Source organism: Papaver somniferum, chromosome 2 (assembly GCF_003573695.1).
Source record: "Papaver somniferum cultivar HN1 chromosome 2, ASM357369v1, whole genome shotgun sequence".
Lineage (NCBI taxonomy): Eukaryota > Viridiplantae > Streptophyta > Magnoliopsida > Ranunculales > Papaveraceae > Papaver > Papaver somniferum.
This window is the reverse complement of record NC_039359.1, coordinates 121,959,804-122,031,892: the sequence shown is the minus strand read 5'-3', so window position 1 is coordinate 122,031,892 and position 72,089 is coordinate 121,959,804. Positions and strand designations below refer to the sequence as shown.

General features: G+C 36.9%; 2 protein-coding genes across 2 annotated transcripts; one reads left to right on the top strand and one right to left on the bottom strand.

Annotated features, from left to right (window-relative positions):
• Positions 1-22,819: 22,819 nt before the first annotated feature.
• LOC113348989 (glucan endo-1,3-beta-glucosidase 14-like) lies at positions 22,820-26,514 on the top strand. Its single transcript, XM_026592907.1, has 3 exons — positions 22,820-23,323; positions 24,243-25,276; positions 26,101-26,514. Exons 1-3 carry the CDS (start codon positions 23,257-23,259, stop codon positions 26,182-26,184), a joined length of 1,185 nt encoding a protein of 394 aa, XP_026448692.1. The 5' UTR covers positions 22,820-23,256; the 3' UTR covers positions 26,185-26,514.
• A 17,867-nt stretch (positions 26,515-44,381) lies between these two features.
• Positions 44,382-46,579, bottom strand: LOC113353879 (probable polygalacturonase At3g15720). Its single transcript, XM_026597347.1, has 9 exons — positions 46,461-46,579; positions 46,182-46,346; positions 45,944-46,084; positions 45,677-45,838; positions 45,347-45,554; positions 45,185-45,266; positions 44,994-45,102; positions 44,802-44,909; positions 44,382-44,684 (listed from the first exon to the last, which is right to left on the bottom strand). The coding sequence occupies exons 1-9, from the start codon at positions 46,461-46,463 to the stop codon at positions 44,457-44,459; spliced, it is 1,206 nt and encodes a 401-aa protein (XP_026453132.1). The 5' UTR covers positions 46,464-46,579; the 3' UTR covers positions 44,382-44,456.
• Positions 46,580-72,089: the final 25,510 nt, after the last annotated feature.

The window sequence follows — 72,089 nt, the reverse complement described above, 5'->3', positions numbered from 1 at the left end:
CGGACCTTCTTCATACCTGCATGACCGACTCTTCCCTAACCTGACCAGATTGCAATATACGATTGTCCGAAGTTGGGTCAGCGTAGAGAATTGAGGGTCGCAGAGAAGTCCACTAAAAACCTAAAATTGATCACGACCATCCAACTTCACCAGCATGGTTGGATGGCTTAGATTAACCCTGAGATGGTCGGACACATACCACCGCACTCAGCACCATCCTAGTAAGTGCCCCACACAATCGGCCTCTCCAGATGAGGTATATAACACGTATTTTCGGTTAGCCAAACTAGCTAACACGCGGCCGACCAAAAACCCTAATTAGGGTTTGTGTCGCAAATCGATCACGAGCGTCCATTTTCTCCTGCTCGAATGAAGGGTCTAGGAATAGACTAATCAGGTCCGGTGAGTATCAACACGATCTCTGTGGACCCATCTATCTCCACACCCGATCGGCCAAGGCATACCATGACTGGTTGCCTCGATTCGCACGCCCAAACTAGGCGTGGTCACACTTCCCAATTGCAAAACAATCTCGACCACTCAACTTCTCCGGACAAATTGAGTGCCTTAGATCATGTTTCTATGGGACAATAAGGTACATACGTGTACACCAGCCCGCCGTCTGCACGCCTGACTGATCGGCCAAGACCGACCAGGCTTGGTCGTCTCGAAACACGCGCGCGAAGTAGGTATGACGCGCTGCCTTTGCGGCATGAGATTTCTGTCGCAAATCATCTCATCCATTCCTCTTTTCCCGACAAATTCAGTGGTCTAGATTGCACCTTAATGAGACAGTGAGGTGTAGGCGCCTACGGCAGCATGATGTCTACACACATGCCCGATCGGTCCTGCCAAATATGTCTCCCACGCTTGGATTCGACAAGCTAAAGGTTGGTGTTTGAGCATCTCCTAAACCCTAATCCAACGGTCGCAGATGTGGGTCGCAATCCATCTTGTCCGTCCAACTTCACCAGCTTGGACGGACAACCTAAAACAGGAATTAGGCGACCAGTGAGGCATCACCACAATCACCGTCCACCACTCTTCCGCACAAAGTGATCGGCCAAGTCAGGACTTACCTGTACAACCTCCAAACGATCACTCGAAGATGGATAGACATGCATCTATTTTAATACGCTTAATCGTGACTTACTCCGTTAAGCCTTAAAACAGCGATGCTTCACACATGCTGATTATATTCGATGTATTACCTGCATAGAATACACACGATATTTCACAAATATCGACTTCCTAAATAACTTAGTTATTTAATCTAGCATCACATGCTACCTTTTGTGGGTCCCACGATCCACACACTCGAGACATTAATCATGTCACAAACTGGGGGATACATACTGGGGTATTGTCCTGGCGGTTTACAGCGTGCAGCGCACAACGCGCCATCACAAGAATGTGTCAGGAAGACATGGAAGTGGGAAAGACTAATCGTGTGACACTAACACACGCAACTCCACTACTCCATCACTCCACTTTCTCCACTTCCCATGAGAGAGGTGGGTAAGTCTCAATGACTTGTATAAATAGGTTCCCCTCCATATTTCAAAACAACACAAGACAACAGAAACAAGTGTTGATACAATCGTATTCCAACACCAGAACTGATAGCTTACATTCTGCAAGCTAGTTCAGTTTTCTGATACAAGTCATAAACAGCCAACACCTCCACATTTTAAACACGTTCTTCGCTTCCCTCTCTAAGATCAACCCAATCTCCTTCATTTTGTGACCGAAGCAAGTCTAGAACGGCCATTTCTTGGTTTAGGACAGAGTTGTACAGATTGATTTCTCGAATCAAAAGCACTCCCGTGCAGTGCATTTGTTTAGGGTATAGATTCATTTCTCATCCGCACACCCCAAATTACCAAAACCGGCAGAAATAGTTTTCACCCATAAACACCTTCATCCAGGCTGGCGAAGATGGACGCTCGTGATCGATTTACGACACATGTAATATGCCGCAAACCCTAATTAGGGTTTTATGTTGGTCGCGTGCATGCTACTTTGGCCGTACGAGTTTGCATGTTATTCTCTTCGTTTGGATTGGCCGACCAAGTGGGACCCACATTAGGACGGTGGTGAACATGGTGATACCTGACTTATGGTCATAGGCCTGTTCTAAGCCATCCAAACATGCTGGTGAAGTTGGATGGCCGTGATCAATTTGAGACCCTTAGTGGAATTTCCTGCGACCCTTTAAGCCTCACGCCGTCCCAACTTCAGGCAACCGCACTTCATTCCGTGGCTAGGTCAGGGGAGGATCGATTATGCAGGTAGGAAGGGGGCCCGCCAGTGTACACCACGGTACTTGTCCGACCGGACTTGAAACAATCTACGTCGTCCAACTGTGCCGGAGAAGTTGGACGGCCGTGACTGTTTTTAAGTCTTCCTTGGTCGGCCCTTGTCGTGCGATCCTTCTGCTCCACTCCAGCCTGGACATCCAACTCTGGGCTGGCGTTTGGTGGCTATTTGAAGGGCGTGGTATGTATTCGACCGACCAGGGAGAAAACGGGCCCGCTGGTGGTCATTGTGGTGATAGCCTGCTCCTACTGAGGATCTTCTAGGCTATCGAATCATGCGGCCAACCTTCGTGGTCATGATTATTTCTGAGAATGGAACGGGCAGTCCAGATTATACTCAATCGGGCTAGTATAACACACCGAGAGGAATTCTCAATCGGGCTAGTATAACACACCAAGAGACTTTACTCAATCGGGCTAGTATAACACACCGAGAGATAGCTTGTAAGGGCAATTCGTGCATGCCTCACTATTGACACTCGGAGATTCATGTTACTATGTTAGGACAAACACTCAGTCCTCATGCCGGACCAATAGTGAGGGTTCCCGGGAACAACACATGAAATACAAGGCTAATAAGGCATTAATAAATAATGTTATAAATCCACAGAAAATCGGGATTGTTGCTACATGCTCCGTTCTGGGTGTATCTAATTCACAGTGATTGTTGCCACATGCCCCATTCTAGGTGAATTAATAAAGTGAAGAAGTATTCATCACTCAAATGGCTTTATCCTTTACAGGATATCATCCTATTAAAATTCGGCTTTTACAATTTTAGCCTTAAACAAAAATCCACTATCAACACCTGTCATAGCTTAAATTGTGAGTCATAGTATAACCGATCCCAAGGAGCAAACCGAAACATTGAAAAGCATTTAATTATGATTTTTCATAATATATGTTTTATTGAAAAACATTTAATTATGTTTTAATTACCAGTAATTAAAGCATATCCTCTGAAAAATATTATTAATTAATGTGCTACACTAATAATAGAAGTTTTCTAAGAGAGATTTCAGAAATATGGTTTGGTATTTAATTGAAAATAGGAAAACCAAAATTAGGTACTTAAATGCATATCTTGAGAATATTTTCGGTTTTGGAATTTCCTTGTTGTCCAAACAACCTTGGTCTATAAATACTTGAGTTTGCATTTCTTGCAAACTATCCTAAGAGCCAGGAAAACTTCATTCTTGTTGTTTCTGGTGGAGCTGTCTATCCGGAGAGGAAAGTATCCTAATTAGGAGAAATCAAAATCTCTTACGACCGCTCGTTTAAAGACTTCTGTCGGATCAAGAAGCTCTACGAGTACCATTGGTGGGAAACTAGATAATTACATTGATATTTTGGTTTTTGATTATTGATTTGATTGACTAACGATTGTTGAAACTTTGATTGCACCTAGTTTGATTACTCTTGAGAGCCCTCTCTTCTGACATAAGGGTCACTGAAACTAGATCAAAGTATCGACGGGATCTTTAAAACCATTTGCGGATCTAAAGACATTTTGTGATAATACATTGTTAACAGACTCCGTTCTGTGCGTGATTGAACGCAAGAGGATTCAAGTTTGTGTTGTGCAGGTTATTAAGAAGATAATGGAAGATTTGAAGACGAAGAAGGTTTTCTTATTAGTTTTCGTATCTTGTGAATATAGTGCACAAACCTTGATCGGCCGGGATCCAACTAGAATCGTGTTTATCTTTGATAGACTTGATTTTCTAGTTGTATGAGATCGGCATCACTTTATAGTTACTCTTTGAGTTCTATATTGATTGATTGAAAATTTAGAAATTGGTTATTTCGGTAATCAAGTTTCAGATTGATCTAACCAGACAAAGGAGTTTAATTTAAACGGAAGAGCTTTTGTCAACAACTCATACATATATTTTACCAAAGATTGATTAAAGTGGTTACCAAACAGATTCATTCCTTGTTGTTTGGAGTACGATCCAAAGGAGTAGCTATTCACATGCGTGACTCTCGAAGTCGAAGGCGCATGGGTAGTGAGGAAATTAAGTAGATAAGGGTAGTATACTTGGTCTCAAATATACAAAGTTGGTATTGGATTTTGTATAGCGTCTTAATTATGAGAGTATTCAAAACTGGACTAGGTCCCAGGGTTTTTTTGCGGTGTCCTCGTTAACAAAAGCTTGCTATGTCATTTACTTTATTATTCCGCAATTATAATTTGAAGTAAATACACTTGTACATTAATCCGAATTACTTGACATTGATCGTAATAATCAATCGGTTTTTACCGTAACTATTGTCAAGTAAATTTCTTGTTGTCGTATTGTCTCAACCTCGTGAGTGTGAACTCTGTAACATCTTAACTTCTTCATTGCCTCTATTGAATGGTATAGTCATATCCTTGAAATCAAACTTGATAGGGATGATGCTCTTCATCCATTCCACTCCTAATACCACGTCAACCACCCCCACCCCCAGGTATAACAACCACACCCAATAATTCATTCAGAAATTTGTATGGACTAACTCCAATATTATTCCGAGAGCACCAGCTTATAAAGAGAGCTCAACCAATAAAGATATCAAAGAGTTATATCTTTTTTTATCAATAAAATCTGCAATCAAACAGATAGAAATCTGTGAGCCTGACTGATATGAGAAATAGCTTGGACTGTACCAAAGACCAATTCCCAAGTGCCAATCAATTCCTATCCAACAATAAAGGTCGGATTTACCAATTGATTGAACTGTACACAAGTTGTGATATTTCAATTATATAAACAAATATAATGCGTAAAAGAAATAACACAGACACCAGAAATTTTGTTAACGAGGAAACCGCAAATGAAGAAAAACCCCGGGACCTAGTCCAGAAATGAACATCGCATTGTATTAAGACGCTACATACACTAGCCTACTACAAGTTAATTTCAGACTGGATCCCTAACCAAGTCTCACACCGATTAAGGTACAGTCGCGTTCCTTACGCCTCTAGAACCACGCCGTATTCCGCGCACTTGATTCCCTTAACTGATCTCACCCACAACTATGAGTTGTTACGACCCAAAGTCGAAGTCTTATATATAAATATGCCTCCCACAGATAAGTCTATTATGATAGATAAATCTGTCTCCCACAAAAGTACCTACGAAGTTTTTGTTTTCTCTTTTGATAAATCAAGGTGAACATGAACCAATTGATAACTTAACTATAATAGAAAACTAATAATAAACTGTAATTATCTAGTTTCCCACCAACGGTACTCGTGGAGATTCCCAATCCCAAAGAAGTCTTTAAAACGAGCAGTCGTAAGAGATTTCGCCTATTTATGGTACTTTCCTCTCCGAATAGATGGATCCACCAGTAAAAACACAACTAGGTAGTTTTGCTGGCTTTGAGGATTAGTTTGATCGAAATGCAAACTTCAATATTTGTAGACCAAGGAAGTTTGGACACCAAGGAATTTCCAAAACCGAAAATATTCTCAAGATATGCAATATATTTCCAAATTAGATTTTCATAATTCCTGGGAATGCTCTATCCAAATATTGACCAAAATCTCAGTAGAAAATCTCCATTTAGTAAATGCACATTACCAATTTTCATTTTCTAAAGATATGCATTTTAATTGCTGGAAATTAAAAGCATATAACACTAAAAACCTTAATTAAAAGATTCTCAATTTATTTCGATCCGGTATTCTCCTTTAGTTATTAAGGAATATCTTTGAACAATAAAAGATAAGAATTACTGCACATGTTCAAAGTATGTCGACATCTTTACTTGGTAAATCCTTTTTCATATTTACCATCTTGGAACCGATTTGCCACACTTCCAAACGAGTTTAGAATTGGTTCATATGACTTCCAAGAACTATGTGATTGATTATCCTATCAAATAACCATTAATGGGTTTCACGGTTCTACCAAAACGTAAAGCTTCGGTTATACCTCCAGGTGGGTACTAGGATCGGTCACACTAGCTTTCCAAAATTTGGTTGACTAGGTACTAGGATCAGTTACCACATAATTACGGTATTTACTCATAATTGGTTGCACAAGTCATAGGATTGGTTACCAATTACTAAGACTTGTTACACCTCTTACAAGGATCGATTCCACATACTTGTGATCGGTTGCACCTCTTACTAGGATCGGTTCCCCAATGTCTAGAGTTGGTCATACCAATTAAAATATATCGATCATACCATCTCAGGTGATCACTTAAGATCAGTTTCACTAATAAAAGTCACACCAATACAAAATTCAGGCCTTGTGAATAGTTTTACCAAGATACATAAACAAGTTATGAGCGGTTATACTAAACACACATATTGGTAATCCAAAGATTTGCAATGAATAATACTACCAATAAGCCTAGTGATTTCCCTTTCGATTCGTAAAACAAGTTTATGAATTCTACTTCCTTTAAATGAATATAAAACATTGTTTCCTAGGACGAAATATTCACCCATACCCATACGCATAATCACAATAGCATTCATACGATTATGTCGATGTCTTATATACGAAGTTCAAAAGATTGACGTTATACTTCGTATTGTAATTCCTTAATACTATGTCTAACTAGAGTATAATCATTCACATCTTCGCAATTATGTTTTCAATATGCACGACTTCAAAGATACGTTAGGAATGAAACAGTTCAAGTCAAATATTACTAACCTCAAGAGTAAGGATGATGTCGTCGTTGTATCCCTTTACTTCTTCACATTCTTCAAGTCTTCACATAATACTTGTAAGTCTCATATCCTAGTAACTTGCTAGCTAACATATACGAAGTTGACTCGAGTAAATAATCAAGCGACTCTTTAAATGAGTTTTGATTCACTAAAATATGATAATCAAACTTGACATACCAACGCTTGGTGGGTTCAACCGAGCTATGCTCTAACAATCTCCCCCTTTGTAAATTTTAGTGACAAAAGTCTTACATCATATTGATAAACATTACAAGAATTCATTACACATACGCTTGATTCCAAGTTTCAACAACACAATAACCTGTATACATTCAATCCACAGATGCCAGTGTTGACATTATAATAACAAAGCTAATACTCCCCCTAAAGGTAAGATAGGTAGATTTTCAATCCACACATCTTTGTTATTCCCTTTTTAGTCCATATAACTACAAGTATCAATATGATATGTTACTCCCCCTTAGTTTATGCTTTACTCTTTCGTTAGATATAACGTTTAAGCACCATTATCCTTTCCTTAGTGATACCAAATCACTTGTTTACTCGATATATTTCTCCCTATTTTTGTCACAAAATGACAAAGATACGAGCAAATAAAGGACAAACCGAAAGGATCTTACAAATCTCAAAAGACTTGCAACCTATAAGAGTTAAGCACGAGAGTTCCACACACTACTTTAGATAACTAATATCAAAACTGAAACTATAAAGTAATTTTGTTTTGATTTGTTACCAAGGAACCAATTTCCCGAAGAAATTTTCCCTAATAGTTTATCAAATCAAAAACTGATTAAGCACCTTAGTTCTTTTGCTAAACCGATTTTACAAATACAGTCGCTTGTTCGATAAGACCAAAATAAAGATCAGAATTAACTCTATTTTTCTCATCAGGTTCTAATTATTCAAATAATAACTTAGACCTTTCACTTTTAAACAACACAAGTACTAGGTTAGTTAACTAACATTTCTTGTTAAGGCATTCGATTAGACGTGAATAACCAAAACCTCCACTTTAAGTCTAACTAAGATCAGAATTAACTTAGTTTCTCTTATCCGGAATCGAATTGGATTAAATAATTCATCCCGAAAACCTTTTTGTTAAGCCATAAAAAATTCATACAAACCAAATAAATCAACTTGCATAATTATTTACCTCAACCGGAAGTAATTGAAACAAACATAGACATTATAGTACCGCAATTCCACCGAAATTTTGTAAGCCTAAACAATTGGTACCAAACCATAAAGAAATATAACAATAGTTTTTCTTAACCGGAAACAATTGAATCACACACACATCCATACACGAATAATGGAATAACATCAATTGTACCGAAATTTTGTTAAGCAAAAGCAATAAATATGTGCAATAAAATCAGGCTTTTCTTAAACAGGAAAACGATTACCTAACAAATTCATTACCTCAAATTTCGCATCCTCTTCTCCCCCAAAAGATATGTCATTAAGCGCAAGTTCACATTAGAACTCTCCCCCGGTGTGTTGTCATCCTCTCGCAAGACAAAAGAACAACAACAAGGACCAACCTTTACCAGAGAAAGGTTGAAAATCGGTTTTAACCATTGCAATGCAAAAGTTGAAACCCCGAAACACATATGCTTTTATGCTAAAGCAAAAACGATTCAACATATGGTGACTTTTTCACACATGAGTTTCAATCGGAACCCCTTATGATCCTTTAATAAAACCTACTAACATGGGCTAGAACTTAATCCTGCTAAACCAAAAAGTCACTCAAACCATAAGGGTTCACACAATATGAGATCGAATATTAAGGTTAAGAAAACCGAAATCAAACATCCCATAAACATACATAGCAATAATATAAAGCATTCAAGCACATGCTATGTAATCGAAAAACTATCACAAGAAAAATTATAAACTAATAATTTTATTCATAAATAATAGATAGTTTTATTCATAACAGACCTTATACAATTATTGAAAGAAATCAAAAATTGATGTCTATTCTCTTTCTCAATTCTTGTGAAGATTTATTTCAAAAATTGGATTCAAATTCTTCTGAGCACTTCCTTTCCCAGTAGAAAATTTGTTCATTTCAAATAGTTGAGAATGAAGATCAGCTAGTACTTCTTTTGAATCCTTTATCATCAACTCATGATGTCTAATGCAACTTCTAACTGTAAGAATATGTTTTCTTAGAGAATCTTGAGGATTATCATGCTGATATACATCAAAAGTTTCAGTCAAAACTGATGCACAGAGTGCTAAATCATCAAGAGACGATCCTTGTTTTGCCGGATTCTCCATTGAAGAAATATAGTCTCCTTTCGGACAAGAAAAAAATATACAATGGGAGAAAATTAAGGGATAATTTGGTTTATGGAAACCGAATATATTTTTCCCAAAAGTAGGAGATATCGATTAAGAATATTTTTACTTAAGGAATAAATATGTACATCTTGCCCAGATTTATGCTTCCTCAAAATCAGAATTTTGGGCAACAAATGAGGATGCATTTTTCAACACAATCAGTGTGTGTTGAGATGAGAATTATTCTCACCATAGGTTATAAAGACATCCTTAGGATAACTTATGAACATAATGGACTGTGTTTCCTTACGTTCTTTCTTCCTCTTGTAATTGCAAGAGTTTGCAATTTCCTTTTGAGATCTAATAAACTTACCAGCCTTCAAAATCTCTATCCCCTTGCGAAGAACCTTGATAAATTTATTTTTTTGGAGATTTCCACGGAAGATTGCAGCATGGTTATTTCCTCCACAAGAAGAACTTAGTATATTATCAGAAAAACTAGTTTCTGACCCTCTTGGTTTTTCAATCATTTTTTCTTGCTCAGATTTTACCCTTTAGGTTTTATCTGAAAGGAATTTCAAAAGGTTTTCAAGTACTAGGCTTAACCTTTTATTTTCCTTAAATCTCAACTCAAGTTTTTCTAGGAGTTGATTAGACTCACAAGATTCAACACTGTTAGAGTTGGCAAGAAGTGCATTGGAGTTAGATATTCCTTCATAGGGTTCTTCCTCCGGAATATCATCGAGAGTAGAGACATAAGCCTTATTGCACTTCTGAATTCATCTGTTAGAAAAATGTTTTGCCATATGTATGAATCTACGACACTTGAAGCATTGGACTTCTTCACTACCCTTTTTATGACAAAACGATAATGTTTCAGGATTAATTACATTTATCATTAGATGAGATGTCCTTAATTCGTTGCGCTAGAAGCACAATTGTTGAGTCGAGCTCCTTTTCAACAGGTACCTTGTCCTCTTGGCAACGTTTCTCAGTTTGATTCTTCAGCAGAATTTCTCTATCAAAGATCTTTAACTTTCCTACAAGAGAGCTTCGAGAAAGTATAGAAAGATCATTTGCTTATATTATTGCAAGTTTCTTAGACTCGTATCTGGATGGTAACGATCTGAGAATTTTTCATACTATTTCCTTTTCAGGTATACCCTTTCCAAGAAAGAAAGATGCATTAACAATCTCATAAAGTTTAGAGTTAAATTCCTCGAAGGTATCATTATCATCCATTTTGAGGTGTTCCCATTCAGATGAGTCTCAAGAATATCCCATGCTTCTTTATAAGTGTTACAGGTCAGTACATGATGTAGAAGATCATGACTAACTGCATGTATGATGGCATTCAAACTATCATAATCATGCCTGGCAAGAACTCTTTCTTCATGAGTATAGAACGCTGAGCGTTTGAACTCTGTCTCCGAATAATCCATCGGTTGTTGATATCCGTCTTCGATTAATAACCAAGTATTAAAATATCAGGATTGAAGAAAAGCTTTCATAGCAGATTTCCATAATGGGTAGTTTGTCCCATTAAATCTTGGCGGTACGTTAACTGAATCACTCATTAGATTCATTTTCTTATAGGTTGGATCGCACCAAACACAGATTGTTAGATCTTTTCGTGTTTGCCTGCTCTGATACCAATTGAAAAGACGAGGGTACCCAAATATACCTCAATCTAAAACTTTTCCACCTATAAGTCCTTTCTCCGAAAGTGATTGTCTATGGACCGAGTCGAGACAATACAACGAATCGGTTCACACTTCGTGTGATCGTCTAAGGATATGAGATCGAGACAATACGACAACAAGATAACTTGTGTGATTGACTATGGATACAAGATCGAGACAATACAACAACGAAGTATGATTACTTGATAATAGGTTCAGACTTAACCAAACACAATATGATTGCTATCAAGTAATTAGGAATTAACGTTTATGTATTTTACTTCTAATTATAATAAAAATAATTATAATTACAGAAATAGAAAAGTAAAGACACAACAAGATTTTGTTAACGAGGAAACCGCAAATGCAAAAAAACCCCGGGACCTTGTCCAGAATTGAATACTCTCAGGATTAATCCGCTCTACGAAATCTAAACCAACTTCGTATAGTTGAGACCAAGTAACTAAAACTACAGTTCACCTAGTTCCGTCTGTATTCCTGCGCCTCTAACTTGCAATAAGTCACACACTTGGAACAATTCCTTTGGTTCGTATTCCAAACATTAAAGGAACAACTAATCTGTTCGGTAGCAAATCTTTTCAAACAAGTGATATGAGTTTGACAAAAGGCTCTTCCGTTTATCCCAATAAACTCCTTTGTCAGGTTCTTAGATCAATCTATCAACAACCACCAAGGTAATTGTTTAGACTATGCAATCAATACTCTTAATCACAAAGAAACGTATTAATTCCGATCTAGTCAACTAATCAATCAAGGTTATCACAAAGATAAAAATTTATAGTTGGATCCCCAACCGATCAAGTGCACACCAAATATTATGAACTCAAACAAGCAATCTTCTTTGTCTTCAAATCTTCTTAGATCTTCAATAAACACCTGCACACAATCAACTTGAATCTCTTGTGATCAATCACACCCAGAACGGAGTCTGTTAACAATGGATTATCACAATACATCTTTAGATCTACAAACAGTCTAAAGATCCCCGTCGAAACTTCGATCTAGTTTGAGTGAATCTTATATCAGAAGAGAAGATTCTCAAGCATAAAAAAACTAGGTGCAATCAAAGTTCAACAACCGTTAGTCAATCAAATCAATCGAAAACTAATAATAAACTGCAATTATCTAGTTTCCCACCAACGGTACTCGTAGAGCTTCCCAATCCCAAAGAAGTCTTTAAAACGAGCGGTCGTAAGAGATTTCGCCTACCAGTAACAACACAACTAGGTAGTTTTGCTGGCTTTGAGGATTAGTTTGCTCGAAATGCAAACTTCAATATTTATAGACCAAGGAAGTTTGGACACCAAGGAATTTCCAAAACCGAAAATATTCTCAAGATATGCAATATATTTCCAAATTCGATTTTCATAATTCCTGGAAATTCTCTGTCCAAATATTGACCGAAATCTCAGTAGAAAATCTCCATTTAGTAAATGCACATTACCAATTTTCATTTTCTAAGGATATGCATTTTAATTGCTGGAAATTAAAAACATATAAAACTAAAAACCTTAATTAAAAGATTCTCAATTTATTTCGATCCGGGATTCTCATTTAATTATTAAGGAATATCTTTGAACAATAAAATATAAGAATTATTGCACATGTTCAAAGTATGTCGACATCTTTACTTGGTAAATCCTTTTTCATATTCACCATCTTGGAACCGATTTGCCACACTTCCAAACGAGTTTAGAATTGGTTCATCTGACTTCCAAGAACTATGTAATTGATTATCCTATCAAATCATCATTAATGGGTTTCACGGTTCTACCAAAACGTAAAGCTTCGGTTCTACCTCCATGTGGGGACTAGGATCGGTCACACTAGCTTTCCAAAAATTGGTTGACTAGGTACTAGGATCGGTTACCACATAATTATGGTATTTACTCATAATTGTATGCACAAGTCATAGGATCGGTTACCAATTACTAAGATTTGTCGCACCTCTTACAAGGATCGATTCCACATACTTGTGATCAGTTGCATCTCTTACTAGGATCGGTTCCCCAATGTCTAGAGTTGGTCATACCAATTACAATATATCGATTATACCATCTCAGATAATTACTTAAGATCGTTTTCACTAATAAAATTCATACCAATACAAAAGTCAGGCCTTGTGAATAGTTTTACCAAGATACACAAACAAGTTATGAGCGGTTATACTAAACATACATATTGGTAATCCAAAGATTTTCAATGAATAACACTACCAATAAGCCTAGCGATTTCCCTTTCGATTCATAAAACAAGTTTATGAATTGTACTTCCTTTAAACGAATGTAAAACATTGTTTCCTATGACGGAATCTTTACCCATACCCATACACATAATCACAATAGCATTCATACGATTATGTCGATGTCTTATATACGAAGTTCAAAAGATAGACGTTATACTTCGTATTGTAATTCCTTAATACCATGTCTAACTAGAGTATAATCATTGACAGCTTCGCAATTATGTTTTCAATATGCACGACTTCAAAGATACTTTAGGAATGAAACAGTTCAAGAAAAATATTACTAACCTCAAGAGGAAGGATGATGTCATCGTTGTAGCTATTTACTTCTTCACATTCTTCAAGTCTTCACGTAATACTTGTAAGTCTCATATCCTAGTAACTTTCTAGCTAACCTATATGAAGTTGACTCTAGTAAATAATCAAGCGACTCTTTAAATGAGTTTTGATTCACTAAAATATGACAACCAAACTTGACATACCAACGCTTGATGGGTTCAACCGAGCTATGCTCTAACAGTAACCCAAATCTAAATATAAGTATATTTCATTTGTGTGTAACAAGCTAAGACCAGATAACGATGGAGATTCATTGCTTAGTTTCTAAGCAGACTTAGCGTGAATCTTAAATCAGGAGTTCATATAACGGTGAATATTGAATACTTTGTTACTAAGCTATCTTAACTTTGATTGTAAGCAACCCTTATTTGAAAGACTATATAAGGGAGAACTCTAACAACTAGAAACCTAATCCCTGCACTTTCTTATGTCCTAGTTTCAAACTAGAGTCGATTATCCTTTAACCTAGGCTTTCCAAAACCATTATTAGGTTAACAACTTGAAGACTTCATTTGGGATTCATGAAGCCAGATCCAACTATTTTCTTTGTAGTTGCATATTCTGATCTTACTTGTTCTATCATATTGAGTTTTATCTTCTCTAAGATTTACTCGAGATTTATCTCCGATAGGTAAGATATAAAAAGTAATCACAACAGTTCTTCGTCTCAGACTCTTGTGATTCCGCAATAACTTCTTTTGTTAATCAGTTAGGTTATTGTGAGATGACTAATATTTCTAGGTTGCTCTTCGTGAGTATAAGACTGGATTATTAGTTGGTTCTTTTTCACCTTGATTTTTATATCAAAAGAAGGAACAATTAAAATAAAGGATAGACATATCTTTGGGAGACAAATTTATTTATAAGTCTCCGACTTTGGATCGTAGCAACTCTTAGTTGTGGGTGAGATCAGCTAAGGAAATCAAGTGCGCAGAATTCGGCGTGGTTCTAGAGGCGCAAGGATCGCAATTGTACCTTAGTGTGAGACTTGGTTAAGGCTCAACTACATTTTATTCCAGGTTAACTTGTAGTATGCTAGAGTCTGTAGCGGCTTAATACAGTGTGCTGTTCAAATCTGGACTAGGTTTGCGGTTTCCTCGTTAACAGAATTTCTGGTGTCTGTGTTATTTCTTTTATGTATTATATTTTTTAATATAATTAAAATATCACAGGTTGTGTACAGTTCAATCAGTTGATAAATCCGGCCTTGTTTGTTGGATATAACTTAATTGACACTTGGGCATTGGTCTTTGGTACTGTCCAAGTTATTTCTCATAATTAGGCTCGCGGATTTCTATCTGTTTGATTTTCTGATTGTATTGAGAAAGAGATAAAAACTCTTTGATATAATTCTTGGTTGAGTTTCACTTTTAAGTTGGTGCTCTCGGAATTAAACTGGAGTTTATTCCATATAGATTGCCGAACGAATTATTGGGCGTGGTTGTTATACCCTCGTTTTTTCAATTGGTATCAGAGCAGGAAAACACGCTAAGACCTCACAAGTCTGTGTTTGTAGCAATCTGACTCAATGGACAGAAGTGTTATCTCTATAAATGTACCGCCAGTCTTAGATGGCTCGAATTACTTATGATGGAAAATTTCTATGTGTGCCTTTCTTCAAGCGCATGTTTTTCAATCATGGGTTCGTGTTGTAAATGGCTATAATCCTCTATTAGTTATAGTAGACGGTGTAACTGTTGCAAAGGATATTGGTGAGTATGATGATGTCGAGCTTCTTGCCGCAAATTTTTTTTTCTGACGGATTAAATGCTATCATCCATGCCATTACCCCAGATCTTCAGCACCATGTGACTACGTGCACTCGGCCTAAAGATGCTTGGGATATCCTAAAAATCGTATTTGAAGGGAATACCTCTGAGAAAGAAGCTAGGCTTCAAAACCTAAATTCTGATTAGGAAAACCTTTGTATGGCAGATGAAGAGTCATTTAATGAGTTTAATCACAAAGTGTCCGAAATTGTTAATGCATCTTTTGCATTGGGTAAGACTATTCCTGAAAAGGACATTGTGATGAAAATTATCAGATCGCTACCAGCTAGATACGATTCTAAGAAACATGCCATCTTTGAGGAAAATAATCTTGAAACACTTTCCAGAATTACACTTGTTGGAAAATGAAAGATCTTTGATCATGAGCAAAGCTGGAAAGGCTTTCAAAGCACAAAAGAACACTAAACTACTTGATAAAAGTAAAAGTGTTGGCAACTCTGTGGATGATCCTATTGAGACTGACTCATCATATGAAGATCTTGAAAACTCAGTTTCTTTGATCACAAGACAATTTAGAGATCTTCTTTTGAAGAGAAGTAAATGATTCACCAAAGATAAACCTAGATCATCAATTAAGCCCCATGATCTTGTCCCTCCTAAAAATAGGGATATTGTCGACACTGATGATGAGGATATGCCACAGTGCTTCAAGTGTAAAGGTTTTGGTCATTTTGCCTATGAATGTCCAAATCGGAGAAAATACACTAAGAACAAACGTCTTGCTGCAACTCTTGATAAAACGTCTGATCACTATGATTGGACTGAAGAAAAATCAAGAGTAACACTCCTTGGAGAAAATATTAATTTTGATAACTTTAGCAATATTCACATCAACTTTGATATTTTTCTTATAGAAATCTCATCGACCACATTGGAGAATGAAATGGATTTTTTTATGACCAATGAAAACTCTATCTCACATGTTTTAGGTACTTCACTTTTTTTAGCAACATGTTCGGCTATGATGCCTGAACCATCCTCCACATTGACATGTTCTTATTATACTATTAAGGGTCATGAACTCTCTAATTGTTTCAAGTATAAACATAAAGTAAGATATGTCAACAAACTGCAACAGAGAGTTAATCGATTAGCAAACAAGCTTAAACTTGTTCTAAAGTCAAATCCATCCGAGGTATTTCATTTTAACTCATATCCTAAGAAGTTGATTTCTAAGGACAAAGTTAGATCACCACAGAAAAGATCTAGGTCTAAACGACCAATAAAAAGGGGTGTTAAAGATTTCGTGCAAGAACCATGTGGTGAACAGATTATTGTTCACCCCAACACAGTATAATTATGTTGAAAGTGCATCTTGTCTCATGTGCCCGAATTTAAAAAAAAAAAAGATAAGAGTTGTGCACAATCGGGATATAGGATCAAAAAACTATTCTAGTTTGGATTTTGAGTTTTGCTTTCTGAATTTTTGTTTATTCTTTTCATATTGTTAAATAGTGGTATTGAAAATATTTCTCAGTATTTGAATAAAAGGCGGGGTCGAAATCGACATTCCAACCCTCTTTAGGGTTGCTTGTGTTGATCGTACGTGAACCCTACTGCTTTGTATATAGGTTCCGTAACCCTACATTCTTTTCCTTCTCTGAAACTCTTTTCATCAAAAGGTTGCTTGTGGAGCTATTGTTTTTGTGTTCCTTTTCACAAATTCCATATTTTAATTGTATGGAGACTCCAAGCAACATCTCTTCTGATGAAAAAGATGTTAATATGATTGTTAGTCATGAAGGACATAGACAAATCCCATTCCTCTACAACTTTGAAGAGAAAAAGGAAGAACATGAAGACACCAAGGGCTAACACTTGAAATCTTCAGAAGTTTTATGTTGTTCTTGAAGAGTCAAAAGAAAGAAGGATGAAGATTCAGCAAATAAAGGATATTGTTCTAAGATCTCTTGAAATTCAGAAGGCCCCGATTCGGCAACCGTCAAGAAGGTTTGTTGGAATTGACTCCTTTCTTCATGAACCTTATGCTCCAATGTCTGTTGACGACAAAGAGTTCGGGGACGATAAAGAATTTTTCAAGAATCTTAATGTCTAGAAAACTTCTTTTTAAGAATTTATTCTTATGTTTAAGAAGGAGAATTAGGGTTTGGAATAGCAATTTTTGTGATTACACATAGCTATTCAACGATTTTCATCTTGCAATGTTTTTAGATTTATTTAAACTTATTTAAATTGTAAAGTTATTTGGAAGATGATTTTTGCAGTATTTAATCATTTTGATTTCATATATTACAATTTCTTATGAGATATATATATGTGTTGACGTTGGTGAACTGTACTTATCTCATATATGCTCAAAAGTTAAGTCTATTATGTCTTTATGCAAATATTGATGAAAGATAGAATGAACTTTTGAAGAATTTCGTAGTCTTGATCTTTCCCTGATCCACTTTTATGTGAAAGTACTTTATGGCTCCATAAGTTTTCTTATGTTAAGTGTTTTTGATTAAATTAATCAATAAGATCTCCTTGGGGTTAATTTGTTCGAGTTTACTGGATACAAATCCATGTGGTTTGTTAATTCCAAAGAATCCTTCTTTTCTTGTAAAAGTAAGGTCGCTCATGTTGTTCTCTTGGGAATGACATCAAATGGGGGAGAGTTCTTAATTGAACTTGTGCTTAATTGTCATATCTTTGTGGGGACGTCTGTGGAATATTGTAGGAGTTATCTTGTATCTTTATAAACTCCTTGATGAATACACTAAGTTTCGACTATGTTAAATCATCGAAACAAAGTTGATATATTCACTTTTAGTCATGAAGTATCTTTTTGAAAATTTCATTATGATCACGTAGTTTTCGTGCCTTTGCCAATTTATATTGACAAAAAGGGGGAGAATTATTTGGTAGTTCAAACTACATACATATTATGTAAGGTAGAGTGGTTTTCATTGTAAAATGAAAGTATTGACTAAGGGGGAGTGATACATATCACCATATTATTATTTCAAATTTGTGATACAATTGGACTTTGATTATCTATAATACTACTATGACATTGTATAACAATGATCTAGAACATTCTGTTTTCTTATTGTTACGGCTACGGATCTTCAACAACAATGATGCTGAGTTGAACACGTACAGAATCGCTGGAGTACTTGGAGTAACGAAGAATTCAAGGAATGTTGAAGAGCCAAGGATCAAGCATGATGGGTGAGAAGCTACAAAGTTTATTTATTTTGTAATCCATATGTATTGATAGTTTTATCACTAAAATTGACAAATGGGGAGATTGTTAAAGCACTGCTTGGTCGAACTCGCAAGCGTTGCTATCTCAAGCTTGTTTGTCAAGTTTAGTTGATCAAAACTATATACTTGATTTATAGTCTACGTATAACTATGTCTCGGATTAGGATAATATGTGTAGTTGAGCTTCAGACTTCACGACGTTCACCAATTAAAGAAGAAGTTCTACTAAGGAGCTTGGAGGAACTTCATCAACAAAAGGTATGTGGAGACTAAAACTTATCTATCACTTGGAAGTCTATTATATTCTATCTTCTAATGAGAATATATTGTATATCCATATAGAATTTTACATTATACACATTTGATATTTCGAGACGAGTTTATCTCGCTTATCTATTTCTCGAAATATGTGTTGGAAGCTTTTTTTCTTTAGCTATGTTCATCGTATTTTTGACGAGTTTAGTTGGAAACAATCTATTTGTTGGAAACTAAATATTAAGTCAAAAGATGATCATGTGAAAATTACCTTGAACATCTTATATGATTTGTGTGAGACAGTCAATTGATGTTAGCTCGGGAAGTTTCGTATTGATCATTCGATCACTTGAAAATTACTTAAAGCTAATGGTATGTGTGAGATTACCATTGTCGTATTCCAAGGATGTTTTAATGATTGAAATGAGAGTTTAGAACAATTACCCATGTCTGGATACAACACGGTATGCATACTTAGTCTGCGAACTGTATTGTGATGATTCAGGTCCGTAACTCTTGCTTGCTCACCTCGTATGCGAACAGATTTACCTGAGAAGGTCCAAAAATCTTGTTTGCGTACCTAGTATGCAAACTGGTTTACCTGAGTTGGGTCCAAAACGGTTGTTCGCGAACCGGGTTTGCGAACGGCTTGACTAGGCCAAGCTCCGGAGCTGCTATTCACGTGCCTAGTTTGCGAACACAGTGGTGAAGTTCTAAAATCGGTTATGTATGGTTCTCATACTCATGAACTAAAATATTTATGATTTAAAGAATGAAAATTAACCTTGCAAGCCATGGCTTAATGTTCATGAATTGATTCTTGTATAAGTACTTTGTACGATTACGAATCAAACCGATTTCAATTCAATTTATTCATATATATTTCTATGAGATATTGAACAATTGAACAACTCTATTTGAAACACAATTAGATTCATTTGATTATTTATCATGATTAATTGATCTTCATTTTTGATCTAGAAGTGTTAGATGAATACGGCTAAGACAAAAGTGTTCATATGGCTAACTTCGGTTAACTGTTATTGAGCCAACTCAATATACACGTTTAGGTACGATAACCCATATCTAAATATAACGTTTAGGTGGATATTAATTTCTTGGTTTATAAGCAGACTTATCTTGAATCTTAAATCAGGGAGTTCATCTAATGGTGAATATTGAATGCTTTGTTACTAAGCCATCTTAGCTTTGATTGTAAGCAACCCTGATTTGAAAGACTATATAAGGGAGAACTCTAGCAACTGGAAAACCTAATCCCGACACTTTCTTGTGTCCTAGTTGCAAACTAGAGTCGAAACTCCTTTAACCTAGGCTTTACAAAACCATTATTAGGTTAACGACTTGAAGACTTCATTTGGGATTCGTGAAGCCAGATCCAACTATTTTATCTGTAATTGCGTATTCTGGTCTTACTTGTTCTATCGTATTGAGTTTTATCTTCTCTAATATTTACTCGAGATTTATCTCTGATAGGTAAGATATAAAAAGTAATCACAACAGTTCTTCGCCTCAGACTCTTGTGATTCCGCAATAATTTATTCTGTTAATCAGTTAGGTTATTGTAAGGTGACTATTATTTATAGGTTGCTCTTCGGGAGTATAAGACCGGATTATTAGTTGGTTCTTGTTCACCTTGATCTTTGTATCAAAATACGGAACAAACTGAATAAAGGATAGACATATCTGTGGAAGGCAGATTTATTTATAAGTCTTCGACTTTGGGTCGTAGCAACTCTTAGTTGTGGGTGAGATCAACTAAGGGAATCAAGTGCACAAAATCCGATGTGGTTCTAGAGGAGTAAGGAACTCCGATTGTACCTTAATTGGTGTGAGACTTGGTTAGGGCTCAACTACATTCCAGTCTGAAGTTAACTAGTAGTAGGCTAGAGTCTGTAGCGGCATAATACAGTGTGGTGTTCAAATCTGGACTAGGTCCCGAGGTTTTTCTGGATTTGCGGTTTCCTCGTTAACAAAATTTCTGGTGTCTGTGTTATTTCTTTTCCGCGTTATATTTGTTTATATAATTGAAATATCACAGGTTATGCGTAGTTCAATTAGTTGATAAATCCGACCTTGTTTGTTGGATAGAATTTGATTGACACTGGGCATTGGTCTTTGGTATCGTCCAAGTTATTTCTCATATCAATCAGGCTCGCAGATTTCCATCTTTTTGATTTCTGATTGTATTGAGAAAGAGATAAAAACTCTTTGATATAATTCTTGATTGAGTCTCCCTTTTAAGTTGGTGCTCTCAGAATTAAATTGGAGTTTAGTCCATACAGATTGTCGAACGAATTATTGGGTGTGGTTGTTACACCCCCGCTTTTTCAGCCTCGTCAAACTTCTTAATGATTTCTTAATGACTCTTCATTAGAGTGTTAAACTTCTTGTGAATATCATCGAAATATTTAGTAACCATAGTTTACATGTCACTCAGATCGAGTGCTCATGATACAAATTGTAAGGATCTACCTTACAAATTAGCACCGAAGCTACTCAAGATCTCTAAGGATATAGATGGGTTGGGGAGAACAAAAGGTTTTGGAGAGAAAAGATGATTTTGATTAAAAATTTTCATGTCCTCCTCACAACCATAGCAAGAGAATAAAAGGATAACACAAAATACAACTCGTGCGACTCGCATGATAACTGCTAATTAACACCTAATTAAACTAAATTAAAACTAATAGCTATTGGGTGCCCTAATAAGAGGGGACAACCCTTGATAAGACTAGTTCTAACAACCATGATGAGCTTGGATCCTGACACATCAATAGAATGTCCAAGTGGCTATCAGAATAGCCAATCAATTTGACATTCAAATTTCTAGAATACTTGATTCCAAATTTCATTGTTTCTTGTATATACCTTAACAACATCTTTGTTGCCCAAGATAAAAATAATTAGGTGCACTCATGAATCTTGAAAGCATACTTGAAGCAAACATAATATTGGGTCTTGTATGTGTAAGATATAATAAGTTTCCAGTTAGACCTTTATAATAGGTTTCATCAACCCTTCTTCCTCCGTCATCTTTCTTGAGTTTCTCTTCCACTACGGGTGGTGTTGATATTGAATTACAACCAAACATACCAAACTTCTTCAACACTTTTTCGAAGTACTTTCTTTGAGAAATGAATACTCCATTTTGACTTTAATATGTACCATAATTCCAAAGAAGGTATGAAGTAATCCCATGTCACTTATTTCATACTTCATCATCATTTCCATCTTGAATTGTTCAATCATATGAGCATCATTACCCGTAAAACTGAGGTCATCATCATCCATGGGTCTTCACCGGATATTTTTGAATTTTATCCTTCACCTACCAGAAAAGGTAAGAAAGAATTACACATCTTCGTAAAAATGTAAAACGTGTGATGCTGTGCTAACACAACACGTAAAAAAACATGCCATGCATGATTTTGTTGTGCTATGTTGCGTCAAGAATTAAAGCGTAGTGTGTGGCGTTGTGTTTTTTCGTCAAAACCCAAACACAACACGACATACGAACATAATACACGAATAACGATACATTTATTTTATATTTTCCTTATACATTCATAACTTAATTTCAATACACGAATAACGATACATTTATTTTATATTTTCCTTATACATTCATAACTTAATTTACTCTTTAAATCTGGCTTAACCGGTTGCAATACATTTCTTGTTTTGTTTCCTAAATGAAATGGATGATTCAATAATTATAACTTATAAATGAACTATATATCCTCGTGAATCATGAAACCACAGTTATACTCCCTGATATTTTATACTTGCTGCATTTCCGTCGGCGTGGATTTTCAATTGCATAAAAATAATTAATTTAAGGTGTTTATCACAAGTTCTCCATTTTATTCTTATTAAATATTATTTAAAAAAATGATAAAACCATCAGTTCTCTACGCGCTTTTGTACGCAAAATTAGCAAATTTTAGACAGAAAAAAGAAAAAAATTTAGTAGGACGAAAAGACGGTTCCTACTTCACTCTGCCAAAAAAGAGAGAAACCAAAAAGGAGAGGAAGTAGTAAAATCTAAACCAGTGGGATACCTCAAGACAGAACCAAAATATCCCAGAAAAACAAAACAAGAACAATTTCAGAATTATTTGGTGACTCATACTCAAAACCCAGTTCAGACTTAAAAGAAAGAGAGAAGAAGAAGAAATAATTGATGTTGCAAAAGAGAAAAAATTTAGAACTTTTAGTAGTGACTGAGGACTGAGTCACAAAGAAATAAAAATTCCAAGTCTCTCTTTACTTAGCACTGGAGGAATCTAGTCCACGGCATTAGCAACATCATCATTTATTTAATTGATATTCAATTCAAGGGTCTTTCATTAATACACTCAAGATCCTCTAAAATTAATCGATGGGGGCATTTAGTTTGTTTGGGTGGTTTATTTTTCTTCAATTTGCAGCCGTTTTAACTGACTCAGGTACTGTCCTCTTTGCTTTACTCTTTATTATTTCTGATTGTTTGAGTTTTCATATCTTAATTTAGCCTTAAGTAAATTGATTTAGACACTCCCTTTTGTTGTATCTGTTATAGATCGATTAGATGGGCTGTGGTGGTGGTGAATTTGAACTTGAATAAGTGAATTTTATTTGGTTTCAGGGTTCATAAAGATTTTATCTTTTTTTAGTTTTCTTTTGTGGTTTTAGATTATAAATTGTATGGGTTCTGTTGAATTTACGAATGGCGCTATTAAATTTACTGATGGTTTAGATTAATTGTTTTCTTTTGTTCTTCTGGTGTTCACTTGTTAGTTTAGGCTTTCATTAAAGATTCTCTATGGGAAGTTGTTGATGTTTTGTCGTACCAAACCTTCTTCAATCTTAGTACTATCTGGTAGGAACAAAGTTTAAGTGGTATAGTGCATTTTCTTGATACTCTCTATGGGAAAAAGCTCTCCATCAATACTGTCTCTACCCGTCTTTTTAATCTTCAGAATGTAAGAACGGGTGATCCATATACTGTCCATCCTTTTGGCTTGTTAATGAGATTTTGGTGTCTTATGAATTCTCAGGTGTAGTGACGTCTTTCCAGTAAGCTAGCCACTAGAAACACATATTTTTTCATTGAAATCTTTGAGTTTCAGTATTCTGTTAACGGACGCTGTACAGTGTACACCTTTGTTTAATAAGTAAGAGTAACAAAATGAAACATAGAAAACCAACGTTACTTGGGTTTGGTTCTTTTGTTCCATGTTACTGATGCAGCAATGATGGTGGCTCGGAAACCATTAGCTTTGATTCTCATTTTGGAGCCAGAAACATTATAGTCATTCTTTATTGAGATTGTGGACGTGTATTTGCATTCAATGTTGCTAATGTAGTTGATTTGTTCTTTTACAGCCTATGGTGATGTTAAAGGATTCACTGGAACCTATGGAATAAACTATGGGAGAATTGCTGACAATATCCCTTCGCCTGACAAGGTTGTAAAGCTTCTCAAAGCAGCAAAAATAAAAAATGTTCGAATCTATGATGCTGATCATAGTGTCCTCAAGGCATTTAAAGGGTCTGGTCTCGACCTAGTAATAGGACTCCCTAATGAATACCTGAAAGACATGAGTTTTGATCCGAACAATGCCATGAGTTGGGTAAGAACAAATGTTCAGCAGTTCTTGCCCGAGACACGTATTCGTGGGATTGCGGTAGGTAATGAGGTTTTGGGAGGTAACAATCACGACAATGAACAGGCTTTAGTGGGTGCAGTCAAAAACATCTATAATGCTATCGACAAGCTTCATTTGGCTGATATTGTTCAGATTACAACTGCACATTCTCAAGCTGTGTTTTCTAATTCATATCCCCCATCTTCATGTATTTTTCGAGCGGATATTGTGCAATACATGAAACCAATGTTGCAGTTCTTTTCACAAATTGGTTCTCCTTTCTGCATCAACGTCTATCCGTTTCTAGCCTACATGAGCGATCCTGAACATATCAATCTTAACTATTCTCTTTTTCTGTTAAATGATGGTATTGATGATAACTATACGAAACTCCACTACGATAACATGTTTGATGCTCAAGTTGATGCTTCTTATGCTGCTTTAAATGATGCTGGATTTAGTAAGATGGAAGTTATTGTTACTGAGACGGGTTGGGCCTCTCATGGGGATGATAATGAAGCAGTAGCTACACACCAAAATGCAAGAACTTATAACTACAATCTACGTAAAAGACTTGCTAAAAGGAAAGGTACTCCATACAGGCCAAAGATTTTGGCGAGAGCATATATTTTTGCATTATTCAACGAAAATTTAAAGTCTGGGCCGACTTCAGAGAGGAACTTTGGACTCTATAAACCTGATGGTAGCATCTCCTATAATATCGGATTCCCCAGTCTGTCATCTGCATCCTCATCTATGTTATCTATGAAGGTATGGTTCATGCTGTTCTAACTTCTTCCTTTATATTAAATTTTTTTCATAACCTTTCTGGCTGTCCTCTTTCAAGTTGCTTAGCTGATTTTAATAGGAAATACTTTTTTTGAATTGCATTTGTTACTTTGAGAAATGGAATATAGAGTATATTTGAACCGTAAACAACACGTCATTTGTTTGGGAGAGGGCAATTCATAAAACGAGGATCTCTTAGTTAGAACCTATACTTTCACAAAATAACTGGGCTATGTGGAACCTATCCTTTTTCACATAATTTTAGGCACGCTAAACTGCTTAGTTTTCTGTTTTGGAGAATACTGCTTGGTTGGCATTATGTGGATACTTTTTCCTCTGTAACCCTCTATTTGTGTATATGGTGTAAATGTTGTAGATTCCTGTTATTTGTGATAGGTGTTACTTGTACTGATCCAAGTGTTCAACACTGCTTGTCGATGGTTAGGGATGTTGGAGTTATCTTCTTGTGTATGTGAGTGTATGTGTTAGTGCCTTCTCAAACATCGTACAAACTTTGATTGCTTAGACCAAGAACATAAGTGTGAAATCTGAACTATGCTATTACTACATTAGCAGGGTGGATAACTCTAAACGTACCCGCAATTCTGTTGACTTAGGTAGTAATTATGATTTTCTTTCACAACTCAAAAGAGCGAGGCTGGAAAAAGTAATGGGCAATGCTTTTTTTGTTCTGGGCGATGGTTGTAAGATTCTTTTTTTAGAGTTCAGTTTGAGGAGTAAAACCCTGAATTTTGTTCCGTCACTCCAATCTTTGTTGATTCTTTTTCCATGCAACCATGTTACAGGTTGCGCGAATTCAGGATTCGTTAGGACTGTTCTCCATGGTTGTGACTACTTGTGCCGCAGTGCTGCTTGTGATGATGGTTTAGTATTGATAAATACATTCTTCGTTATTTAGAGAAAGATAACCATTCTGTATCCAGGAACACACCACCCTTACTGTGCTGCACTGTAGTTGCAATATATCACCCATCCATTGTGTGGGCAGCTTTAGGTAAGATTACACTGTCGGAGTATTAAACTGGACATTGCTGATCATTTTATCTATTCGGCAATTCATACTGGGCTGTACAAATTACAATATATACATTTGAATTTCAATTATTGCTGAAAAATTAGAAATATTCTTGGTAGAGAAATGATTATCCCAGCTAGTATTTGTTGGAATTTGGTAGTAACACTGGAAGGTTTAATGGCAAGAAGCGTCTATGGCAAGTGCTTTTCTCTGGGCAACTTTTAAATCACCATGGAGTAATTACTGATGGGAAGAATTTGTTCTTTGAACCACCTTGGTGTCTAAGGCTACCTGCATTGCAGTTTTGTAATCTACGCCTTTTTTCATTAACTTTTTTTTTTTTCTTGAAAAAAAGAGGTTATATTAGAAGGAAAAAATATGTATAATCCAGGAGCTAATCCATCACACAGCTACATGAGAAGAATTGTCTCCGAACGAGATAAAATTTGATGTCCCTCTAAAGACCTCCCTATAAAAAAAAAATCGATGTCACTATAATACACTGGTAAAGTCATTCGGAGATGATACTAGTGGCCTGAGTTGGGAAACTCGTCAGCATTAAATTCTTTACCGATGAAAGAGAAAAAAAACTGTGAATCAGAAAATCAAAGCACAATATATTGCTTGATAAGCAAAATAGTCTCAAGCATGGTCTTAGCTCTCCCACCAAATGCTACACTCGGAAAAAGAACACTCCCACCCAATCAAAAAATCAAAGCACACTATATTGCTTGTAAGCAAAATAGCCTAAACCATCGTCTTAGCTTTCCCACCAAATGCTACACTCTGGTTACACCATCCAGTTATTGTTGGATCATGGGATGTTTGTCTTAGTAAGAGATTCATGATCTACCTGTCATGAATTCAACTTTTTATAAATTGTCTTTTCATTGAGTTCAAACTATTTGCGATTCTTCTTCAGGGGTCTTATGCTTGAGCTAAGATCCCAAAACATAAAGAGCTATGAGGCCAAAATTGAGATGTTGGAGAAAACTGAACTCTAAAATGCTGGTAAAATTTCTAATATTCCCCTCCTATATATGTCTTCCTCCATCTTTAAGGTTCTTTAAGGATCCACGAGTGCAATCAATGCTCCAGTATATAGTGAATGCCCATCCTCCTGGGGTTGCTCCTTCTGGGCTAACTCGATCTATCGATCTGCGGGCACTATCCGTTGAACTCGTCGGTGTGCAGACTTTTCCAACAATCTCTTATCAGTGCAATAAAAATAAGAATCTAAGGACTCCACAACTCTTAGAGGTCAAACTCAGGTTTGAGTACGACACTAATACTAGAACTTTTAACTGGGTGAATTATCCAGGAGGTAACCGGATCTCACAAAGATGTGGTAACAATACAGTGTTATTTCCATAATCATTTTGTTTGATTGGGATTCAGTGCCTCGCCCACGCTTACCTCGAAGAATTAGTGATTGTAAACTAAATTTAGTTGCCATATGCAGCAGTATCAAGGAAGGTGAATTTCTGTTTAACTTCAACTGATTATTGCATTTTAAGTTTGATTATTAAAACGAATATCTCATGGGTTGGTGCAGAGTCTGCAGACAAATAATGGTACAACATATTAACTAATGGATTCTATCCCTACATTTATTTTACAAACTGAACCATTTGGGTAATAAAAGCTCGAGGCAAAGCTTATGTAGATCGTTTTTGGCAAAGCTTCATCATTGCAGTGCAGTAATTGCAATGGTCATACAGACATTCTCAACCGGGAAAGATTCCAGATCGTTTCAGGTATGTCTCCCCTCACTCAGTGGACTTGTCTCATAGAAGTTTCAAGAGGAAGAGATATGAGTGAGTTGCAGCTATATACATTTTTGAGTTGGTGATAAATAGAGAAAATGGAAGGGAAGAATTTGAAGATGATTTTTGTAATGTTAATATTGCATGTAACTAACGGTGTTATAATTTATGCAGGGCACACTGTGATGGTAATGCTAACATTGGGAGCTGCTGCTTTCGATGAACACTGCACATAACTACTGCAAGCTGTGCTGCCAAGAGTTGTATCAACGAAGGCACTCCTCAAGATCTTCATGAACAAGAATCTGAAAGATTGTTATGATTTCCATTGTGGTGTAGAATGCACGTAAATAAATTGGATTAATTGTAGTTATCAATTAACACTACATTAATGGCAACTGCAAGATGAAACTTAGCTTATATAAAGACAACTCTCTTTATTGATGTTTAGAAAATCTCTCAAAACTAAACACAAGCTCTAATCTTGCTCATACGATCAACCACAACTTTGGTGATCATATATATATAGAACTATGAATTCCTTTTCCTAGTCCTATCACCTTATTACATGTCTTTCCTTTTCTTAGAACTAGATGACTTCTAATTCCCTTAGGATTACATCAATTTCCTAATCTTGTCCTAACCAGCTTGTTAGTGACTTCTATGTTGAAGTTAATCCAACATTCTCCCCGTTAAGCTTCAACCTTACCTGTGACATATTTTGTACTCCAATCAGTTGTCTCATTTCTTCAAACTTGATCCGAGCTAATGCCTTTGTCAATATGTCTGCTTTCTGCTCAGTTCCTGGTATGTGTTCTACGTTAATGGCCTCCTTCTCGATGCATTCTCGTATGAAATGATACCTTTTGTGAATGTGTTTTGTCTTCCCATGAAACACTGGATTTTTAGCGAGTGCAATTGTAGACTTATTATCAATCTTAATAAGAACTTTTTCAGGTTCTCTTCCTTTGATTTCACCCAACAGTTCTTGAAGCCATATTGATTGTTTAGCTGCTTCTGTTGCAGCCATAAACTCAGCTTCACAGGATGAGAGAGCTACTGTGTCTTGCTTCTGTGAACACCATGTAATAGGTGCTTCTCCTAGATAAAATATATGACCAGTTATACTTTTTCCATCATCTTGGTCAATATTATGACTGCTGTCATGATGGTTTTCAAATAGTGATTGTAGTTGAAGTGGTAAAACGGATTCGTATCAGACTTGTGAAGAAAACAATTTTTCTAGATTTAAATTAAACAGGCAAATAAATAAAATAGTTCAAACCTTTAGAGAAAAACACCAAGACTTGGATTCCACCATTGATCCATTATTTGATAAATTCTAATAATTAATATTCATGCAATTTTTCTTTTAGAGTGATTCTAATATTATGCCTTTTGTATATTTTTGAAGTAATAAAGGTAAACACCAAGCATGAAACATCAAGAGTCTTAAACTAAGCATGCTCCATCAAAATGAATCACAATTATTCAATAAAAATCAATTTTCCAATAAAAATTCCATGCAAATAATCATGTAATAATATTGCAAATAAATAATAAAGTTAGAATTATACCATAAATAAGAACCAATGGCTTCCTCCGTCGCCTTGGCTAAGGGGTTTAGCTCCTCATCCCAAAAACACACTCACAAGATAAATTCATGGCTAAAATAGGTGTTTTTATTGATGTATAAGATGAAACAGGAAATTGTAACGCTGTGAAAGTGTTACAGCGTCACTGTTACAAAGGGGTCACTGTTACAAAAGAGTATGGTAATTTAAGACTGCTGTAAACGATAACTATCTACTGCTGTGAAACAACAACAGTGGTATTGAAAATAAGTCTGCTGAAGAACGACGGACTCTGCGAGTCTGTTCTTCGTGTTCTTCAGAAGCTTTAATGGCAGCAGCAGCAGCAGCGCTGTCTCCTCTATAATTGCTTCTCCTAGGCTCTCATCGACTCTAAACTCTCTCCTCCGGTTTTCCAAACTTTTCTTTGATGTAAACCAACACTTATATAGCCCAACAGATCCATAAATCTCGACTAAATATGCGATTATTCTTTTTCTTCTTCTCATGCAGTTGAAACGATAATCGCTTATGTTGAGCTTTTTCACGTGATGTTGGCTATAAAATAGCTACCAAACTCTTCCATAATCTTGAATAGGACCATGTACATGTTAATCCAGCGTCAAAGTCCTCCAGAAATCTCTCAAAAATATTCTAAAAACCCAACAGAGAATACGTCTCTCTGTTGGAAACTTTGAAACCCTCTCTCGGCCATTCCAGCCCAATTGGTTGGTTCCAATCGATTGTACTAGGCCTGTTTAGTCCATCCAAGTCCAGCCCAACTGATTTCGGCGATTGAATCTCGTTAAAACTCCATCAAAATTCGATTATCAATCTGCCAGTGAACTTCCCGCCAATTTTCCAATTCAAAACGTGAAGAAGGTGGGTGCCCTTATCCTGTGCTGTTCTCCCTTTAGCAGCTGTCTGGAAATAGGTCACCCCTTAGTAATTAGGTTACCCCTTATCCAAAATCGAGGGTCCGTATAGTGATTTCTCTGGGGCATTTTCCGCACTTTTTCGGGGTTCCTCCGGGTATTTCTGGGTGTCTCCAACATACTTCTGGGGTGCTTCTGGTAGTTATCAACGGAGGTCCAAATGCTGCATTTTTAGCCAATTTCGCCATAAAGCCTTATTCTTCCAAAAACACCTACAAATACATAAAATAACCGAATAAGTACAATATCGAGTACTAACAATATATACAAATGATCTATATTAGACACATAAATGCGTCTATCAAATACCCCCAAACTTATTATTTTCTAGTCCCGAGCAAATAAAAACTACAAAATAAAATCCTAACTCACTGTCGCAGGCATCGTCGATTGCATTTAGCGTATGCAATAAGCCTTTAAACCCCTAGGTGGCCCTAGTGGCCGAGTTATAGTCTTGGGAGGGCTTACCAGAGATATACCCACAAAACCTGTACTCCTAATTGGTCACAAGTATCCAAAGAGCTATGAGGACATACATATTCTCAACCTATCTCCAAGTAAGTAGAATGCCAGAGAAATTAAAGGTGTCAGCTCTAAAGTTGACTGAAGAAAAGGGGAGACACATCTGCATGACTGCTAGATAAAGAGATATCCGCTATACAGCTAGATAAACATTGTAAGATGCGTCCGCTGCTTTACAACTGGATAAGATTAGGAGAGAGATAAAAATGAGAGGGACATCTGCTATACAGCTGGACTAATTACGTGTGATGAGTTAAACCAGTGCTAGAAAGATCTTGTGCCAGATTGAAAGAAGACTAACAAAGCAACCAAAATGCATCTTTCTTCGACTCTCTCACAGTGCCCAGTAGAAACAACGCCTTCTTCGATCTTCAACTGTTGATGATAAACTATCGAACCTCATAGAACCTTGACAATTAACTCTTCTCTTCGATTTCTTGCTTGACTTATAAATTTCTTCTTCCCTATGGTCTTATTGAACAAAAAGAACGTAATGATGTTTCATATTTATTTATTTATTTTTTTTTTCTTCTTTTTTTTTTTTTCTTTTTTTTTTTCATTTTTCATTTTTTTTTTTTTTTTTAAATAGAAAAAATTACAAGACAAAAATTTACATGGCCATGAGAGAAGGACTTTCAAAACTTGGCTCTTCGCAACTTGTGATGTCTTGGTATCATGGATTCTAACAACTTATATCATTTGCTCTTGTAACTTCTTATAACTAAGTCTTCAACTTTGATTTTTGAATTATTCTTTTCTATTGTTGCTTCTAAACCTTAAAACGTCTTCACTTTCTTCATAGATTTTGATGTCGCTCCGCTTGTTGATGATGATAAGTTTCTACTGAGAGAGAGTCGCAATCCAATAACTAAGACTACATTGTGAGGTTGCTTTGTCTTTCTGGCATTTCCTGACCTACTTGCCTTTCCATCATGTATGGTTAGGTCCATCACGGTTACCCTCTAAAAAGAACAAGTTCTCTCCTGAATTTCAAGGATCTCAATGTCTTTTTCTCTAATGTCTCAATAAGTTGTTATCTTTAGCATTCCAATTTCTATCTTTTCGGTGAGAAACAATATGCAAACTTAGCTAACCGGATACCATGTGACGCTAGAAGTTTCAAAAGTGCAACACAAAAGTTTCTCCCATACCCCCAAACTTAAATCTAACATTGTCCTCAATGTTCTAAAGATGAAATTAAAAGCATGAACAAGGAGAAACTATTACCACTGGGGGGAAAAGAAATAAGGAAGGATATTATCACATGAACGCGGGAGCCTCCCAGTAAATGCTAAATTTATAGTCAATAGCTAGACATCAAATACCTCTAAAAGAATTGTCACCTTCCAAAGTCGTATACCAATAGTCGAAACAATTGTGGGTCCATAATACCAAATAGAACTGCCACGAATAGGAGACAAATGCTTAAGATCAGAAAAATGAGCAGATAGAGCACAACCTGATCTAAAGTTTCTCGCAAGACAACTGGACTTATCTGAGGTGCCCACTTGGGCTTCATATGAGTGTCTCGGCAAACAGATTCATCTTAAAAACGGGTCTCTAACATATGGATTTTCTCCTGGACAATATCAGGCGGATCAGGTTGTGGAGTCTGAATAGACTCAAGCGATACCTCAGATGCACTAGGATTGAGTCCCAAGTTAGGGACTTCTACTGGGGATAATTGACAATCTCTACCCCCAAATTTAGGGTAATCACTATTCTCCGTAAGACCTTTAACTATGGCTTGAATTTCCGGATCCGGAGAGTATTTAAAATACTCTAGAGCTTCTTCTAGTTCACTACCCCCAAACTTAGAGTTTTGGGTGTCTCTAGATAAACTAGTCACAATATTCCTAATTTCTAGACCATCCGGTTCCTGAAAAAGGTCAATTGCTTTCTCTGAGTTATAATTAGGTGGTTCATCCTCTAAATTCTTTTGAGGTATACTAGCTATAGGAATTATATGTTTCATATCCTCTATGGTCATCCCTAGAGTTTCCTTATTGTGTTGAAGCACAGTTACTGGCCTAATCTCACGATCACTATCCAAATTGGAAGTTATAGGCAAAATCTCAGATGGGCCTACGAATGCATAATTGGGGTCCAACTTAGGAGGATCTTTAGGCTCTTCGAAATAAGGGCTTAAGGTAGATTCGGTAGCTAGTAATGGTTCAAACCTAGATTTCCATCTATCGGTATCTAACATAGGAATAGAATCCAACAGAGCATTTACTTGTTCAATGTTGCTATCATCGTCAAAATCCATGATAAAACGGGCTAGACAACTCTCTAATGGATCTTCTGATTCGGTGTTTGGTACAGACTTCGGAACTAAGGTTCCTATCATGTTGACCTCTTCAATGCACGTGTCATCTAGCTCAGAATGTAGCTTATTGACATTAAAAATATTCAACTCAATAGTCATATTACCAAAAGATAGATTCATAATACCATTTAGACAGTTTATGATCGCATTAGACGTGGCTAAAAACGGGCGACCTAAAATCACTGGTATTTGGTTCTCTGGGTCTGGGACAGGTTGGGTATCTAGGATAATAAAATCCACTGGATAAAATAAACTTGTCAACCTCTATGAGAACATCCTCTATCACACCACGAGGAACTTTAACGGACCTATCAGCTAACTGAAGTGTTATCTGGGTAGGTTTCATCTCACCAAGTCCTAGCTTGAGGTACACATGGTATGAAAGTAAGTTCACACTGGCTCCTAAGTCAAGCAACGCTTTCTCAACACGGTACTTACCTATTTTACAAGCAATGGTAGGGGACCCTGGGTCTTTATACTTAGGAGTAGTGGTATTCTGAATAATAGAACTCACATGACTAGCTATGAAGGCTTTCTTCTGGACACTGAGCTTACGCTTTCGCGTACACAAGTCCTTAAGGAACTTGGCATAAGAGGGAATCTGCCTAATTGCATCTAATAATGGAAGGTTGATATTAACCTGCTTAAAAACCTCCAATATATCATTAAAGTTGGACTCCCTCTTAGTCGGAACTAGCAGCTGGGGAAACGGGGCTCTGGGAACAAAGCCGGGCTTAACAGGACCCTCATTGGTCTCTTTGGAGACTCTATCAGTCTCCTCATTTTCTGGCTCAGCAGGGTGAACTACAACATGTTCACTATCAGGCATGGCGACCTTGTTGTCAACTTTCTTTCCACTTCTTAGGGTTGTGACAGCATTCACATGATTGTACGATTTATCTCCTCTAGGGTTAGGATCAGTATGACTAGGGAACCTTCCATCCTCTCTCTCACTTATAAACTTAGCTATTTGTCCTACTTGAAGTTCTAACTTGGAAAGACTCTGGGAAGTATTCTTCAATTCCTGCCTAGTTTCTTGTTGAAAGCTCATGTGGTTCTTTGATAACATGTCATGGTTACTTACTAACATAGTGATAGCTTCCTCTAAGGTAGAGATCTTTTTCTCGGAAGTGTTCTGAAACTGGGTTTGACCTGAAGAGTTCTTAAAACCAAAACCTGGGGGAGGCTGAGAATTGCTAGACTGGCCTTGACTCTGGCCCTTAGACCAAGAGAAATTAAGATGGTTTCTCCAACCAGGGTTGTAGGTTTCTGAGTATGGATCAAACTTCTGACGGTTCTCAAACCTTGCATTGTTATAGACAGCATGGGCTTGTTCTTCACTAACCTGACCTTCCCATAATGAATTATCGGGCTCTATTCCACAACTAGAGACTTGAGAGGCTCTATTAGGTTCAACAAGGGACCTATTTTTAGACTGACCCATTTCCAAAGCTTCTAACCTTCTGGACAAAGCAGCAAACTTAGCATCTGACGACAAAACTCGTATCTACCATATGGTGCTACTTCTATTGACCAAGAGTCTTTTAGGGGGTTCAACACAAGATTCCCACTGTTGGGATTTTTCAGCGATAGCTCCTAAGAAGGTAAAAGCATCATCAGCATTTTTACTAGTGAACTCACCAGCGCACATAGACTCAACCATGGCTTTGGTCGAATAGTCTAAACCATCATAAATAATCTGTACAAGTTTCATATTATCAAATCCATGGTGAGGACACTGAGATAGGAGATCATTGAATCGCTCTAAAAACCTATAAAGAGACTCTCCCTCTTGTTGCACACTAGCACTAATTTTCTGCCTAACAGCTGCAGTTTTATGCTTAGGGTAGAATTTCATATAGAAGGCAGCGATAAGTTCCTGCCATGTATGGATTCAGACGGTAGGTTGTTAAGCCAGGTCTTGGCTTTATCTCTCAAGAAAAGGGAAACATTTAAGTTTCAAGACTTCATCAGTAAGGTCTTTTATTCTAATTGTCCCACAATTTCCTCAAAGTCCCTAATATGAAAATAAGGGTTCTCATCATCTTTTCCTAAGAATATAGGGATCATCTGAAGAATACTAGGTTTTATCTCAAAATTAGCCGTAGTGGCTGGCAATTTAATGCATGAAGCTCGGTTGGTCCTAGTTGGGAACATGTAATCTTTCAAAGTTGCCATCGTTGGCACAACTGGAGTACTAGGGGTACTTTTGTCACTCAGAGATAAATTCTCAAAACTGAAGTTTCCAAAAACAGGGCTCTCCAAAGAAGAGTCTTCGAGCTCCCTGCTTAAATCAGAAGAACTACTAGGTTTTTCGCTAATCAATCGACCTAGAGTATCTCTTTTCCAAGCCCTATTAACAAAATCGGGCATACACTAAAAAGAATTCAAAAAGAAATAAAAAAATCCTAACAGGAAGGTTCTAGCAATCACACAGCAGGCTGACTCGACTTTACCACAGCAAACCTAAAGATTTCTAGCAAACAACAAGCATGATGGCTCCACTTAGATTGTTTCTAGACCAGCTTCTAATCCTTCGAAAGGGAATTCGTTACAATTTAGCAAACCCCTCTGGAATCAATCCGAGTTAAGCAAGTTGAATCGAGGCGAGGGAAGCTCAGTGGAGCTTTGATACCCAAAACCTCACCGATCCAATGCGGCGCAGTCACGCATTCAACTCGCAGAAACCGTCAAGAACTTCGAGGTGTGCTTAAAAGAGTAACCAATATTTTTCGAATGATTGTCCTGTTAAGCTCGATACCCTATAGGTCTCTTTCTAGTCCAAATTTTAGGCTTAGGTTCGCTTTAGGTTTCGTTTTCCTAAGGCGGGCAAGAAGGGAGCGGTGATGAAATCCGAACCCTTATCTTGTCCAGGCCTTGCCCTTTACTAGGAATTAAAAACAGTCCATTTCGTCCTCAAACAATATCACCTTAAGGAGTCAGTAACCCGCTTGCAGGAGATTCGCGGTGTTTATTTTACCTCCCGTACCAGACGGGCGATGAACCGTTGAAGTCGACTCGGGCCACGACTCCTATGTCGTGTGCGAACCCGAGGGGCCGAGACGATATTGTAATCCGTCCTTCCCTGCAAACAGTTTATTTAAGGGTACCCTTCCGTAGGGTTTAAAAATAAAAATAAAAATGTCCCAAAATTAATGTCCAAAGTCCATAAAAAAAAAAAAAAAGAAAGTCTAAAAAAAAAATTACAAAAATAAAAATGTCTCTCTTTTTTTTTCTCTCTTTTACAAAAAATAAAAAAATTCTTCTTCTTTCGTTCTTAGCTTTGCTTTTCGCTCCCAAACTTTAAGTAAATCACCACAAGCTTTGGCAAAATTGTCTTTCGCTCCAATCTTCAAAAATCTGCAAGGAAACAAGAAAAACCCAAAAAACGTAAAGAAGAACAAAAATAATAAAAAAAATCTAAAAAAAATGCTAACTAAACACAGGTCCCCGTCGGCGGCGCCAAAAATTTGATGGTTTTCAAATAGTGATTGTAGTTGAAGTGGTAAAACGGATTCGTATCAGACTTGTGAAGAAAACAATTTTTCTAGATTTAAATTAAACACGCAAATAAATAAAATAGTTCAAACCTTTAGAGAAAAACACCAAGACTTGGATTCCACCATTGATCCATTATTTGATAAATTCTAATAATTAATATTCATGCAATTTTTCTTTTAGAGTGATTCTAATATTATGCCTTTTGTAGATTTTTGAAGTAATAAATGTAAACACCAAGCATGAAACATCAAGAGTCTTAAACTAAGCATGCTCCATCAAAATGAATCACAATTATTCAATAAAAATCAATTTTCCAATAAAAATTCCATGCAAATAATCATGTAATAATATTGCAAATAAATAATAAAGTTAGAATTATACCATAAATAAGGACCAATGGCTTCCTCCGTCGCCTTGGCTAAGGGGTTTAGCTCCTCATCCCAAAAACACACTCACAAGATAAATTCATGGCTAAAATAGGTGTTTTTATTGATGTATAAGATGAAACAGGAAATTGTGTGAAAGTGTTACAGCGTCACCGTTACAAAGGGGTCACTGTTACAAAAGAGTATGGTAATTTAAGACTGCTGTAAACGATAACTATCTACTGCTGTGAAACAAAAACAGTGGTATTGAAAATAAGTCTGCTGAAGAACGACGCACTCTGCGAGTCTGTTCTTCGTGTTCTTCAGAAGCTTTAATGGCAGCAGCAGCAGCAGCGCTGTCTCCTCTATAATTGCTTCTCTTAGGCTCTCATCGACTCTAAACTCTCTCCTCCGGTTTTCCAAACTTTTCTTTGATGTAAACCAACACTTATATAGCCCAACAGATCCATAAATCTCGACTAAATATGCAATTATTCTTTTTCTTCTTCTCATGCAGTTGAAACGATAATCGCTTCTGTTGAGCTTTTTCACGTGCTGTTGGCTATAAAATAGCTACCAAACTCTTCCATAATCTTGAATAGGACCATGTACATGTTAATCCAGCGTCAAAGTCCTCCAGAAATCTCTCAAAAATATTCTAAAAACCCAACAGAGAACACGTCTCTCTGTTGGAAACTTTGAAACCCTCTCTCGGCCATTCCAGCCCAATTGGTTGGTTCCAATCGATTGTACCAGGCATGTTTAGTCCATCCAAGTCCAGCCCAACTGATTTCGGCGATTGAATCTCGTTAAAACTCCATCAAAATTCGATTATCAATCTGCCAGTGAACTTCCCGCCAATTTTCCAATTCAAAACGTGAAGAAGGTGGGTGCCCTTATCCTGTGCTGTTCTCCCTTTAGCAGCTGCCTGGAAATAGGTCACCCCTTAGTAATTAGGTTACCCCTTATCCAAAATCGAGGGTCCGTATAGTGATTTCTATGGGGCATTTTCCGCACTTTTTCGGGGTTCCTCCGGGGTATTTCTGGGTGTCTCCAACATACTTCTGGGGTGCTTCTGGTAGTTATCAACGGAGGTCCAAATGCCGCATTTTTAGCCAATTTCGCCATAAAGCCTTATTCTTCCAAAAACACCTACAAATACATAAAATAACCGAATAAGTACAATATCGAGTACTAACAATATATACAAATGAGCTATATTAGACACATAAATGCGTCTATCATGTCACTATACCCAAGAATTCCTTTTGATCCTCCTCGACCATACTTTAATCCACAGCTGATTGTTCCTCTTAGATATCTCAATATCTGCTTTATTACATCACCATGAGACTTGCGTGGACTCTGCATATAACGGCTTGCTACTCCCACAGAGAAATCCAAGTCTGGTCTTGTGTGTAACAAGTATCTAAGGCATCCAACATTTCTTCCATAACTCGTTGGATCAATCTCAGTTTCTTCTTCTGCCTTTGAAACTTTAAGTCCAAACTCCATTGGTATCTTAGTTGGATTACAAGTTTCAAGTCCTGCTTCTTTCAGAATTCTCCTTGCATAAGCTTCTTGTTTAATATGAATCCCATCTACTCCTTGATGGACTTCTATGCCAAGGTAATAAGTGAGTTTTCCGAGGTCTGACATCTCAAACCTTGATGACATTTCTCTCTTGAACTCATTGATCACCTTAATGGAGTTGCCAGTCAAAAATAGATCATCTACATAGACTGCAATCACAAGAAGCGTTCCCTTTTCTTCTCTTCTGTATACTGATGTTTCTTTAGATCACTTAACAAATCTGATTTCTCTTAAGATTTGATCTAACTTTGTATTCCAGGCTCGAGGAACTTGTCTTAGACCATATAGAGCTTTTGATAACTTATAAACCTTATGCTCTTGTCCTTTTACTTCAAAACCTTCTGGTTGTTCAACATACACATCTTCTCGCAATTCACCATGTAAGAATGCTGTCTTAACGTCTAAGTGGTGAATTTCCCATGAGTTTGATGCTGCTTCTGCTATTAAGAGACGAATTGTCTCTAGTCTAGCAACTGGTGCGAAAACTTCATCAAAGTCTATGCCTGATTCTTGAACGTATCCCTTAGCTACAAGTCTTGCCTTATATTTGTTGATAGTACCATCAGCATTCCGTTTTATTTTGAAGATCCACTTAAGACCAATCACTTTTACCCCACCTGGCTTATCAACTAGAAACCAAGTCTTGTTTTTGTTGATTGAAATAATTTCTTCTCTACATGCTTGTGTCCATTTAGTCGAGACCTTTGCTTCATAAAAATTCCTTGGTTCATCATTAACAGAAAGTAGCATTATCTCACATTCTTCTACAGCTTGAAGAACATAATCCTCCAGATATTGTGGCTTTTGCATCTGTCTTGTTGATTTTCGCAGTGGAATGGGTTGAGTTATTTCATCGATCTCTTCTTCTTCTACTTCTACGTTATTCTCAGTGTTTTCATTATTCTCTTCTTCTTCTTGATTAACATCATTGTTTCCATTGGTATTGATGATTATGGATCCTTAGCCTTCATCAATTATTTGACCCCATCTCATGTGAAACATTCCTGGATCCCTACTTGGTCCATCATTAGTTTCTTTCCAGTTCCAGTTTTCTTTTTCATCGAATACCACATCTCGACTCACTATCACTCTTTTCGTTGTTGGATTGAATAATCTGTAAGCTTTGGATCCAGGCTCAATTCCTAGATTCACAAGAGTCTGAGATCGATCATCCAGTTTCTTAAGAGTTGCAGAATCAACTTTTGCGTATGCTTTGCAACCAAACACTCTTAAATGATCTATGTTTGGTTTTCTCTTTCACAAACTTTCATATGGAGTCATGTCTTTCAGAGCTTTCGTAGGTATCCTGTTTATTAGGTATGTGGAGTGTCGTACAACTTCTCCCCATAGATAATTAGGTACCTGCATAGCCTTTAAAGAACTTCTTGTCATCTCCATTAGAGTCATGTTTCTCCTCTCCACCACTCCGTTTTGTTGTGGTGTATATGGTGTAATAGGACCACATAAATCAGCATGAAGAAGATCTAAAGGCTTTGAGGCTCTGAATGTTGTTGCTTTTGGAAAACCTTGACGCGTTTGTTTCCCAACTAAACATGATTCACATATCCTTGATTCATCGTTTATCTGTGGTAGCCCTCGAACCATCTTCTTCTGAGACATTGCCTTTAAAGTTCTAAAGCTTATGTGTCCTAACCTTGCGTGCCACTTCCATGTATGATCTTCCAGTCTCATATTCAGACACAATGGCCTTCAATCATGAGACTTATCTTATAGAGTCTATTCTGTGAGCGTGAGACTCTAACTAAAAGTCTTCCACTTGGGTCATGAACTGTTAGATAATTTTGTCGCATTCTAACATCACATCCAACTTCTGTAGCTTGTCCTAAACTTAGAATGTTGCTTTGTAAGTTTGGGATGAAGTAGATGTTTGTGACAAGCTTCTGTTCTCCGGTCTTGCTCTGAAATAGAATTGATCCTTTCCCTTCAATTTCTACAGAGGATCCATCACCAAACTTCACTTGTCCTTTGATTTTCTCATTGAGATCAGAAAAGTAGTGTCTCTTACCAGTCATGTGATTGCTGGCTCCATTATCTAAATATCAGATTCCTTCTTCTCCATCCTTTGATTCGTAGTTCTTTGGTATTAGTTTCCCTTCGTTTAAGAATACAACTTCGTGCATGAAAAGAGCTGTATCAGCTTCCCTTGTTTCATTCTTGTTTGTTTCTTCCATCTTTTGTATTCTTTCAGGGCATACAGAGGAGAAGTGTCCTGGTTTATCACATCTGTAACAAATAATGTTTGATCTATTCTTATTTTCTTTCCATTGGTTTTGATCATTCTGACTTGTTGTTCTATCTTGTGAGTTAAACCTTCCTCCCCTTCCTCGGCCTCTGTTTCCTCTACCACCTCTTCCACGACCTCTTCCTCTTGTCGCAGAGTTTAGTTGGTAAGAGTTTGTGTACAAGAGTTTTCCTTGAGTTTCTCCATTGTTTTCTTCATCAAGGATTCTTTCTTCATATGCTTTCAATCTTCCAATTATATCTTCATAGCTAGTCTTCTTTAAATCTAAGACTTGTTCGAGAGAAGCTATGATATGAATATACTTGGATCTTGGTAAACTATTGAGAAACTTCTTTACCAGTTTATCTTCATCAATGGATTGTCCAAGTGACCCAGCTTTTGACGCTATCTCTGATAGCTTTCCTGCAAAGCAATCAATAGTATCAGTGTCTTTCATCTTCACTCTTTCAAATTGAGACATTAAGGTTTGCATACGGGCTTATTTAACTCGATCAGCTCCGAGATTACGTGCCTTTATTGCATCCCAAATTTTCTTTGAAGTTTCCTGTTCACCAACTTGTAGAACAAGACATTCTGGTATTGCTTGAAAGAGTAATCCAATTGCAACATTGTTTTTGTCTGGGTCCAATGTACCAGGATCAATTGTTTCCCAAACTTTGTAGATTTTCATCAGTACCTTCATTCTCATGGCCCATACTGTGTAGTTTGTGGCGTTGAGGATTGGAACTTGTATTAATGGTGGCGTGAACTGTTTTTCACCCACAATGGTGGTTTCGTTTTCCATGGCTCAGAAACAAGCTCTGATACCAATTAATGGCAACTGCAAGATGAAACTTAGCTTATATAAAGACAACTCTCTTTATTGATGTTTAGAAAATCTCTCAAAACTAAACACAAGCTCTAATCTTGCTCATATGATCAACCACAACTTTGGTGATTATATATATATAGAACTATGAATTCCTTTTCCTAGTCCTATTACCTTATTACATGTCTTTCCTTTTCTTAGAACTAGATGACTTCTAATTCCCTTAGGATTACATCAATTTCCTAATCTTGTCCTAACCAGCTTGTTAGTGACTTTTATGTTGAAGTTAATCCAACATACATCGCTAACTTTAACTGCAGACATCTGCAACGAATATCAATGTTTCAAAATCTAGATCAAATTCAAAAACAAACCATTTTGGGTTCATATTAAAACTAGAATAATCATATAAAAATGGCATCATATAAATGATACATACTCACTTCCCATGTCTTGATTCTTGCTCCGTTCAAAGTCCCGCGAAAATGAAAATTTCCAACATGCACGTCTTCTACTCTTTGGTCACTCCCATTAGCTCCTAAGCTTCCAATACAGCCTAAACAAAACAAAATATGCAAATTCATACTTAACAAACAAAAAGATAATGCCTTCTCAAAAATTATACAAACTTTGATTGCTTGGACCAAGAACACAAGTGTGAAATCTGAACTATGCTGTCACTACATTAGTAGGGTGGATAACTGGAAACATACCCGCGAATCTGTTGACTCAGATAGTAATTTCGATTTCCTTTCGCAACTCAAAAGAACGAGGCCCCGAGAAAGTACTGATGTTTTGTCTCTTGTGGTTTTGGCGGACGGTTGTTAGCATTTTTGTTTCAGAGTTTAGTGTGAGGACTACAACCCTGAATTTTGTTCTGTCGACTTCAACCTTTGTTGATTCTTTTCTCCATGTTACAGGTTGGGCAAGTTCAGGATTCGTTAGGACAGATTTAGGTGAGATTACACTGTCGGAGTATTAAACTGGACATTGCTGATCATTTTATTTATTCGGCAATACTGGGCTGTACAAATTACAATATATACATTTGAAATTTCAATGGTTGTCTGAAAAATTAGAAACTTTCATGGTAGAGGAGAAATGAATATCCCGTATTTGTTGGAATGTTTGGTAGTAACACTGGAAGGTTTATTGGCAGGAAGCGTCCATGGTAAGTGCTTTTCTCTGGGCAACTTCTACTCCTGTCATGTCTTGGGTTAAATCACCATGAAGCAATTACTAATGGAAAGAATTTGTTCTTTGAACCGCCTTGGTGGCTAAGGCTAACTTTGCAGCTTTGTAATCTATGCCTTTCTTTATATTAGAAGGAAAAAATATGTATAATCCTGGAGCTAATCCATCACACAACTACATGTCAAGAATCGTCTCCCTATAAAATAAACCAAAGCACACTATTTTGTCTTAGCTCTACCACCAAATGGGCTTTTGTTGCGCTCGAAATACACCATCCAAATCTCTCAACTGCATATCAATTTATTGTTCCACTCGGTTTACCCCATCTAGTTATTGTTGGATCACGGGATGTTGCTCTTCGCAAGAGATGCATGATCTATCTGTCATGAGTTCAAGTACTTATAAATTGTCTTTTCATTCAGTTCAAACTATTTCCGGCTCTTCTTTTAGGGGTCTTATTCTTGAGCAGATTCAAACACAGAATTGTGAAGCTAAAGTAAATTAAGATGTTGGAGAAAACTAAATAATCAAATGGTAAAATTTCTAGCCTTACCAGTTACCATCCCATGTCTTCCCCCATCTTATATGTTCATTCCTACGCCTTTTTCGAAAGCTATTGCTAAGCGCATATGTTGTTTAATAAGATTACTTTGTCCATGCCAGCTAGTTTACGCGGATAGTGTTTGGCAAAGCTTCATTCATTATTTGCAGTACTTGCAATGGTTTAGGAATTATATAAATTACCGTCTTTTTCCCTACAATCTTTTCAGGTATATATGTCCCTCACTCAGTACAATAACGGTAAGCTAATGAAATTCCTCTATACTGCAAATACATGACAAAAATTTCTGCATATCAGGAAGGATGAGACACAAGATGAAAATGATGTTCCATATGGACATGGCTTTTTCCATTTCGTGTTTGCTGTTGGAGATATGTACTTCACCATGCTTTTGATTGGTTGGAATGCTCATCATTCGATCAAATGTGAGGTTGCAGACATCGGTAGAATAAGAAAGCAACCTTGTGCGGCCAGTACGACGCTCATCATAAGAAGGAAAAGTAGTCATCTTAGAACAAAAAAAATGGGGAATCATGACATTCATTTTTCTTGCAGGTGGAGGTGGACAATAGATGGATGAGATTTTGAAACAAAAGAGCAACGTACATTTTATTTGATCAGTGAAATAAAATACATGTGAGATTCTCTAAAACAAACAACAAAAAAGATTAATAATGTTTTCTAATACCTGCAAATGCAATATTTTAAAACAAATTATTATAGTAGACAAGGAACATTTGGAGATGTCTTTGATACTGCTCCATGAACATGCGCACAGTAGGAAGAGGCCATGGCTCCCCGTTTTGTTGATCGAATGCCAATGTTATCCAAGACAATGTTTGTGCATGGAATAACCTCACTACAATTTAGATTTATCACTACAGCATTTGTCGAAGTTCCACGAATTCCTCTGAACACTACATCGCTAATTTGAACCGCAGACCTCTGCAACGAATATCAATATTTCAAAAATTAGATCAAATTCAAAGACAGACCATTTTGGATTCATATTAAAACTAAAATGATCATATAAAAATGGCATCATATAAATGGACATCTTACTTGGCTGCTGCGTTTGTTGAAGTAGTGTTGATCAATGATAACCGGATTATACACATTTTCAAGGGTAATCCCATCAAATGATATCCGTTTTGCGTATCCTTTGCCACCCTGAGAAGAAAAAAAAAGAGTGCAAATTAGTTTTATAGCCCGTACTCAGGCCAACTCTGCAACACAATAATGGTGCATACTCACTTCCCATGTCTTGATCCTTGCTCCGTTCATAGTTCCGTTAAAATGAACATTTCGAACATGCACGTGTTCCACTCTTTGCTCACTCCCATTAGCTCCTAAGCTTCCAATACTATGAGAAGAAGAAAACGAATGCAAATTCACTTGATGGACACAGATTCCATGAGAAATCGAAAGAAAAAGTGTTCACCAACCTTACGCCATGTCCAGGACCACAATGCACGTTAGTAATATTGATATACTTGCTTCCATCACCTAGAGCAACACAATCATCACCTGCAATAGCACGAATTATTTTAATATTTTTTTTCTTCTAAATTTAAAAGCATTTAAAGAGATTATGTTGGTAAATTTACCGGTTCCGATGAACGAATCTTGGACGCGGATGCCTTTGGAACGACTAATATCAATACCATCGGTATTATAGCTGTTTTCAGGAGCAATTATGTTTACATGAGAAACGACTAGTTCACGACAACCGAATATGCTGATGTGATTTCTTGGGCTATTTAGATGCGTTAATCCCCTCAATAGACAACCCATACAGTATCCCAATGTTAATGCCTACATTAAATCGCACAACATTGTTAAGCACAACCAATATATTTTACATATTGCATAAATAATTAAGATCGCATGGCATATTGAGAAGATAACTGATCGCATGGCATATTGAATCCAGTTACCGTTGGTCTCATTTCATCAGGTCGATCCCACCAAGTTGAACCTTGACCATCAATCTGACCTGATCCCTTAATGGTGAGACGATACACATTTGTGAATGAAATCCATCTATCTGGCTTACCATTCCAAGCACCCTTTACTGGTGCAATAATTTTCCCATCAACCTGGAATTGGAAGTAAACATAGCAAGCAATGGTATGAGAGTCCAAGAAACATTATCGTACATGATAAAAAGAAAATATATAAAATTTGCATTGAAGATTTTTTACCTGCACAACAGGATATGTTACTCTGCAAGGACCGTTGAATATTGTAGGACTCAATAAGAACGTTCTCCCCTGTGGTACGATTAGGGTTGTCATGTGACCCGTAGTACCATTACACATCTGTGTCCATGCATTTAGAAAAGCCTGCACAATGGAGATAAGAACATCAAGATATACCAAAAAAGAGAAAAAAAAATACAAATATGATAAGCCAATAATATGAACACATATACATACTCACTTTGGAGTCATCAACTATGCCATTTCCAACAGCACCAAAGTTCATGACATTGAGATTGGAATTACCGTTAGCAGATAGTTTCTTGAAATCAAATCTACTGAAACCAATCTCCCTTCCTTGGGCTATGCTTAGTAAACACATCACCCAGATAATGCGAATAAGTTCCTGAACATCAACCACATAGTCTTAAGACATCTTGAAACATAGTACGAAACAAAATAATCTTAAAAACAAAAGAAAGTATAAATTTACGAGAAAAGAAATGAGAACATTTCTCACCATCTGTTGGAATAGTAGATTACTGTATAACAGTATAAACGTGTTATATGATCCAAAACTAATACCAGTATTTTTCTAGTCTAAACTAAACGTCGGTTTCTGTTGTTAGGTACCCTGTTGTTAGGTACCCTGTTGTTAGGTATATATGCAGAATGATGGAGTGATAATTTTAGGATTTTAGTTATTTTAAGGAAGAAAATATAAAAATATATGTGATTCTTTGGGAGATTAATTACGAGAATATTCAAAAGATGCATGAATTTTACCTTCAAAGTTCAAAAACAATAAAAGCAAAAGATACTTCATAATTGCATATAAATTACATTGATATTCATAGGCATGAATGGTGGAGTAAATGAATTTTTTCATTAATATATGGTATATAATTTATATTTCTCTTGTTAGAAATATTCAGAGAATTAATAAAAACCGGCCGAATAAAAACTATATCATGGGAGTATATTTTATTCCATTTTTGAAGCAAGAGGCGTTTATTCAGAATCCCTAATTCAGAATACGGCGTTCCAATTTTCATTTTATGGATATGCAAGGCCGCAGCCGCGTATGATCGATTGTTTCGAGTTGAAAATCAATGGCATATAAGTTGGTTTTCAATATTTATCAATTTAAACCACTTAATTAATACTCCCTCTGTTTTTGAAAGACCGTCCTTTATTTCTTTTTCGTCAATTTCAAAATTGTGCCCAACTTTTGTTTATAGTCATACTTTTTCAATGAACTCTCTAATATATCTTTGAATTCTTTATATTCATAAATTTATTTTTAACGTGACACAATTTAAAATATTAAAGAAATTAGTATAATTGAGGAAACAAATATGTCCTTCATTTCTTTTAAGGAAATATACATTTAACTCTAAAAATTAGATTTCTTATAAAGTTTATATTTCTTAAATTCAATATCTTTTAAATTTCCCTTTTATATTTCGTATTTATAATTCTCACACCAATTTTGGATAATCTTTATTGCTATCATTTTTATTAAAATAAAATAGGTAAATAAATAAGGATAGTCAAGTAAAATAATATGGTCTCCTTAATATTTTAAGAAAGTCAAAACGGACTGTCTTTGTGAAACGGGGGAGTAGTATAATCTTCAATTTTAAAAAAATCTACTTTTTTCTGCATCCATAATTTAGAAATGGCAAAATGAAACATACTTCATCATAGAAAAATCTTAGTATTTTAGTCCGTCGTGTGTATCCTTAATACGGCCGATCATGCGCAGAAACTATGTCAACGTGAATATGGCCAATCATGAGTAGAAACTATCACTATGTGCAAAATCCTATTAACTTTGACCTGTATTTGTCTTGCATATCTCCAATTTAAGCTTTAGTACTAGGTCCATTTGATGACTGTTATTTTCTATTATCTTTTTAATTATTTGGAGCATAAGATTTATTAAGATACTAAAAGATTATTTATTATATGAGGTACATAATATCTGAAGATTCATCAATTACACTAAAATCGGTAAGCCAAAATTCTATAGTAACATGATCGATCACTATTATTGACGGTCTGTCAGTCTGACTTTTTGACTTTGCGGTTCAACCCTAATAACTTAATATACGATAAATTAATCTCCTCAGTCGAATTATTTTTGATCCCAACTTAGATAAAGGAGTTAGACACATAGCCTCGTCAAATGCATTAATGAAAAAAAACAAAAATAGTTTAAAAAACAGAAAATGGACTATTTGTCCAAAAGGGTACTTTGCCCGGTCCAAATGGACGGTTAAACTTTTCCCCTGGATCAAATGGACATGACATAATTTGATTTGAAACAGACTGAAGTGCCCTTATAAAATATCTTCTTATTAGGAAATTGCATAGAGAATATTGAAAGTATTCTCCTTTACCATCTCTCTTCAACTACCATTACTGGTTCTTCCTTCAACATCACCACCACCACATAACTCCAACTCCACCATCGATATCATCTTCTTATGCGATCTCTTCTCCACCACCGTTAACATAAACACAATTATTGATAACATCATCTTTTTCCGTCATCTTAATCTCTTCCACCATCACCAACATCGAATCCATCATCTCTCTCTAATAACACCATCATAGACACTGACAACACCACCATCAAGATTGGTATTTTCAGATGGCCTAATGTACTTAAAAAATTTCAAATTAAATTTTCTAGGGCTTTGTGTTAATCAATTTCAGAAGATAAGTTGTAGCGCCCCAAAATTAAGCTACTTATTAATCCAAGCGATTAACTACCTAACGAGGCATCAAATATCTCAATCATATATCTTAACTTCCAAATAGAAAATCTTATATAAAACTAAACCCGTCACCCGAAACAATTATAAATGAAAAATCTCTCAAGTTATATAAATTAAATAGTGTGTTTGTGATTACAAAAATAATGTTCAAAACCTAAAATAATTCGCAACAACTCTAAAATCTTTAAGAGACGGAAACGAATATCTTCGCATGCACCATATCTTCTGGTAACTGAAAAACTGAAGCGGGAACGAGTGAGCACATCATCCCAAAAGGGGGCTCAGTGGATACCTTTATAACAATCAGGTAATCACTAACATACTTCACAGTTCTACTAAAAAAATGATTGCACATCTGATACACACAACACAAAGCAGAAGATTTCTCCAACTCTCCTCCCTAGATATTGTGTCCATGAACAATATCTATAAAAGATCCACCACCGGACGGATCTACGGAGATGAAATACAACAACCTAAACATATGTCATCCTAACCTCGTCTCACTTAATGAAGGAGAAGATGCTAGAATAACTCCAGTCTCAAATGATAGCATGAATCCAGGTACCATATGATGTTTTCATGGAATGAGTACTCCTCATAAATTCGGATGCCACCATCTAAGTCTAGAATATATAAAAAGGTTTGATTATTATGACTCGACCCCGCACAGCAGGTTCCCAATAGGTCCCATCCTACCAGGAACTTAGAATTTCTTCCTGAGTCGAGATCATAGTAACCCAGTCATACTACTAAGACTGAACAATCAAGCATAATATGCAAACGACCAGTCTCCTCACATATATTCGATAGTTGGGGGATTATTATTCTCCGTTACCCAGTGATACCCTGATGTGTCTCGCAGGTACCCTCAAGGCAGAAAGTCATTCCCCCTATAGTAAAATAGGTATAAAATAATAATATCAACCCACAGCTGCCACCAGACAACTTTTAGGGTCTATGTAATCTATAGGTTGCTTGACATATAGTAATATTGGGTACCGATCTTCACCTACATATTAGTGCGTGGCCTTCCCCACCTATAAACGCTTAGCGAGAATCCGTGGAGAACACAGAAAATCCTCGTGAGGAGACTGGATAATGCATATACGCAACATACACAATCAATTGCACTCAAACATGTATTGCATAAGAACATATAATTACATTCAAACAAGCTCAAAAATAATAAGACACATCATGCTCTCCATTCAAAGTAGCTTAATGATTACAAGAGAGTTATGATAAGCACGTAGTGCTACATTTTGTACCCATATTTATATTTGGTAGGACTCAATATTTTCTCTAACAACGCCATTTTAGTGCTTTTACAGAAAGTACAAGCAATTCTGATTATCCGGAGCATAAACAACCTAAAGCACGAACTAAATAGCGTTTGCGACGAAAATGAAAAAATGTATAGCTGGCCTGGTATTTGCATACATCACCAGCATTCACAATCCGAGAGTGATACAAGGAAACAAAGGTTCTCTTTGTTAGATGCCAAACGCATGAAAGTACACTAAGTGCTAGGCAGTGTGGTGTGGCAAACTGTGAGCCACATTTCACATTACTTATCAAGAGAAGAAATCATGTTTTGTTAGGCAAGCAGTTGTTGCTTTCTTTAGTCGCATGTGTTGTTACCGAGAAGGAACTAGTGGAGATGGAAACTTCATGTGAGATTAGGGTGTTTGTTGGTGGTTAGTGCTACAACGCAACGGCGAAGTAGAGATGTATCTGTTGACTGTAGAAGAAGAAAGGAGTTGATGCTGAGACCGATACTTAGGTGGGCAGAAAACGGATAAGTGAAGTTCTTGACCGACTGAAGATGAAAGTTTGTTTGTGGCCATCCAAGGAAATGACAGCAGTGGGGTTTGCTGATACCTGCAATGTCGTTGGCTGAGAAGTTTTGAAGATTTGAGATGGTCAGAGAACAAGAAAAGTTGCTGGAAGTGATTGCCGGTCCATGTGTTGGAAGATGTTAAAAGAGATTATTTCCCTTATTGGCCTGATTTCCGGTCAAGATATTATTCTCTGTAGTTAATGACTTTCATATAATAATAATATATATTGAGAATCCGATTAAGGGATTACTCAAGGAAGTTTATCCTTCCATTATGGTATCATCCTAAAAGAGATCCTCCTTCTTCTTCCCCCTATTTTCTTCTAAAAAAAAAAAAAATCCATGGCAGGTGATAAAAAATCCCTGCATCCAGCTTTTACTGTCAATAACATAAAAACCCTAATCCCCATTCTTCTTGATATCAAACAAGATGAATACTCATCGTGGGTTTTTCTCTTCGAACTCCATCTCCAGGCTCACAGACTCATTTTCCTCATCGACGGATCAGCAACACCAACAGAAATTGACGCCAATACCTCGCAACAACTAGACGCTCTCTGCCGTCAATGGATGTTCTCCACCATGGCCAAGGATCTAATGCTCACGATTCTAAAATCGGGAAAAACTGCTAAAGAACTTTGGGATCACCTTCAGAAGTTTTTTCAAGATAACAAAGGTAATCGTGCTGCGACCCTTGAAAGTAAATTTGTCAATCTAAAGTTTGTTGATTGTGCTAGCGTCGATGACTATTGCGATAAACTAAAATCGTTGTCGGATCGACTGACCGATCTTGATTTCCCCATGAACGACAAACGATTGGTTATCCAACTTGTCAATGGACTCCCGGAGGAATACAACACTGTTGCATCCTTTATACAACAGTCCATGCCTACTTTTGACGCTGCTCGTTCTCAATTGTGCACTGAGGAGATTCGTCGTGCACAACAAACTAGTCTGTCGTCATCAGCTGCTCTTGCTGCCACAGCCTCATCGACTGATCGTGGGACTCACCGTAGCCACCGTTCAGGATCAGGCAAACGCGGAACTCGACAACCACATCCTGTTCATACAGTAGCCTCTCCGTCGATGGATCCACCCCTACTGCCAACACCGCAGCAATTCCTCCAAGCATACAGACCTCCAGCAGCGTATTACCCTCAATGGAACTCTTACTGGGAAGCTCCTCCGTGTCCTTACCCAACAGCTCCTCATTGGCAGTCATCTTTCTCCCCACGTGGATCAACACATGGTCGCTCTTCTGCTGCTCAGAGTCGTCCTAGGCCCCCTGTTTACGACCAGCCTCAAGCCTACCTTGCTCCATCCAACGAGCTGCTACAGCCAACTGACTTTGCTCAAGCATACAGCTCGATGACCTTACAGCCACCTGATGATACATTCTATATGGATACTGGTGCGACTTCTCATATCACTGCGGATTCAGGTACGCTACACACTGTTTTTAACACTAGTAATGTACAATCCATCTTAGTTGGCAATGGAAACTCCATCCCAGTTACAGCCAGAGGCACTAAATCTATAAATCTCCCTTCCCGAACTCTCCACCTAAAAAATACCCTGGTTGTCCCTGATATAATCAAAAATCTTGTTTCCGTTCGTAAATTCACCACTGATAATCATGTGTCCGTTGAATTTGATCCATCTGATTTTTCTGTGAAGGATTTGAGTTCGAGGGCGATCCTTCTTCGATGTAATAGCTCTGGGGATCTTTATCCTCTCAACATCTCTGCCGTGTCACCTTCAAAATCATCCGCATCTCCTCCCCTGTCTCTTTCTGTGTGCTCGTCTGATATCTGGCATGCACGCCTCGGCCATCCCGGCCATGCTATTCTAGATAATTTACGTTCCAATTCTTATATTCAGTGTAATAAGAAACAGTCTACCAAACTTTGTCATTCTTGTCAAGTTAGTAAACATGTTCGTCTCCCATTTTTTGAATCGAATTCCATGACTTTTTCTCCTTTTTCTCTTATTCATAGTGATTTATGGACTTGTCCCGTACATGTTGAGACTGGTTTTCGCTATTACCTTATCTTGTTGGATGACTATACAAATTATCTATGGGTATATCCTTTAAAACTAAAATCTCAAGTCTATACCAAGTTCTTAGAATTTCGCTCTTTTGTCAAAACTCAATTTGAGCGGGATATAAAATGTTTTCAATCCGACAAGGGTCGTGAATTTGATAATTCCTCTTTTCTTAATTTTTCTCAAACAAATGGCTTGGTTTTTCGATTCTCTTGTCCTCACACTTCATCTCAAAATGGGAAGGCGGAACGAATGATTCGTCGTATTAATGACATCACTCGCACCCTCATGTCGCATGCTTCCGTACCCTCTAAATATTGGGCGATTCTCTTCATATGGCTGTCTATCTCCACAACATTCTCCCCTCTAAAGTGCTCAACTTCACTTCCCCCGTTTCTATTCTTTACCAACGCCAACCAACCTATGACCATCTTCGTACGTTTGGTTGTCTCTGCTATCCCAATCTTTCCGCTACTATCCCACACAAACTGGCTCCTCGTTCATCTAGATGTGTCTTCCTTGGATTTCCTCTTCACCATCGTGGTTATCGTTGCCTCGACCTATCCACCAACAAAATTATTTTATCTCGCCATGTAACGTTTGACGAAAACGTTTTTCCGTTTAGTGAATCTTCTCTTAGTAATCCTTCCACTGCCGATAATTCTCTGTCACCTACTTCGCCCTTAATTCCGGCATCTCTGGCCTACCCATCCTCCACCTCTTCTGGACCTCATTCTCCCACTACTCAACAGTTGTATACTCCCCCACATCGTCGCTTTCCAACTACTTCCGCTGCATCATCTCCTAACGACAGCACCCTCCAATCTCCTGCTGTCATTCCGTCTCTGCTCCCTACAGCAAATTCAGCACCTACATCATCTTCTCCTGTCCCACCTACACACCTACCTCATCTCCTGCTGTCATTCCGTCTCTGCTCCCTACAGCAAATTCAGCACCTACATCATCTTCTCCTGTCCCACCTAACACCCACCTCTCCTCCTTCTCGTCCAGTGACACGCTCTACCACTACTCCTATCTTACCTACAGCACCTACCTCTACTCCTTCTCGTCCAGTAACACGAGCTTCTCGTGGTATCTTCCGACCAACTCAAAAACTAAATCTTCACATTCAAACGAACATATCCAGTCTACCTAGGTCTCATCTCTATGCCCTTAGGGATCCTAACTGGAGTCAAGCCATGCAAGATGAGTACAGTGCTATGTTAAAAACAAACACTTGGGATCTAGTACCGAGACCTCTTGGTGCTCACATTATTCGCTCCATGTGGCTTTTTCGCCACAAATTTCATGCTGATGGTTCCCTGCAACGATATAAGGCTAGACTTGTTGCTAATGGTAAATCTCAACAGGTTGGGGTTGATTGTTTTGAGACTTTTAGTCCGGTGGTTAAACCTGCAACTATTCGCACTATTCTCGCCATTGCTACTTCGCGATCTTGGCCCATACACCAATTGGATGTCAAGAATGCTTTTCTCCATGGGGATTTGACCGAGACAGTGTATATGCATCAGCCTCCAGGTTTTGTTGACCCAACTCTCCCTGACCATGTTTGTCGTCTTCGCAGATCCCTTTATGGTCTCAAACAGGCGCCTCGGGCGTGGTTCCAGAGATTTGCGAGCTTCATCACTCGCTGTGGTTTTCGTGGTAGTATATGCGATCCCTCACTTTTTATTTATCAGTCAGGATTGGACACCGCGTACTTACTGTTATACGTTGATGATATTGTCCTCACTGCTTCCACTGATGCTGTTCTGTGCCGTTTTATTGACATGATGAAACGAGAATTTTCTATGACTGATCTTGGTCCGTTAGGTCATTTTCTGGGCATCTCTGCTACTCGCTCATCCTCAGGAATATTTTTATCTCAGTCATTATATACGAAGGACATCATTGCTCGTGCATCCATGACGAATTGCAATTCGATATCTACTCCGGTCGACACTCAATCCAAGCTCAGTGCTGCATCTGGTCCTTCAGTTGCGGATCCTACGTTATACAGAAGCTTAGCCGGGGCATTACAATATCTCACTTTCACTCGACCAGATATATCTTATGCAGTTCAGCAGGTTTGTCTATTCATGCACGATCCTAGAGAGCCTCACATGCACGCTCTCAAGCGCATACTTCGTTATCTTCAAGGTACTATTGATCACGGTTTGTTTCTCTCCGTTTCCAATATTTCCGGCTTAACTGCATACTCTGATGCTGATTGGGCGGGCTGTCCAGATTCACGTCGGTCTACCTCTGGTTATTGTATCTTTCTTGGAGACAACCTAGTCTCTTGGTCCTCCAAGCGTCAGGCAACAGTTTCCCGCTCTAGTGCTGAAGCAGAATATCGAGGGGTTGCCAATGCTGTTGCTGAAACAACCTGGCTTCGGAATCTTCTTCTTGAGTTACAAATACCACTACGGCGTGCCACCTTGGTTTATTGTGACAATGTGAGTGCTATATACATGTCTGGTGATCCGGTTCAGCATCAACGTACTAAACATGTGGAAATTGACATACATTTTGTTCGTGAGCGCGTTCGTATTGGTGATATTCGTGTCTTGCACATTCCCTCTGAGAATCAATATGCCGATATCTTCACCAAGGGTCTCCCTAGACAACTCTTTATTCGCTTTCGTTCTAGTCTAAGCGTTTGCTCCTCTCACGCTAAGACTAAGGGGGTGTAAAAGAGATTATTTCCCTTATTGGCCTGATTTCCGGTCAAAATATTATTCTCTGTAGCTAATGACTTTCATATAATAATAATATATATTGAGAATCCGATTAAGGGATTACTCAAGGAAGTTTATCCTTCCATTAGATGTGTATGGAAATGGTTGAAGCTTCGTATCAACTGAAGTCGATGGAGCAAAGTAGTTTCTGCCAGGGTTTGTCAAGGTATTTGAATTGCCGTGAAGGTACAGACGATGGAGAGAGGTTCCGTTGGATTCATGGTGCTGGTTGCTCGAGAGATTAAGAAAGCAAAGTTCGGATCATCTTCTGGCAGTGATTGTGAAGTAATCAGAAGCAACAACATGGAGTTCTTTTGGCCGAAGTTGGTCGTAGTATGTTGTGTGTTGCAGTGGTATTGGTCTCGAATAGGAAATGAAACAGCTCTCAGTACTCGGTGTAGAAATAATTGGCAGCCAACAAGATTAGACGAACGAGATATGGTGACGGAGATTGACACATCAGCAATGAGAAGGGAGGCTGCAGCTGTATGCTGTTGTTGAGATGGAGACCAGGAGGTTCAAATGGGGTTTGCTGTGGACTGAACTTGGTTTGTTTGGTTGAGCTCGTCCCACTCGTTAACAGGTAGTCATGGACTAAGACCGTGGACCTGAATGGAGATGGCAGTGATGGACTTGTGCTCTCAAGTTGTCCATGGCATGGTTTCTGGAAATGACATCGATCTTCTACTCGAACTGAAGTCGATGGAGCTGTTGTGAAGTCGAGGGAGCGAAGATGGAGATGGAATGAAGCAATGAACAATTATTGATGTTGGTTGCTGCATCAACAACAACGAGTGGAATTGGTTGGCAGGAAAGAACTGCAGGCGTTGGTCGTCGTTAGACGTACAAGAATGGAGAATATGAAGATGGGTTGTCTCCGAGAATGATGGTGGAAATTTAGTGGTTGCTATGTGATTGAGCTTGACTAGAAGATGTTGTTTGTTATCGATGGAAGACTGATGTTCGAGTTTAGTTAGATGGTGATTGAATTGAGCTGGACTTCGATGGAGCTCTCTACAACAATGGAGATTGGTTTAGTATCTACATACATGGACTGGGTTGGCTTGGATAGTTGCGATGAAAAATTGATGTGGTTGTGATGGCCATGTATACGAGATGGAGATGTGGAGGACTAATTAAGGCAATGGTGTTTACTGCAGCTGAGAACGAAGATGGATGTGCTGGCCGTAGTTAGTCTGTGGTCGGTGATGGGTGGTGGTCAATCTGGGAAGGTGTTGGGGATCGACGGACAGATGATGGAACGGTGGTATTGGACTGGGCCTAATGGGTAGTTTTCGCTAGGTCTTTTCTTCGCAACAACACATATAAAAACGAACAGAAGCAGATTCAAGGAGTGAGGCCGGTTTTTGGGAGTTGCGGCTACTGTGCCGAAACCAGAGAAGAGAAAAGGGACGACGGAGCAGCACTTTGAAGAGACGTGAAGGCAAGAGCACGAGAACAAGCGATGTGAAGGGAGAAGAGACGATTCGGTGACAAGGGTTTAATTTAATTTCTTATTTTCTTTTGTTATTATTTTTTATGAGTTTTGAGAAACTCATAATCATGTCTTGCTAGAACTTTATAACTTGGGTTTGTGTTGAAACCACTCCTGAGTATTAGACCACTTTGATTGGAAACATATATGGTTTTGAGGCTATTTTGATTTGAATAAATTAATTTCATGATCTTATTTATTGATTAATTGAAATATGGGTTGTCGCTTCACCGGTTTTGTATAACCTTTGTGCATAATTGTTGAGATTGAAAATATATTTGTCTACTTATTTGATATTCCATGCTTGGGTTAAATCCTTTGATTGGGTATGCTTAGAATAGCCAGGTATTATTTGAGGACCTAAATTTAGTTTCGTATAACTTTCTCGCTAATGCAATTTGATGGTGCATGCTTTGATTTAGTCTTTTGATGTGTCATGCTTAGGGCGTCCCAGTGATATTTGCGATTCTAATAAATATAATAGGTGATGTCTATAAAACGAATGATAATTAAATATTCATGAATTATGTTTCAATTTAGTAATTGAATAGAAATAGTGGTGGATACTACAAACCCTGGTTACCGTCTGTCCCATTAAATTCATTCTATTAGTTCAGTTTTATTTCTTTGTTTTTATAATTCAAAAATCCAAAACTATTGTTTCCGGCTAATTCATTAAAGATATTAGTTACAGTACTTTCCACCGCTCCCTGTGGGAATGACCCGTACTTGCTGTTGTCTACTAGTGGGACGTCGTGCGATTGCGGTTATCATATATAGACATCTCCGGATCCTATCAATTTTTAGCGCCGCTGCCGGGGAGCGGTTGTCGAATATTGTAATTAGTATTTTTTTTATTTTGTAAATACTTAGGTGTTTATTTATTTTTATTTTTTTGTACAGTATTTTTATTTTTTAGGATTTCTTTTTCCTTTTAATTTGTTTTGTGCTTCAGAATTTTATTTCAGGAGTCTTTTTGAGAACGATGAGTGCTTTAGCGAGACGTCGTCTATGACGCTTGGGGAATACATGTATGGGTCACGGTATAAGGAAGTTCTTGCTTATAATCGTCTCAGGTATGGAACTTGGAATCCACGTAATTTTGCTATGGGTGGTTATTCAGATGAGTATCAACCTCAATACCAAGAGGGTGAAAAGGAACTTGATACTAGAAGTGATTTTAGGAATTATGATACCGATATAATATCTGAATCTATTGTATCTTACCCAACTCATGATCATTTAACTAATTATTTGTCTATTCAAAAGGACGAGATTTGTGTTAGAGATGTCATTTATTCAGATAGTGATGATTTATAAGAATATATATATATATACAGAAGATACTATTGTTGAGTCTGATGACTTAGAGACAGTAGACGTGCATAATGAGATATTTTCTAATCATTCAAATAATGAGTTTCCTATAAGTCACTTAGTTGCAAATAGTGATGAGGCGATTATTCATGATATTGTTGCTCCATTGAGCTCTTGTTTTTCTGATCCATCTAATGATTTTCTGAATGCTGATGTGAATGTTGAACATATTGATATTGGTCAGATAACTTCGATGATTTTGAGCCTTTATCTGTTTGTTTAGCCCACTTTTCTGATTCCGATGACCCTATGATTATTGATATTATCAAGGCTTTTCGACCTCCAATAGTTAATCAAGGTAACTCAACAACGGAAGTTATTTCCGTAGACTTAAAAACCAGATTTAAGAGTTACCGATTTTGATAAACTTAAACCACTAGATGTATGTATAGATCATCGTGCTAATATTGATGATTATTTGCCTTTTGTAATTTTCAATTCATTGCTTCCTCTGATTTCTAGTGAAGATATTGTGTCGTCGGAAGTTATTTCAGATGATTTAGAACCCGATTTAGAGTGTGTTTTCCGAATGGAAACTAATATGCATTCTATGTTTGTTGTTCATGTGAGTGATTTACTAATCTCGACCTTGCATGACTTGATGACTAAGAATTGTTTTCTCTTGGGAATGAATTTACACATCTTTTTGGAGGTTTTTAGTGTTTGCAGATTCATATTTGCAGCTGACCTGATTCTTTGGATTAATCCCCATCTTTTCAGACTTTATATATATGCTTTGCTGCTTACTTTGGTGCAACCTCACCTTGTTTGAGGTTCTTTATGTGCGCAAGCAAGGATACAAAGATTTTGCTTCATGGGAGTCAACCCATACTATTTCGCTTCATGGGAGTCAACCCATCAGATTTGTTTTCTTTCCTCTATCTTTTATTTATTTGCTTGAATTTCCCATCTTAGTTTCTACGTTGGATGACTCAATTCCATTGAGGACAATGTAATGTTTAAGTGCAGGGGAGTGGCATTTTCATTATATAAAAAAAATATTGCATGCTATGATCAGCTGTTTAGCGGGTCTACTATAATAATTAAAAAATAATAATAATAAAAAAAAGATGATCAGCTGTGTAGCGGGTCATAATAAAAAACAATTATTATCATTATGATTTTTAGGGTTATGACCAGCTGTGTAGCGGGTCTTTTGTATGGCATTTGTCATGATCAGCTGTGTAGCGGGTCTTTTGTATAATATTTTCTATGACCAGCTGTGTAGCGGGTCTTGGTATGGTATTTCAAATTTTCATTTTTTGACCAGTTGTGTAGCGGGCCTAACTCTCTCTTATGATATGACCAGCTGTGTAGCGGGTCAATTCTCTGTTTTGCTCGAGGACTAGCAAAATATAAGTGTGGGGTGTTGATAAGCATGTAGTGCTACATTTTGTACCCATATTTATATTAGTTAGGACTCAATATTTTGGCTAACAACACCATTTTAGTGCTTTTACAGAAAGTACAAACAATTCTGATTATCCGGAGCATAAACAACCTAAAGCACGAACTAAATAGCATTTGCGACCAAAATGACAAAATGTATAGCTGGCCTGGTATTTGCATACATTAGCAGCATTCACAGTCCGAGAGTGATACAAAGAAACAAAGGTTCTCTTCGTTAGATGCCAAACACATGAAAGTACACTAAGTGCTAGGCAGTGTGGCGTGGCAAACTGTGAGCCACATTTCACATTACTTATCAAGAGAAGAAATCATGTTTGTTAGTCAAGAAGCTGCTGCTTTCTTTAGTCGCATGTGTTGTTGCCGAGAAGGAACTGGTGGAGATGGAAACTTCATACGAGATAAGGGTGTTTGTTGGTGGTTAGCTACAACGCAGCGGCGAAGTGGAGATGTATGTGTTGACTGTAGAAGAAGAAAGGAGCTGATGCTGAGACCGATGCTTAGGTGGGCAGAAGACTGATAAGTGAAGTTCTTGACCGACAGAATATGAAAGTTTGTTTGTGGTCAGGCAAGGAAATGACAGCAGTGGTGTTTGCTGATACCTCCAATGTCGTTGGCTGAGAAGTTTTGAAGATTTGAGATGGTCAGAGAACAAGAAAATCTGCTGGAAGTGATTGCCGGTCCATGTGTTGGCAGATGTGTATGGAAATGGTTGAAGCTTCGTATCAACTGAAGTCGATGGAGAAATGTAGTTTCTGCCAAGGTTTGTCAAGGTATTTGAATTACAGACGATGGAGAGAGGTTCCGTTGGATTCATGGTGCTGGTTGCTCGAGAGATTAAGAAAGCAAAGTTCGGATCATCTTCTGGCAGTGATTGTGAAGTAATGAGAAGCAGCAACATGGAGTTCTGTTGGCCGAAGTTGGTCGTAGTATGTTGTGTGCTGCAGTGGTATTTGTCTTGAATAGGAAATGAAGCAGCTCTCAGTACTCGGTGTAGAAATATTTGGCAGCCAACAAGATTAGACGAAGGAGATATGGTGACGGAGATTGACACAGCAACAACGAGAAGGGAGGCTGCAGCTGTATGTAGTTGTTGAGATGGAGACCAGGAGGTTCAAATGGGGTTTGCTGTGGACTGAACTTGGTTTGTTTGGTTGAGCTCGTCCCAATCGTTAGCAGGTAGTCATGGACTAAGACCGTGGACCTGAATGGAGATGGCAGTGATGGACTTGTGCTCTCAAGTTGTCCATTGCATGGTTTCTGGAAATGGCATCGATCTTCTACTCGAACTGAAGTCGATGGAGCTGTTGTGCAGTCGAGGGAGCGAAGATGGAGATGGAATGAAGCAATGAACTAATTATGGATGTTGGTTGTTGCATCAACAACAACGAGTGGAATTGATTGGCAGGAAAGAACTGCAGGCGTTGGTCGTCGTTAGACGTACAAGAATGGAGAATATGAAGATGGGTTGTCTCCGAGAATGATGGTGGAAGTTTAGTGGTTGCTAGGTGATTGAGCTTGACTAGCAGATGTTGTTTGTTATCGATGGAAGACTGATGTTCGAGTTCAGTTAGATGGTGATCGAATTGAGCTGGACTTCGATGACAGCAATGGAGATTGGTTTAGTATCTGCATACATGGACTGGGTTGGTTTGGATAGTTGCGATGAAAAATTGATGTTGGTTGTGATGGCCATGTATACGAGATGGAGATGTCGAGGACTGATTAAGGTAATGGTGTTTACTGCAGCTGAGAACGAAGATGGATGTGCTGGCCGTAGTTAGTCTATGTTCGGTGATTGGTGGTGGTCAATCTGGGAAGGTGCTGGGGATCGACGGACAGATGATGGAACGGTGGTATTGGACTGGGCCTAATGGGTAGTTTTTGCTAGGTCTTTTCTTCGCAGCAACACATATAAAAACGAACAGAAGCAGATTCAAGGAGTGAGGCCGGTTTCTGGGAGTTGCGACTATTGTGCCGAAACCAGAGAAGAGAAAAGGGACGACGGAGCAGCACTTTGAAGAGCCGTGAAGGCAAGAGCACAAGAACAAGAGATTTGAAGGGAGAAGAGATGATTCGGTGACAAGGGTTTAATATGATTTCTTATTTTCTTTTGTTATTATTTTTCATGGGTTTTGAGAAACTCATAATCATGTCTTGCTAGAATTTTATAACTAGGGTTTGTGTTGAAACCACTCTTGAGCATTAGACCACTTTGATTGGAAACATATATGGTTTTGAGGCTATTTTGATTTGAATAAATTAATTTCATGATCTTATTTATTGATTAATTGAAATATGGGTTGTCGCTTCACCGGTTTTGTATAACCTTTGTGCATAATTGTTGGGATCGAAAATATATTTGTCTATTTATTTGATATTCCAAGTTTGAGTTAAATCCTTTGATTGGGTACGCTTAGAATAGCCAGGTATTATTTGAGGTCCTAAATTTAGTTTCGTATAACTTTCTCGCTAATGCAATTTGATGGTGCATGCTTTGATTTAGTCTTTTGATGTGTCATGATTAGGACGTCCCAGTGATATTTGCGATTCTAATAAATATAATAGGTGATGTCGATAGAACGAATGATAATTAAATATTCATGAATTATGTTTCAATTCAGTAATTGAATAGAAATAGTGGTGGATACTACAAACCCTGGTTACCGTCTGTCCCATTGAATTCATTATATTAGTTCAGTTTTATTTCTTTGTTTTTATAATTCAAAAATCCAAAAATATTATTTCCTGTTAATTCATTAGAGATATTAGTTATAGTACTTTTCCACCGCTCCCTGTGGGAACAACCCGTACTTGCCGCTGTTTACTAGTGGGACGCCGTGCGATTGCGGTTATCATATATAGGCATCTCCGGATCCTATCAAGTTACAAGAGTTCCTTCCTGTTTTGAAGACAAGCCTCGCCTACCTCAAGATTCTAAATCTACCGGTTCATCCTTTGAATGGATCGTTGTTAATAAAGACTAATTGTTAATCACACAAGCACTCTAAAAATTAGCCAAAAGGCTCATACAAGGCTTATAACATAATCTCACTATTATTGTCTAGTTATAGGCTAAGTGAACTATCTAATGGTCCTAAGCCTATTTATGGTTTTTCATCTTTTCCATTCTCTATCTTTAGCATATCTAAGGTTTACTAATCCAATTAGGTTGATTCTATAGTCCATTAAATATGTCTTAAGAATATCTACAACTTTGTAGAAAGAACCAAAGGATAATTCGGTCCATAAATGGTCCAAATCACCATGATAGCAAAACTATACCTAAGCCCAAGTCCACTAAACAAGCTCATTAACTTAAGGCCCAGTCCACCTAAGTCAACTAACGGTCAATAATAATCAAAGATATCAATTAACAGTCAACGTCAGTCAACTGTCAGGTCCAAAGTCAAAGGAATCAAAGTCTGGTCAACAATCAAGGTAGTCAAGGAATTCAACTCAGTTAAGGTTCACCGAGTTAGGTCTGGTCAAGTCTGATCACTGAGTTAACTCAGTCAGACACTTTAAGTCAGCTGAGCTGACTAACAAGCCAATGCTTAAGCCAAAGCCCTTGCACGGCCAAAGAAACTGTTGCACCATCATGGTGCAACAACAACATATTACACAAAATCTGCCAAGACTCAAAAGATGCATTTCTAAACCCCATTGCAAAAGTACACAACTTAATTATCTCTTCTTTGTTTCAACACAAACACCATAGTGTCATAGCTTCATGAAGTGCCACTCCAGTATCACCATCATTCATACAAGCACCATTATATCAACCAACCATTCTTTGTAATTCCAAAATAAATCTGTTCCATCTGCAACTGCCAACTCTAACTCCAACTACCATCTCTTACATTTATAACCACCATTCTCAACTGAGAAACAACTTCAATACCAAACTCAACCACTTCTCTATCATCTAAGCTTCAACTGAAATATCTTATTTCTCAAATTTCTTACACAAGTTCACTTCATTCGCATCTGCATAACCATTATATGTCTCAACATCTTCTACATCACTACATCTTGATAACTTCAACTACATCTTCATCTAACTGACTTCATCACCAGTTCAATTTGATGAACTTGCTATGCAATCATCTAACATGACCTGCACCACACTAGTATCCCGAATTACAGCTGCAACCCAACAATCCTAGTCAATCATCTAAATTTCAGCTCAGTTCTTTACCTTGTACTGTATAACACAACCCTACTCAATTAAAGCCACCAACAAGTCTATCTCATGATTCAACATCACCTCAGCTTGCATCCCAGATCATCTACAACTCATCTAAACCACTTCATTAGAACTTCATTATTAACACATCTTTCCTTCCTCCCTGTGATCCAACACAATCCTAACAAATAACCTAGGTTGCACCAATACCGCCACGGGCGTCCGACACAGCGGCGTGTCCGCGTGTCCAATACGGCAGTTCTGAAAAACTATGATACGGGGACACAGCGGTATACGTTGAAGTACCGTCAATTTTTAAGATATATATAGAAATGTAAACGAGAAAACCACACAATTGTATTTGTTTTGCACTTGTTTAGAATTGCACAAGTGTATTTCTGCTAGCACATGCATGTTTTCGACTATAATCTTCCTTAGAGGTAGGTGACCTTTAGTTCTCAGTTGTTTCCTAGTTAAGATATATATAAATATGTAAACGAGAAAACCACACAACTGTATTTGTTTTGCACTTGTTTACAATTGCACAAGTGTATTTCTGCTAGCACATGCATTTTTTCGACTATAATCTTCCTTAGAGGTAGGTGACCTTTAGATCTCACTTGTTTCCTAGTTTATAGTAAGATAAAAGTATTTTAGGTGTGTCCGAGTATGTGTGGCTGTGTCCATACGGGGACACACGATACGGAAATCCCCAAGAAGTATTGGTGCAACCCAGCAAATAACTAAAGCTCCATACTATACTCAACTCAACTTCTCTGCCTTGTCCTGCACCAGCAACCGATTTGCTATCAACACCATCTCCAAAATCACGTGCTTTACTAATTCAGCAGCATTATCTCCATAGCTGCATCAACAATAACATCTCCATTACTTCCATTCACCTCAGCTCTACCAACATCTCAGCTATAACAACCAACACCATATCCTTACTTCAACTTCCTCACCATCACCATATCAAAATCACTAACAATAATCCCAATTAAGACAAACCCAAACCCCAATCTTCTCAGTAAAACCCTAATCAGAGTTTATATTTCCTAAAAAACTGAAATTAAATCACAAACATATAACCCAACTTCAATTAAGACTAAACCACCAAAGATTTACGACTTTCAACCACAAACTAAAACGAAATAATCATCAATTCAAAGAAAACCCTAATTAAAGTTTCTGATTTACCTTTTCTTTTATTTCTTCATCAGAACAACTTCATCTCCTCAATTCATCGACAACCCTCTTAATCTCCAATCATTACAACTCGATATCACTCTCGGTTCAACACAAAATCAGCAACCCTAACTCTTAACTCTCTTCCAGATTCACATATCATATTATTCTTCTTTATCTTTGTAATCCATAGCAATAACAACTGATTTCATCGATTCTACTTCATCACCAATTCATCTTAACTCAACACTTAAATCTTCTCTCATTAAACAAATCAAGATGAAGTACAGAGAGCGAGAGGAATGAAGGAGAAGAAAATTGAGAGATAAAGAAAGAAAAAAGAATGAAGAAGAAGAAAATAAAAATCGAGTTTATCTTCTCGATTAGTTGTCGATAAGACCAAGGGGAAAATTACTGGTACACCCGCTGGCAGCCAGGCGGCTTCTAAATGAAATTGCAATTTTACACTCCTTACATATCTGATGATTTGTTCTTCGTCTGATAACCGAATGACACGTTCGAGTAATCTACTTCGCATAACTTTTCGATATCTATCTATCGATACTACTTTCGTATCTAGATTATTGTTAGATTAATTTCTATTAATTAATGTTCGTGTTAATCTAATACATTCATTAGCGGCTAAATCGTGACTTGACTGGTCTGATAGCGTTGACGAGCTTGAGGGTCTTTACATTCTCCCCACCTTATTCATTTTTGTTCTCGAAAATCAAACCAATCTTATGGTCTTCAAAAATCCCCACCTTATAGAGAAATACTATCTCTCTACTATGTACAAGTACTGCTCATACTTACAAACGCGCGAAAAACTAACTCATTTTAAATGAGTTCGAAACAACAAGAAATGAAACACAAGCCTATATGGTTTTCTACAACTAAAATTTGCGGCTCTAGGTTCAAAAGACTATATTATTTTTCAATAATTTACTGGTTCTAAGTACATTAAAAGATAGTTTATAATAACAGAAAATGGGCTATATAGCCAAAAATGTATGTTTCCTGGGTCAAATGGACGGGTAAGCTTTCCGTCTGGGTCAAATGACCAAAAGAATATTTTAATGGGAAGAGACGTTACTGCCCTTCTTCATCTTCTTCAAATGACCAAAAGAATCATTTCTTCTCGTCTTCTTCGCTCGAACACAAATCAGATCTGAAAAAAGCGTAAAACAAGCTCTTCTCCATCTCCGCCATCACCACCGTGGAAAATCAAACTCTCTCTTCAAAAAAATTTCATCACCACCACCAGCACCACCACCAATTATCTCCAAAACCCATCTTCAACTGCACTCCACCGAATCCATTGAGTTATTCTTCTTCTATCGATATTCTCTTTCTCCACCACCACCATCATCAACTATAACAACATCTACCACCACCACCACCATCGACAATACTACAACCACCACCATCGACAATACTACAACCACCACCATCAACATCTACGGAAAACTACAAACAACATCACCACCTTCCTCCACCACCGCACCCATAAAAAATACTACTACCACCGCCATCAGCATCTACAGAAACTACAACCAACACCACCACCTTCCTCATAAAGGTTCCTCCTTTGATCGAAATTCATCTTCTCCGATCTATATCTCTCAAAACATTCCAAAAGGCGGCTCCTTTAGATTTCTTCATCAATTGCTCAAAAAGGTATAAACTTTGATTGGATTCATAATCTAGAACACTTTTCATCTCTTAATTTGAAACTCACAGATCCTTTTGTATTGTTTTCAATCCCAATCAGTCTGGATTGCTAGATCGATCCATTTTATTGTTATATGTGAATCAAATATAAAAATTGGAATGGAACTGTATTGATTGTTTTATATTGAATCAAATTAAAAACTAGAATCAGAACTTTATTGGTTGTTTTAATCCAATTTAAAATTTGAATTGGCAATACCAACATTGAAATCTCATTACCTGTGATTTTTCTTATTTGTTAGTTTCATTTGATGGGTAACTTAATTTTCGTCTCATTGTTCTTGTTTGCCGTATAGATTGTCGTTGATTTGAGGTTGATGGCAACCTGTTTATATGAAGAGGTAAAGAGACTGCAGAATCTTGTGTATAGACTAACCACAGAGATAGATGTAAAGAACCAAAGGATGGAATGCATGGAAAAAAGGTTGACTCTACTATCAACATCTCTTGGGTATGATATTTTTGCTCTGTTTTCACCCACTTTAAACAAGGATGAAACCCAGTTTAAACTAGGATTCAACTGGTTTCATCCTATACTAAATTGGGTTGAATTCGCTTTCACCCATTTTAAACTAGGATGAAACCGGTTTCATCTATAGGTAAGATGAAACTATGAATTTTGAACTAGGTATCACTCACTAACAAGGATGAAACTTGGTTTCATCCTATACTAAATTGGGTCGAATTTGCTTTCACCCATTTTAAACTAGGATGAAACTATGATTTTTGAATTAGGTATCACTCACTGTAAACAAGGATGGTTTCATCCTTATACTAAATTGGGTCGAATTTGGTTTCACCCATTTTAAACTAGGATGAAACCAGTTACATCATGTTTTAAATTTGATTGAATTTGGTTTCATCGATATTTAGGTTGGGATGAAACCAGTTTCATCATGTTTTAAATTTTTTTGAATTTGTTTTCACCCATGTTTAAACTTGGATGAAACTAGTTACATCATGTTTTAAATTTGGTTAAATTTGGTTTCATTGATATTTAGGCTGGGATGAAACCAGTTTCATCATGTTTTATTGACTGACTTTCTATACTCCTATCTGCCTTAATTCTCGGTATAAGTTGTATAACAAACCGTTGTTTTCACATTACAAAGTCTTGGTGGAATATTTTTTCTTTCATTTGACTTTTTTAGTATTTATGTTGTTTATGTCTTATAGAAAAGAGCATGTACCTTGGTGAATATCTTTTGTGATGATCTTCATAATTCATACATTGAGGTTGATTGATGCCTTAACCCTGTTGCAGTTTCTTTGTTAGTGATTGGCCAAGTGCAAATATGGGTTTCAGCAGGTTGATATGTCTGTTTGAGCGTGATCTTTTCTGGTTATGCAGGGATGCCATTGACGCTAGAGATTTAGAATACCAGCATGCATGGTCTGGAGTTCAAAGTCAATAATCTTAACTTGATGAACATGGCTTGGAGATTCGTGTTAAGGAAGCAAACAAAGCTGAAGTTGTATTTTATCTCTATTATCTACTAGGAGTAGCTACAGCAGAAGCTAAGATAGCCGACCTCAAAAAAGTTCAAATTTTCAAGAAGGTTGGTTTTGTATTTCTTGTTTTAATTCCACTATAATGATTTGATACTCGCAAAAATAAATCCTACTGTACGTTGTGAAACTATACCTGTTGGAATCCCTTGTGTTGCAACAACCATGCAATCCCTTATGTTGGCCAGTTTGGTTGTGGCTTCGTTAAGTTTAATATAATTTCTGTTTGCAAACCGTGTACTTTAAAGTGAATAAGAGAATCCATTCAACAATATTATGTCTGTTTCAGAAGGGGTATGAGGTGGTATGTGGATGAAATCCATTTAGCAATATCAGCTTGGTGTCTGGTCAGAATATCTGTTGTCATAAGTCTAGTGTTTGTGTTTATGCTAACGTCCATAAAAGAATTGTTAGACATTTTTCAAATGGTTGAATTTTCTCTGTTTTTTTTTTCAATTTTTGCTCTTCCAGAGGAAGGAGTAGAAGAAACAGAAGAAGTTGGAACTCTGTTTTATGTTACTTCATATTTTCTTTTTTGCAGAGAGCGAGTTCAAGTAGAAGTTGGTGTTTTTTTTCTCTAACTCATGAAACAGAGTACTCTGTTTTTTTTTCTGAGATTGCAGAGTACTCTGTTTTTTTTTCCAACCTTTACTAACCCAACCCAGTAAACATTTGTAGAAAGATAGGGACATATTTGTCTCTTCGGGTTAATAAATAAAAACGATTCTGGGTGAAATATCCATTTTGGCTAAATGAACAGTATTTTTCTGTTTTTTGGCTAATAAACAGTATCTAAAGCTAAGAATCTATTTCACACAGGAAATTTCTGTTTTGGTCTTTTTGACCAATTTTGTGTTATAATAAAGGCTATATAATATTCAGGATCTATCAAATATGATAATCGCACTATTTTTCTATTTCATAATATGATTGTCTCTAAGCTCACTATGATGAATTTGATTCTAACAGTTTAGTATGACCAAGTTCTCCGCGCTAAAATTTATAGTCTAACATTCAATAGTTTATTAATTGATGTAATTTATCCATACAACTAATCTTACATTTTCATATATTTAAAGTTTTAATTAATTTGAATCATTATTTTATACAAATTAAATCATTTTAAATTATTATACAAATTTACTTATTTATTCAATCATTTTATATTAAAAATAAATTCATTTTATCCATATAACTAATTCAAATTTGATTTCACGTAATTCTATAATGTCTGTTATTATAATTTTACTGTTATGCAATATATAATTTTCTAAATATTAATCTGTTTAAAGTTTGGTATTAACTTAATTACTCTAAATGCTATTATAAACTTGTTGTTATTTTCATCATTCTTACTACTATTGTTACTGTTTTGTTGATTGCTCAGTTGGACACCAAGTCTTAATTTTTCTTAAACATGACCCTACATTCACGTAAAGATTGATATAGTTGATTTTATTTATTCATATCGAGTTCGTATACCGTATATATCTTGTTAGATATTAGCGTTGGTAACTTAAAATTATTTCAATCTGAGTGTGCGTAAAATTGTAATGTATCCTAATATTCTTTAGATTTTTTTTTTATTATTGTAAAGTATCCTACTAATATAAGAATTTATTTTCTTTCAAATCTATTTTTGTGCTAAGCATCCAAATACTATTATTGTTTCTTCAAACATATTTGTTTAATTTTTAATGATTTACTAAGTCAGTTATTGAAGAAAATTTGGGTATAAGATTACGGACAAGTTTAGTCTTTTTACTTTACGATGTATATCCCCACGTTCTTAAGCCTAACCTAATAAGTCTTATATTAACAAACTGGTTCAAATGCAAATGAATGTGTTTTCTAATTACAAAATCTAACCACAGATAATTACTAGTAATTTGCGTAGCTACTTGATCCTAACCATTATTTTTAATCGTCATATATTTTCTAATAAGATTTCAATTAGATAAAATTCAATACAATACTATTTGATAAGTGTTACTATTACCTTTATTGTGATTATTAGTGGTAATATTACCATTTATTATTATTAACACTAATGGTTGAACTATTATCTTAAGTATTCTTACAATTTAACTTCATTTCTACTTTAATAGATTAATGATTCTAATTACGAGAAAATGTACTCTATTAATTTCTAAGTAAAATATAGGATCGATCGATTAACTAATAAAAGCAACTTTTCCTTGTATGCCTAGTAAGACAAGGATTCAGTTGTCCTATCTAGGTTCGTGACTCCTGACAATGCCTTCCTACGTAACAAGTATCATAAGAACACGCAAATACTGCAAGCCTCACTAGCTATTTCCCCGGTGCTGGATTATCTAAGTGTTGAATAATTGAGACTAATTAATTTATAATTCTCTATGAAAAGTTTCTAGATTATAAAGTAACTGGTTTCAACCTACAATTTTTTTACTGCATAATTTATAAAAGTAACATACATACAAAAAACATATAATAAGCAATCCAACATTTTATATAAATCAATCAATCAACCAAATCAAAAATCTTTTAGTTATTGATTGTTTTTAGTGAATTAAGATTTATCTCACAAACCCAACCTAGTTCTAAACTACTCTAATAATCTATCTAGCACTGGCTATCATCTGATGTTTCCCATATAAGATCTAATAGTGAGCTCTGATACCAAGTTTGTAGCGTCCCAAAATTAAACTACTTATTAATCCAAGCGATTAACTACCTAATGAGGCATTAAATATCTCAATCATATATCTTAACTTCCAAATAGAAAATCTTATACAAAACTTAACCCAAAACTAAACCCGTCACCTGAAACAATTATAAATGAAAAATCTCTCAAGTTATATAAATTAAATAGTGTGTTTGTGATTACAAAATAATGTACAAAACCTAAAATAATTCGCAACAACTCTAAAATATTTAAGAAACGGAAACAGATATCTTCGCGTGCACCATATGTTCTGGTAACTGAAAAACTGAAGTGGGAACGAGTGAGCACATCATCCCAAAAGGGGGATCAGTGGATACCTTTATAACAATCAGGTAGTCACTAACATACAACACAATTCTACTAAAAAAAAATGATTGCACATTTGATACACACAACACAAAGCAGAAGATTGCTCCAACTCTCCTCCCTAGATATTGTGTCCATGAACAATATCTATAAAAGATCCACCACCGGACGGATCTACGGAGATGAAATACAACAACCTAAACATATGTCATCCTAACCTTGTCTCACTTAATGAAGGAGAAGATGCTAGAATAACTCCAGTCTCAAATGATAGCATGAATCCAGGTACCATATGATGTTTTCATGGAATGAGCACTCCTCATAAATTCAGATACCACCATCTAAGTCTAGAATATATAAGAAGGTTTGATTATTATGACTCGACCCCGCACAGCAGGCTACCAATAGGTCTCATCCTACCGAGAACCTAGAATTTCTTCCTGAGTCGAGATTATAGTAACCTAGTCATACTACTAAGACTGAACAATCAAGCATAATATGCAAACGACCAATCTCCCCACATATATTCGATAGCTGGGGGCTTATTATTCCCCGCTACCCAGTGATACCCTGATGTGTCCCACAGGTACCCTCAAGGCAGAGAGTCATTCCCCCCTATAGTAAAATAGGTATAAAATAATAATATCAACCCACAGCTGCCACCAGACAACTTCTAGGGTCTATGTAATCTATAGGTTGTTTTACCTATAGTAATATTGGGTACCGATCTTCACCTACATACTAGTGCGTGGCCTTACCCACCTATAAACGCTTAGCGAGAATCCGTGGAGAACAAAGACAATCCTCGCGAGGAGACTAGA

Excerpts from the sequence above, each read along its gene's own strand:
- LOC113353879 (XM_026597347.1), bottom strand. Across the intron at positions 45,839-45,943 it reads TAACATATCCTGTTGTGCAG|GTTGATGGGAAAATTATTGC; the intron begins GTAAAAAATCTT and ends TTCCAATTCCAG. Across the intron at positions 45,103-45,184 it reads GGTCCTGGACATGGCGTAAG|TATTGGAAGCTTAGGAGCTA; the intron begins GTTGGTGAACAC and ends TTCTTCTCATAG.
- LOC113348989 (XM_026592907.1), top strand. The coding sequence starts at position 23,257 with ATGGGGGCATTTAGTTTGTTTGGGTGGTTTATTTTTCTTCAATTTGCA. Across the intron at positions 23,324-24,242 it reads AGCCGTTTTAACTGACTCAG|CCTATGGTGATGTTAAAGGA; the intron begins GTACTGTCCTCT and ends GTTCTTTTACAG. Across the intron at positions 25,277-26,100 it reads CATCTATGTTATCTATGAAG|GTTGCGCGAATTCAGGATTC; the intron begins GTATGGTTCATG and ends ACCATGTTACAG.